The 54225-nt window shown below is 40.5% G+C and overlaps 3 protein-coding genes across 5 annotated transcripts; 1 reads left to right on the top strand and 2 right to left on the bottom strand.

Annotated features, from left to right (window-relative positions):
• The first annotated feature begins 4600 nt into the window (after positions 1–4600).
• Positions 4601–18130, top strand: ABCG2 (ATP binding cassette subfamily G member 2 (Junior blood group)). Its single transcript, XM_009101374.4, has 15 exons — positions 4601–4806; positions 6706–6765; positions 7263–7377; positions 8079–8231; positions 8637–8794; positions 9168–9319; positions 9769–9873; positions 10857–11104; positions 12765–12847; positions 13698–13787; positions 14417–14541; positions 15439–15593; positions 16490–16579; positions 17287–17384; positions 17875–18130. The coding sequence occupies exons 1-15, from the start codon at positions 4601–4603 to the stop codon at positions 18023–18025; spliced, it is 1989 nt and encodes a 662-aa protein (XP_009099622.1). The 3' UTR covers positions 18026–18130.
• A 6977-nt stretch (positions 18131–25107) lies between these two features.
• On the bottom strand, positions 25108–48410 carry PKD2 (polycystin 2, transient receptor potential cation channel). 2 transcript variants are annotated; one of them, XM_030238994.2, is made up of 15 exons: positions 48017–48410; positions 42224–42337; positions 39506–39639; positions 38892–39142; positions 38393–38617; positions 37208–37436; positions 35554–35724; positions 34981–35162; positions 33922–34042; positions 32024–32122; positions 31578–31699; positions 30888–31005; positions 30453–30616; positions 29509–29656; positions 25108–28750 (listed from the first exon to the last, which is right to left on the bottom strand). In XM_030238994.2, the coding sequence occupies exons 1-15, from the start codon at positions 48408–48410 to the stop codon at positions 28514–28516; spliced, it is 2709 nt and encodes a 902-aa protein (XP_030094854.2). In that variant the 3' UTR covers positions 25108–28513. The 2 variants fall into 2 exon arrangements, with proteins under 2 accessions (XP_030094854.2, XP_050829600.1); XM_050973643.1 differs by having other exon boundaries at positions 30453–30613; positions 48017–48331.
• Positions 48411–48769: 359 nt separating this feature from the next.
• SPP1 (secreted phosphoprotein 1) lies at positions 48770–53600 on the bottom strand. Of its 2 annotated transcripts, none has more exons than XM_018926949.3 (7): positions 53379–53600; positions 51965–52031; positions 51815–51865; positions 50812–50916; positions 50623–50667; positions 50099–50356; positions 48770–49639 (listed from the first exon to the last, which is right to left on the bottom strand). In XM_018926949.3, the coding sequence occupies exons 2-7, from the start codon at positions 52016–52018 to the stop codon at positions 49028–49030; spliced, it is 1125 nt and encodes a 374-aa protein (XP_018782494.1). In that variant the 5' UTR covers positions 52019–52031; positions 53379–53600; the 3' UTR covers positions 48770–49027. The 2 variants fall into 2 exon arrangements, with proteins under 2 accessions (XP_018782494.1, XP_018782495.1); XM_018926950.3 differs by having other exon boundaries at positions 50099–50194.
• Positions 53601–54225: the final 625 nt, after the last annotated feature.

Below are 54225 nucleotides of genomic sequence, written 5' to 3'. Positions count from 1 at the left end.
TATATATATATATATATATATATATATAAAGTCCAAAATGCAAATGCACATACAGTACTGTTTCAGCTTGCAGGCTGCAAGACTTAATTTTGTACCTACTAAAAATAAGAGAAATAATAGTACACTTAACTGCTGTTTCTCTGGCATGTTCAAGTATCTAGAAAAAAGAAAAAGACTATTTTTTAAAAGGGTTTAGGGCAGCTTCCTTTAGAAAATGATGTTGAAAGCTGCTTCTTTCTCTAAAACTCTTCCTCCTTAAGTTACTTCAATGCTTATTCCCTACAGAGATAAAATCTATTGAATAACTTCCTGGATTTTCAAAAATGCATGTCTGAATTTTGCTATTCACAATTTTACTACCCTTCCTATAGTATTGTTCTTTATTGTGGTTTTTTTTTCTGTTTGAATTACAAATCTCCCTGGTGCCAAGAGCTTTGCAGGAAAACTGAGGGAATAAATGTTCCTTAGTTTTTTATATAGACAATGTATCTTAAAGGACACAAATACATTTACTGAAACTGTTTGAAAGACTCCACTTCTCGACTTTATTGTGGTTCAAGCATGATTGAATCAACTGAACTTTGTAACACATTTTGTTGTTGTTTAATGGTTTTGTTCAGTTCCCTTTTGTGTGTGTAGGAAAAAATGAAACTTTGAACTTTACAAGTCTCAGAAGAATACTCAGGAAAATGACTGTACTGAGATCTTAATTTTATCTGCATCGAAACAGTGGGCAAAGAGATTTCTTGGTTATTTTAAAGAAAATAGTTTCATTTTGAAACTAATAATAGGTCAAATCTCTAGATCCAGTATTTTGTCTCCTGGCAAAATTTTCTGAGACTACATATCTCTGAAGAAAATTATTTTCTATTCGGCCTGAGCTGAAATTATGCTGAAATCAGCAGCAATAAAAATATTTCAAAACTATTTGGCAAAACAAACAAAATTTCCAAAATTTCCAAGAGTTTATAAATTTTTTATTCTGCTGACGCAAACTATACTATAGTCAGGGCTGATATGATGAGAATATGAAACACTTTATTGAGATTAACAAATACTTCTGAATACAGCAGGGACTACATGTTGTTATAGAATCTCCTACTCATTTCTGATCTAAAGTAAATATTTGTAAGACAATGACAATGAAATATGAGAAACTTAATTTAAAATTTGCATAGAAATTGATTCGATTAACATTCATCTTGGTTTCTTTGTTTCTTTGTCCTGTACAAGTTTCGACTTAAAATGTTTTGTGCCTGTATGCCACATTACACTTAAAGAATTATTTTTTAACAGATAGAATCTGCAATATTTTAAAAATTCCATTTCTGAGAAGTGATCGCAAACATCTGACAATTACATTAGCTGTGAAGGAGTAGGACCCTCTGTTCCGCAGAAAAAAAGAGGCATCCAAAAAAGCAAAGCAAATCAAATGCCCAATTTTAGCATGTGTGCATCATTTCTACTGTTTGCACTTCATCTTCTCCCAGCACACTGTTAGCTGAGATCCAAATGGCCACTCTCAGAGGCTTCCATGGATCACCCAGGCAAAGCCACAGCTGACCCAATCTCGTGCTGGTGCCAGACCTGCTCTGAGGGAGAAACAGGAATTTGGGACTTCCCAAGCCCCTTCCCACCAGCATGTTCAGAGCCCTGTCATTCTGCCAGCTCAAGGAGCTGCTGTGGTGGTGATCTTGCAGTGGTTATGTCCCTTTCAGAAGAGAGCAGCCAACACAGATTTAATACAGTAGAAATAACCACACCAGCTCTAAGTAAATGAACATTCTGCATTTTTTTCTGCAATAAATTTTAGTAGCTCTGAAAGTGTAAAATGGTATTTTCAGTATTAATGTAACATTAGAAATAGATGGAGTTTTTTACTTTGATAAATGGCATGTCCCCAACAATACACTTTTTTTTTTTTTTTCTGAATGGAGGAACAGAACACAGGTAAATCCATGTACCAGGTGTTTTACCTGCTGCACCCCACCCTCTCCCTGCAAGTGGCACAAGCACCCTGCAACCAGGAAGGGCTGTGACAACTTAAACCAAAGATCCAGTGAGACCTGAACCCAACCTCTGCTAACAGCTCCCAGTAGTTAATGTTTTCTCAAGGGACAATAGCAAAGAATGTTGTTTCTCTCTGGAAATTTGGATTATCAAGCCTTCCTGAACTGGAAATTTCCTGCTGACAGCTGTATTAAATAGCCATTGAGAGACTGTTTGCTATGGATATATGTAATTCTTCCCATACCTGATTTAATTATAAAGCTTCTACACACATTTTTTGTAAGGAAGTGTACAATCTCATCCATTGATAGACTAAATTTGACTACAACAGATTGTCTGTTCTTAGGAACGACACTGTAAAAGCAGTATGATCCTTTACTTGTGAAAGCAGTTACTGATTCTCTGCTTATTGTTTACCTGTCTAGTTCAGTCTGGAAAAATTAATTTCTTTTATTCCTTAAAAAAATGTTTGATTCCTGAAGAGCATTTCAGAAATTTCAGTGCAAGTGCTGAGCTAGGTTTTTATAATGATCTTTGGAAAAAAAGAGCAAAAACCAACAAAATCAAATTAAAAAAAGAAAAATGTAACCATTCTGTTCATTATGTCTGAGGTCAAACTCTACCTCATTTTTTTTCTCATTTGGTCATAATGTTGCATCTGTAATACTGAAATATTAAGGTAACCAAAAAATGTGACCAAGCAAAATACTGATCCAAATACCTTTTATATGTAGTGATGTATCAAGGTCATAGTCACACTGTCTCCTGACTTCTGCACTCTCTGCTGCTTGGTTATCCAACAGCTCAAAGGATTTTCCAAAGCCTACATGTGGTGTTGCCCCTGTGGTTGTGTATTTGGTACCTAGCTCAGCAAATATCTGCTCAGCACTTGGTGAGACTTTAAGTGACAAGTTCCCACTGAAGTTCTGAATGCATATCTCTAATTTATCAAAACATCCTTTCAAAAGGCAGTGATTGATGTCCAGACAGATTAACTTAGAAACTGCAGGAAAAATACCCATATAAAATTACCTGTCCTCCTCCAGGCAGGTAAATCTTCTCTGGTACCAGTGAGAGTGTAGGCACCTTTTCGTAAAAGGCCTCTATATTTTAAATGTTGCACATTTGATTGATGTTCAACTTATTCAAAATGCACTTTAGCTAAAATTAAAGCTAGATCCATTGTAATTACATTTCAAGCATGGTTTCTTTGCACTGGGCCAAGATTACTGGCTACTAAAACATTAAGACCTTATATTTTTGTCAACACAGAAGACTGCAGCTTTTTAAGAAGAGGCAGACTTGGGCTAGAATTGAGATAGTATCACTGGGAGACAGATGAACCAGCCTTTATGTGGAGATAGGCCGGTTGCTGAATGTCGAGCTTCCAGAGGTTTCACTGTGCTGGTAGTCACCAAGGAGTGCTCAGCTGTCTGTCAAGCACCCTTAGCAAACTGACAAGATAAGGACTTGCATTTGTTTTTTTTATGTGACCATATGAGCCTGTTAGATTAAATGGCTTTTTTCCCCCCAATATTCTTTTTACTAATGGCTCTGAAATTCATTCAGCATGTCTGAAATTGTGTCAGAATTTGCCTCCTTTCTTTTGGAAAGCAGTGTACCTATGCTGAGGTAGGGGACTGGTCACCCCAGAGCTCCCAGGTGATCATCTACCCTCTTGATTCCCATGAACTATTGCATTGTTAACATTTCCCATAGTGATATTTAAAGTAACTAGACTCTGATGAGTCAACATGTTATATAGAGAGGCCAGACCCTAAGCCTCCCCCAGATGACCCTTAAGTAGGGGACAAAGGGACAGCCAGGGATGCTCCACTGTGCAGGTGGGTGGCTCACAGGCAGAAGCTTGGCTAATGAGAGAGGTGAGATAACTTTAATTATTCCACAACTACCTTCTAGTTTCCACATGGAAATCAAACCCAAGGAAGAGAATTACTAGGCAGCAGTGTCAGTTTCCATGTTGTTCTATCCTTTGCAAAATTATTTAGATTAATAGAACAGTTGCTGCCTGTGGCCAGGTGCTGCTGCTGAGGGGTAGTTGGAGGGGGAGGATTCTGTGGGAAAGGATTCTGGGGTTGTGCTGTGGCAGACACAGCCACTTCCAGCTGCTGAGGCAAAGTTGAGTGTGTCAGTGATGCTGATAAAGCTTCTCTGGAAACGTGTAAGAAAGGGCAAAAGATGTTATTCAGCAACTGTGAGAGAGGAGTGAGAAAATGTGGGAGAAACAGACCTTAGGGAAGGAAGTCCAGGTGCCAGAATAGATATTCACCTCAGAGGGTAGCTGGGTAGGCAGCTGTGGTCTCCCAAGGTCAGCCCACCCCCACAGACCATCAGGGTGGAGGGAAACTCTTCTATCGCCCTGCCTCTGGCAGACCCTCATCAACTTTGTGTCATCTCCAGGTCTGAGCCCTGGAGGACCAAAACCTTCCTATCCAAAAGAGATACTCCTAGATGGGCCCCTTGCAGGGCCAACATTGGCCCTGTGCCAAACACTGAGTCCAAAACACACACCTTTTCTCTTCATACCTATCAAATCTTCTCTTTCCTGTGTTTCATGTCCAGAGGAAAGATGGCAGAAGACCAGCCACACCTGTGTATTCAGATGTCAGAATCCAGTACAAATGGCATTCCCAGCAGAATGCAGTCCTTGCCAGATTTGGCTGACAGGGTAGGAAGCGTGCTTACCTTCCACAAAATCTACTACCATGTGAAGACAAAGACTGGGTTCCTGTGTTTCCAAAAAGCCACCAAAAAAGAAGTTTTGAGAGATGTCAAGTACGTATTTAAACATCTCATTAGAGTATGTGTAAGTTTTATTTCTGTCTGGAAAGTTGACTTCACTCGTGTCACTGAGCCATTCAGCACAATATGCAGACCAAGATTTAGAAAAATTATTTGTATGTGTGGTTGCTTCGTGTTTGCTGTCATCTGTGCTTAAGCCCAGGTCCTCAGTTCCTGGGCTGAGCCTGTATATCAGAGAGCACTCTTTCTTTGGCCCTGGGAATACAATCCCCCTGGCTGCTATCAGCACTGGGCACACCAGCCAGCTCTGCTTGCTCTACACTCCCTGGCAATTCTCCACTGTGCCAGAGTGTTTAGCTGAGATACCATCAGCCTGTCCTTCATGGTTGTCTCCTTCCCTTAGGTGGCCTTGGGAAAGGTTAATTTTTTGGGGGTTAAACTTAAAACATTTAGCACATTAATATTAGTGAGGGTTAGGTTAACTTTGAAGAGATGTAAAGGTTTCTGGAGTTTTGGGCATTTTTTGCTGAGTTGTATTGTGGTTTTTTCCCTGACAGTGAACACTACTGCAGTAAAGCAGTCATGTCACTATGGTCTTTGTTCAATAATCAGTGAATTAAACTTGCCCATTCACAGTTCAGTAGTTAAACTCAGTGGCAAGGCATTGACATACAATATGCCATTCCAAGTCACCCAGGACTTTCAGCTCCCTAACTCCAATTTCTATAATAAATATTCACCCTTTTGTGTAGCTCTGTCTATCCTACTCTTTGCCCAGGGAATTTCCACTATACATGAGCTCTTAAAAGCTTTATTGCTTTCCTCAAAAGCCATGTATTGTGGTACCTCAGTTGACTCCCATGGGTCATTTGTGACATTTTCCATCTGGCTTCTGAGTTTAATGGGGCTTTAATGTCAGATACTTTAATGTCAGAGAAACTATCAATTGCATTTTAAGTGCAGACAAATCCCTAGTTTATTCTGCCTACAGGAACTATTATTCTCTCTATTGAGAGATGTGAAAAATGTGTATTTTATGATTGGCTTTTCGTAAATATTAAAATGAATATTATATGTGTTGTGTTAGAAAGTAATGCTGTATTAATTCTCTTCAGTAGTGTGTTAAATACAGTTTTAGGTTATAAAAATTGTTAAAATAGAAACTATGCTATGTAGGATACCTTTTTTAAAGAAAGGACTTGCAGCAAGATAGCAGCCACAGGACACCTAAATCTTTCAGAGAAAAAGAATTTATTGCCCTCTTATCAGAAGAAACGAACTTCTTCCTGCCTCGAAGGCGCTGTTAGGATTAGGAGGAAGAAGTTGAGATGACCAGGCCGAATCCTGTGTTTGAATGGAATTTATGCATCATGCATGAAGTGTATGAATATGCAACAGGCTGTTGTTTTTAAGGGTTAATCCTTTGTTAACGGATGTCCTTTTTCGGGCTTGTGCTGCCCAGAAAAAGGTACCCAGATGTCCGTAACTCTTTGTTTTTATTGTCTCGTATTGTCTTAATTCAAATTGTCTAAATTATTATTACTCTAATTGTATTTTTATTTTTATAACTATTTTATTACTATTAAATCTTTAAAATTTTAAAAAACAAGTGATTGCGGTTAAAGCAAGCACATGCTTCTTTTGTAAAGATCCATGTGGTAAAAATACATGTACAGATTTTGTTACATTTTAGTCATGTTTCTGTTCTGTCTTATTATATGATTATTAGTTTTTCCTGAATTAGGAATAAAAAAGTTAAGGTGAAGTCTGATCTTATATATTGCTTGTGATTAGGCAGCTTCATTAATTCCAAAATAAATGGCATGCAGAAAATTGTTGTACAGATAAATTACACTGGCCTACCAGTTGAAACAGGCAGAGAAATAACCCCACCCTAACTATTTGGTAAAACTTATCCATTTTGTTTTACAGCGGCATCATGAAACCAGGACTGAATGCAATTTTGGGACCCACTGGCAGTGGTAAATCTTCGTAAGTGCCCTCTTCACCCTCCACAGAAATTACACCAAGGGGAAAATGAAATTGTACACATTTAGCAGTAGTGGACTTCTCTTTCAGAGAAGGATTGAGTTTCTATTTAGGACTTCGTAAGTCTCACTGTTTTCTGAGAAATACTTGAATTCCAGCAGACAATCAGATTATATGAGAAAGGTGAAATACAGTTTTAGTCCACACTTTACTGACAGTCACTCCTTATACCCCATTCCCCTATTCTGCTAATGTGTAACCAATTTGAGGATAAACTCAAATTATTGAAAAAATGGACATGGACCTGCATGGATCTAATTTCCTTAGGAAACCAGGACAAAAGAAACTCAGTCCTTGAAAGTTGCTGGGGATTTTCTAGATTGCAGAAATTGAATTTCATCTGCTTTTATGTAGCTGTGTGTTCAATGAGCTGGGTTTGAGGTTCAGAGATCTTTACCTCCTGCATGTTCATCTGACAAAGGTACCAACTTTTCCTTTAGGCTACTGGACATTTTGGCTGCAAGGAAGGATCCCCGTGGGCTCTCTGGTGACATTTTGATCAATGGTGCTCCTCAGCCTGCCAATTTCAAATGTACCTCTGGGTATGTAGTACAGGTAAGTAATTTTTTATCACAGTGGATTCTATTGTAAGAAGGTGCTGCTGTGTTGCAAGTACCTTGCATTCATCCAAGAATCAAGGAAAACTCCTTAAAATTACTGTCAACATGTTACAGAAAAGTGGTCTCTCAAACCACGTGTAAATCTCAACTTCCCACAACTGACAGATTCCCTTTGCAAGAGACAAGCAGATGGTATCTAAAAACCTCCCCTCCATCCTCCTTTGACAAAACAAGTTTTGGAATACCACTACCCTAACCCACATGGACCCAACCTCTTTTCTCCCTGTGGTGGGCTGAGGCTGCATGAGCAAACACACTGTGATAATGACCTGAGCTGTAGCGGCTTACTAAGTCCCTTCAGACCATGAGCCTCTCCCTCCAAAAAACTGAATAGGGTAAGAATACATAAGGGACTGTTTTTAATACTTTGCTGTGTATACATTCTGATATCATGCATGATGGACGCTGTTTCTATGTGGCATTGCTTTATTAATTAAGGCAAATATAATTATGTGCATGAAATCCAAACTCTTCTATGACACAGACATTGAAGATGCATCTTACTGCATGTTCTGGCTGCTGCTACTGTACCTCTGCATGCAAGGACAGCATAAAACATAGTTAGATACAGTTCTCAGAGGAATAAATAGAAACTGCTGAGCAACCACCAAGTATCTACCCTTTTTTTTAATGAAGGATGATGTGGTCATGGGGACCCTGACTGTAAGAGAAAATCTGAAGTTCTCAGCAGCACTCCGCTTGCCAAAGTCAGTGAAGGAACAGGAGAAAAATGAGCGAGTGAATCAGATTATCAAGGAACTGGGTTTGAGCAAAGTTGCAGATTCCAAGGTAAGGCCTGTAAACATGTTACTTAAAATGTAGCAAGTGGTTTATTAATTAACCAAATGAGTCATCATGGCAGATTAAAAAAAAAGTAAATTTCAATAGGATGTTTTGGTAATACAATAATTAGTGACATTTCTGTATGGAGACCTGTATAGACTGTTCTGATGCTGCTGTATGGTAAAAAGAAAGGGAAAGGGAAAGGTAGTGGTTGGAGAAAAAGACAAGACCTCAAGTAATACTAACATTAAGAACAAGACTGTGTGTGAGATAACATTTACATTTGCTTCTGAGTGTAGGGCCAGAATTCCTTACAACTCTCCTCAGATACTGCCATGTGGGTACAATACTGTTTTTTCAAGGATTTCTCCTTGGGCCAAACTAGACAAGTTTCTTTTTTTTTTTTATTAGGTTGGTACCCAGTTCTCTCGTGGGGTGTCTGGAGGAGAGCGGAAAAGGACTAATATTGGGATGGAGCTCATCACAGATCCTGCCATCTTGTTTTTGGATGAGCCAACCACAGGACTTGATGCCAGCACTGCTAATGCTGTTCTACTGCTACTGAAAAGGTGGTGGCCTTAGAAACAGCTTCCTGTTCTCAGCCCTCCACTCTGCTAGACTTCAGTTATATTTGACTCGAATTACAGTTCAAATGAGCAAAAAGAGAATTTAGACATGTAATTATTTACCAGTGAGCCAAGGATGTGAATGGGGTAGGGTAAAAACTGAATGAATGCTCTCTCTCCAAAGTGAGAATTCTTTTCTCATACAGACACTGTAAATATGACCTAAATATTTTTTCTTTTTTTTTCCTTTCTTCTTCCTTCTCTGGCATACGAAATTAATCAGACTTCATCAAGACTTAACTGAACTTTCAAATGGTCTTATCTAAACACTGAATCAACTTGCAAAGCTGACATCTCTGTCATTGTTCACATTCAGGATGTCAAAACAAGGAAGGACAATCATCTTCTCCATCCACCAGCCTCGGTACTCCATATTCCGACTGTTTGACAACCTGACACTGCTGGCTGCAGGGAGAGTGCTGTACCATGGGCCGGCCCAGCATGCCATCGAGTATTTTCAGTCCATTGGTGAGTGCTATTTCCAGCAGAGCCAACCTTTGGTTTGCAGCAACTCAAGTGAAATGCCCATAGCTCTGGGCCAGAATTGGACATGGCATGTCCAAGCAAGCCCAGTATTTTAACAGGCTGAGCATTTCTCTGTATGTTTCTCCTCTTGGCCCACATGTGGATTTGCATGAGCTGTTCCTGGTCCATCTTAATTAGAGAAAGCCTGGGGTAGGGCTGGGAAGGGCACGCTGCTAGCTGTCACCTCGCTTTAGCTCATGGTGTTGCCTAGCAGTGCCACTCATCCCTCAAGAAGGTGTGGACTTTCCAAAGGCTGCCATGCCTTTGGTGCAGGCTGCTCCATGGGCAGGATGTGTGGCTGTGCTCTTGATAGCCAAGCACAGTCCTTGGCCAGTCACACAACCCCACCCAGGCCTCAAAACACTGTCACCACAGTGTCACTGTCACCACAGGCTACCAGTGCGAGCCCTACAACAACCCTGCTGATTTTTTTCTGGATGTCATCAATGGAGACTCCACTGCCATGGCAATGAACAAGGCTGATGAAAGTAACACAGGTATGAAACCCAGAGCTGAGTCAAGTTATCCTAACATGTGTGGGAATGGGAATTTAAAAAACTGTTTCAGTAACTCTCAGCACTCAGAAAGAGCTTCTTTCATCTTCAAGGCAAACCAGCTGAAATCCTGCAGAAGCAGAGATGATAAAACAGGATAATTGTTCCTGTTAAGGACATAATATGACTTGACTATTTTACCTAATGTAACAACTTTTCTGCTGGGAAATTACTGTTTTCCTTCCTCTGAGCAGCGTGAGAAGGGGTAGACATAGGATACCACTGCTCATCTGATGTTTCCCTGAAGTTGTGCTAAGGCAGAAATTATCCCCAAACTAATGAATCAGCTCTTGCCTATTTTTTTTGAGCATGCTTTTGCATACTTTTCTGCTGCCACTCAGTAATAGCTTACTCTCTTTTCACAGGAGTGAAAAGGCAAATGAAGTAAGGAATATGCTGAGTGCCCAAACACAGTTTCACTATACCAAAGGAGTAGCCATCAGTTTACAAAAATGCTCTGATCAGGGTCTAGCAAATATTATAGCTTGCAGATATGACACATTATACCTGTCATTGCAAAAGCTTACACTGTACCACAGTTAAGAAAAAAAGGAGGTCCAGCTGAAATTTATATATGATCAAAGTAGACACATGCAGGATTACCTGGTTCTAAAAGTCTGGAAATTCCAGGATTATGTCATTATCTGTGAAACAGATCACATACAAAAACCTTTGGGGACAAAGGGGATGTAAAAATCACTTTTTGATTAAAAGCCATGTTTCAACTCTGTGGGCAGACAAGAGTTTGCCTGGTCAGAGAGCTGAGAGGCTGCTACTACTGCTTGTGGGACAGGTTGCACAGACAAACACAGATTTTTTGTCTTATTTATACCAACTCTTTTGAACTGTCTGTTATGGGACTGAGTGCAGTGAATCACTGTAACTACGTGTGCATCTTAATTCTTCTGGTTTTTTAATCTTTCCAGAGAGCACTGAAGAATGCTCTGAATATGATAAAACCTTGGCTGAGCAATTAGCAGAAAAATACTCCAACTCTGCCTACTACCGAGAAACAAAAGCACATTTAGAGAGCATTTCTTCAGGAAATAAAAAGAAAACCAAACAATTTTTCCAGCAAATCACATATGCCAATTCCTTCCTCCACCAACTGAAATGGGTGTCCAAGCGCACATTTAAAAACCTGATAGGAAACCCTCAGGCTTCCATAGCTCAGGTAAGGCTATTTGTATGTATAGCTTTGTGATATACATTGAATTTATTTGGCTCCCAGATTATTAGATAAGTCACTGGGATGGTTTTGCCTCTTGATATCTTGACTGCAGTAAGCAGCTGAAGAAAGAGTGCTCAAGGTCTAGGAATCTGGGGATAAAAGGTGTTCTGAAAGATCCCAAATGTGGGATTGTTCAGTAATTAATTTTGGACTACTGAAGGACTTTGGGAGGCAAGACCTGTCCCAGAAAGGTATTCTGCTGCTCCCAGCCAGGAGCACATTATGTCCCAAGAAGTTTCACACGTTTGCTCGAGAACATTCTTCAGATTTGACTCTAATTGTCCAGGCTTGGCAATGTGGGGTTTGGCCTCAAATCCTCCCGTCAGGAAAAGTTAACAGACTGCATTTGCATACTTCATTAAACTTCAGCACAAAATGAAGTGCTGGCAGCTGGCTCAAGTGCAAAAATATTTTTGCAGTCTTGTAATGTGTGTGCTGTTTGGTTATTTGACTGTTCACATTGATGATGATGTCTTCTGGATAAGGTGTCATGAAGTCCCCAATGAGGTTCTGCACCCACCATGAAAGATAATCACTGGCTCTGCCAGTGCTGCTTTTTCTGAAGGATCAGAACTAAAAGTTCTCCAAAGAACTCCTTCAGAACTGCACACTGATTTCAAAAATGAAGAATGTCCACTCTGCTGAGGATTAGGCAGAGTGCCTAATCCTCGGGAATCCCCTAACTCATGGGCCAAACTCTGCAGCCACAGCACCACTAAAACTCCCACTGCAATTCTAAACATTTCGGAAGAGGCCAATAGAAAAGCTGGCCTGTAGCCAGGGATATAAATTATCTTCATCATGTTTTATATAATGAATGAATAAATGGCTGGTGAGGTAAAACAAGTCCAGAATCCCTGAGGTTAGAAGACTCTGAGCATGTGTGTGTGCCTGTAGGTTGATACTATGGAATCCTTAATTGCTTTGTAAAAGCTTGACCCTGTGACAAGAATTAGACTCTCAAGAACTTCCTTCATAGCCCAAGGTTAATGCTCCTGACTTGTTTCTCACAATCTTTTTTATCTCTCCACCCTCATCAGGTGTGCATTTGTCCAGCATTCTTTTAGGGGTCCACGGCTTTTTTTCATTAATCTGTTCCAAATTGGTCTTGAAATGATCCCTGCTACTGGCTCAGGAGCTGTATTATCCCTGACATTTGCTCCTTTCAGCAGGATCTTAGCAAGAGAAGGTAACAGGATTAAGTAGCTTACAGTGTTAAGACTCATACATTGCCCAGGCTTAAAAGTGGCAGAACTACCTGATAGCATTGTTTTCCTGAGATTTTTTGTCATTTGCATTTAGCATTTAAAAAGTGTGATGTACACATTTCAGTCTTTTAAGTGACATCCTTGCAGCAGCTCTTATCTCTGCTATTTAAATAGTTACATCCTGCAAATATCTATAGCTCTGCTGTAGCATCTCACTGAAAACAATCCCATGAATAAGATGTATAATAGCCCACTAATGTATAGATGTATAGAGTCCAGTAATTACACACTGTGGAGCATGAGAATAAACTGTCATCCTCATCCTGGCAGTCAGGAAAACCTTTGAAGCAATGAGAATGATACTTTCCCTCCTCTTTTCTCTTTTTCCCATTTAGCTTTGTATTACAGCTTTTCTGGGACTGATTGTAGGCGCCATCTACTTTGGACTTGAGGAGAACTCTGCTGGACTACAGAACAGGTCAGTCACTCTAGGTAATGGATATTCAAAAATTTGATAAAGCTCCCTTTAAAGGAGCTTAATACCTCTTTAAAGCAAATGCTTCCTTCACATCAGTAAGGCCAAGCCTGTGTAACTTGGAAGCGAGGATGTGATTTTGTTCCTCTAGCAAGGTCCCTGCAGAACTGAGACTGTTAAAATATACAGACTTGCAGCTACATAAATCTAGGTAACTAAAGTTGTAATCTTGCAACTGCTTCTACTCACACACTTGAATTTACCAACAGTAAGAGATTTTCGAATTATGCTGCTCTATGTATCATTTTGACAGCTGTATGACCTGACCTGACCTGACACATGAGTTTGCCACTATGAAACCTCTGGGTTCTTAGTCCCGTAAGACTTCATAGCATTTGTTTAAAAACAGCCCAGTTTTAAACTGAGTAGGAAGTGCCTTAAAATTTTGTGGAAAAGGTGAAAACTACTTCTTACACTGTTTATTTGGTTCTTCTCTGTTTGCAGCATACAAATGCCTCACCATCTGAGAATCTTTAACGTGTCAGGAAATTACACCAAGGGAAAAAAACAAACCACAGCCTCGCAAAATACCTCAGTTGATTTTCTATATTTTGACTGCATCAGAGAATGTGCTATCATTGCATGTCAAAACTAAATAATGACTGTATCACATCTATGTCAGGCTTGTTACAGATTCGGACTCATAGCCAAGACTTTTTTCCATGGATTTTGGGATGGAAGGTCAAACACTGCTAAACTTCAGAAACTGCAAGTGGATTTATGTACTCTGTTGTGGAAACACTACATTTACATTCCATTTTAAATAACAGCTCACTGTTTTGCTATTTTGCAGAGTGGGTGCAATGTTCTTTCTGACCACCAACCAGTGTTTCAGCAGTGTCTCAGCTCTTGAACTCTTTGTTGTAGAAAAGAAGATATTTATGTAAGTAAATCAAACATAAAAGATACCAGACTCTGCTGTTAGACTATGAGTTTGTCTGACACACTGTAAATGTCATTTAAGTACAGTTAGTGCAGAATTTTCAAATTATTTATATGATAATTCTCATTGCAAATGTACTGTCTTAGTCTATTAGTGAGTTGTCTGCCAACCCCTCAAAAGGCACCTATGACTACAACTAGCTCAGAGTGTAATATTATTGACACAGTTGGTAAAAACCCCTTGAATACTCAATTTTGGCATTGATTAATAATGTGTGACTTGCTAGTGAGGGCAATAAATGTCTAACTTTAAAGAATCTAACTGGATTCTTTAAAGCTATGCATATTATGCTGTATAAAATATGAAAATTATTCAAACTTTACACTCTCTGTCTCGATGACATGACACATAAATTTACTAAAAATTATGTGCACAAATACCCACGTTCACTTGCATATGAAAATGTCACCAGTTCTGTACTGTATAAGCTCACTGGACGGCTGCATTATAGCTCAAGTATGAAAGATTTTCTTCCAGTTTGAGCTAGAATTCATTTGTTAAGGGGTGAAAAACAAACTGGTTTTTGGCGGTTAAATTTGTAGTGAGCTGTACCTATCTCTGTGTTCCAGGCATGAATATATCAGTGGGTACTACAGAATATCTGTATACTTCATAGCAAAGCTAATGGCTGATTTAATACCCATAAGGACTATGCCCAGCATCATCTTCACCTGCATAGTTTACTTCATGCTAGGCAAGTATGGTCTCCTACAGTCTCATTCCAACCCCCCAATAAATCATGGCACATGCATCTTGTAGATGTGTATGCATACATGGATATTTATATAAGCTAAATCCCTGCACTGGCATGGCATTGGCTACTGAGCTTACTTTTAGCACACCATGTTGTTTTCTACAGAAAACACACAAAGATTAAAGCAGTCATCAGAGAATCTGTGACATGTCTCATCTTCACTGTCCTTAGAAGGAAGCCATAACCTTTACAACATTGTATTGATTTATTCCTTTTCATCTCTGGCCTTCTTGGCTTCTGATGACTCTTACAAGATACTTTTCTGACCCTTGCAAGAACACCTTAAAGAAAAGGTTTTGCTTTAAGATCTTAATACTGTGTGAATTAATACCAGTTTGTTGGCTTTGGTCTGAGTTTTTACCCCGAGGAATAGGAAACAAGGCCACATCAGCAAGAGGTTCTCAAACTGTGAAATTGTAGAGAAACAGACCTTGCTACTGAATCCACAACTACCTCAAGGCTGCTAGGTTCTTTAGGAGAGCTCTCTGCTGGAAAGTAGTGAAATGACGTACAACTGCTGCTCATGGAAGTGCGCTAGAAGTTTCTCCTTTGATGGACAGCTTGCAGCCACTTTGGATGTGTGAAGTACAGTACTTCTACACATTCTACTATCTTCAGTCTTACTGCAGTTTTGGGTATACTACTTATTCATCCTCTCTTCCACTGTCAAGACAGACACATAAGGTCTGTCACAAGCACCACAGCAGTCTTGAGTCTCAGTGGCAGACAAGATGTAATTTGTAAGCAGGACACACTAGGAAAGTCATGATAGTGTTCTGGTTATGGCAGAGCTTTCAGCAGGATCATTCTGAAAACCTTCTTGTTCTGATCTTTAAGGTTTGAAACCAACAGTAGAAGCCTTCTTTATAATGATGTTCACTCTTATGATGGTGTCCTACACAGCCACTTCCATGGCACTTGCCATTGCAGCAGGACAGAGCGTGGTCGCTATAGCAAACCTACTCATGACTGTTGCATTTGTTTTTATGATTGTGAGTAGTACTTTTCAGTTCTCTAGTCTGGATCATGAAATCCCAGAAATGCTGAAATCCAGAAATCCTACTAGCATGGAGTTCAGCTGAATTCTGCAAAAAGTCTGTTGGGGTTAACATATCCTGATTTGTTCTGATTTGAGTATCCTGATGCTGTGGGGTGGAATATTCTGATTTGTCCTTTGAAAGAACAAGAAGTGAGGGGCTGGAGGGTTGGGTGTGAGGAGGAGGGTGGTTCCTCTTACTTCTCTGTGGCTCTAGCAGACAGAAAACTGCCTGGAAAGTAGGAAAGCCACTTAGGGCTACATTTCATTCTCTCCCCCTTAACTTTCTGAAAGGCAAATGTGTCTGACTGAGAGGATGACCTGCAGCCCCCTGTTTTCTGAGACCACTAGCCCAGCTGCCCTCCTCAGGTGCTGGGCCCACCTTGTGCATGTTAAACTGGGCAACACACAGCCACAGTCAGGAGACCGGCACTTTACATGAGGCAGAGCTGAACCTACAACCAAAGTCCACATTGCCTCAGACTCAGGGCACACAGGCAAAACCCAGAGTAGTTCCATGCTGAGGAGCAGCAGAGAGTTCATATGAACCCATGTGGGACCCCTAGACAGGAAGCATGTGGGTTTACTGCACTGCAGAAAGCATTCCTTGTTACTTGTTTTGGGGGAAGGACCTGAGGTTATGGCCCAAAGCTTGATAACATATAAACCCTTCCCTTTTGTTCATCTGCTGGAAGAGTTTCTTCCTCTAGGAATGCTTTCCCACTCCTTTTTCTCTGAAGAAGCAAAGTCAAGAGCTAGAGAAGGACACATGATAAAAGCATGTAACTTGTTATCTGTTTTTTGGGTGTTTTTTTTTGTTATGGCTCTTTTTTTTGTAAACATTGCCTCTAGATTTTCTCTGGGTTGCTGGTTAATCTCACAAGCGTCATGTCCTGGCTCTCTTGGCTCAAATATTTTAGCATCCCTCGATATGGAATGACAGTAAGTGCTCTGATTTCCTGTGTACAAATCTGAAAATGGTTTGCTAGAAAGGAATGTCTTGAATCATGATAATGAAATCTTCACACTTGATGGCCTAACGGGCAAAAGGAAAGCTAATTAAGTACAGCAACCTTGAAGTATTGTGCAGTATCTTGAAACAAGAAGGGCTTCTCATCAGCTAGGACCGACTGCTGTTTAGAAGAGCTCATTTCAGTAATTTGGAAATACCTACAACTACTACATTCACTGGACTTCAGCCAGACAGAAATGTTTCAAAGTAAAGAACAATGTTATCCCCACCCAAAAAAGTAAAAATCTCCTATTTGTCTTTTCCATCAATCAAACAAATCTTGTCAGGCTAAAGCTTTTCTCCTAATTTGCAAAAACTTAAGTCAGAGTGATGTTTTGCAGAGAAATTTGGGCTTTACTGTGCCTGTGTGGAAATAGTCTGGCCTGGGGAAAGTGAAAAAGCCTGTTGAGGTGCATGCTTTACCAGGTGTGTACAGGCTATATACATTCCTCTCCTAAAAGAAAAGAAGAACTCTGTTACTTTGCTAAAAAATGGGGATTTGACAAATATAATAGTGACTCCAGCACATTTTTAGAAGGAATTTTAATTGCTTCTTTACTTCTTTTTTCTCATCTTGTTAATATATCACTCCTTTACCAACTAATTTCTGTTGTCATTGTTTCTTTTATTTTCAAAGGCTTTACAGATCAATGAGTTGACTGATCTGAACTTCTGTGGCAGCAGTAACAACACAGTTTTAAGCAGTGACAGTAGCTATCGACAGACAGGCCAGATGTAAGTATTTTGGTACACTGAGATGAATCTGACCATTAGCAGCTTTAGAAGTCCTAGAACCTCAGTCTGAGTATCAGAGATACTCACTGATGATCAGAGAATCTGTGAGTTTTTACATGGAAAAGGAACTTTGACTGGGTTTTTGCATTCTGACTGCATGGAACATTGTGCTTGTTGGCATATTTAGTATTTATAACACTAGAAATATCTGGCATTATACTTCTTACTTTTCTTCAAACTGTATTTTGTGAGAGCTATGCACACACATACAATTGTACAGACTCACAAAATCCATTTCAGCTTCCTACATGAAACTGGATCTACAAGAAAAGCAAATTTACAATGGAAAATTAACCACTGACATATAGCTGATGTTTACCTGGCCTACTACACACATTAACCACATTACAACTTCTACAGATATTCCTAGATCCTGCTGAGTCGTTTATTAAGTGACTAAGCTTATCAATGTGTGTGTATTTATCTGTAGGCCATGTACTGGAGAGGAGTATCTGAAGAGTCAAGGCATCGATATGAGCACCTGGGGCCTGTGGCAGAACCACCTGGCTCTGGCCTGCATGACACTAATCTTCCTTACCATCGCCTACCTCAAACTGCACTTCGTGAAGAAGTTCTCCTAAAACCAGAGGGAAAGATGCAATTCCCACTGTTTAGTAGTTTGCTGAACTGATTGTGCAACTGACTTGATTATTTTTAAGGAGAAATTTCTTTGTACTTTTATTATTACCCAAGTCATGAATGCCATCCTTGTATATTAAATACTTGCTGTTAATTTACTCTGCCAAAATGTCTGGCATGGCACACTCCTCTTTACCACAGAGGGAAAAAAAAGTGTACAGCTGTTCATTTCTTCAAGAGACTATTCAGTCTTTCTGAATGTTCCAGCTATGATCTTGTCAAACACTGTATCTAATATTTAGTGGCTTAACCTGAAATAAGTAGTGGTTCCATACTTTAATTAGCACCTACCTTTCTACCTTCACCAGGAGGAAATTCAGTCTAAAATGATGTTTATCAGGACACCAACACAATCTCATCTGCTTATGTGGTCACAGGATATGTGGGACGGGCACAAAATTCTTTAATCCCAGTGCTGTTTTTTATTTGGGAATCATTACTGCTCTAGAATGTACTTATTGATGCCATCAAGCCTTTCTTGCTTCAGTCAAGTGGTAGAAGCACTGTGTTTTTAAATAAGGGTGTTGTTCTTACAGGGCCAGTTCCCACAATCCTTTCCTGAAATTTGTATTTCCTCTGCATAACTGCAAGTCATCTTTACTGTCCCATTACTGCTGCTATCAAGAGTAGTTCTTAGTAATTTTTATGGGGACCAGTTTCAAGTGCATGACTAAACAGAGTGGTAGCACCTTTGTAAAAGTCCATAGATTGGACCAATCCCTTCCTGGCAGGCCAGCTTTTCCCTGGCCATGTGCAGCAATCTAGCTCATCTCTTTTCTATCTGCAAAGTTATGCATAGTAAATGCATAAAAATGCATAGAAGACAACTTTACAGCTCTTTCTTGGGTTGTTACTGTTCATCTTGTTGCTCCTGCAGTGTTTGCCCCAGCTTGCGTAGGCCACAAGAAAAGTCTTACATTATGTATGATTTCTGTAAGAAATTTAGAAACATGGAATACTCTGAATGGGAAGGGACCACAAGGATCATTGAGCTCAACTCCTGGTCCTGCACAGTACGTCCCCAAAAGTCACACCCTGTGCTTGAGAGCATTGTCCAATGCTTAGTGCTTAGTGACCACTTCCCACAGGCTTAGTGCTGTGACCACTTTCCTGGGGAGCCTGTTCCAGTGCCCAAACACCTTGTGGATGAAGAACCTTTTCCTACTATTCCATCTAAAACTTCCCTGACACAGCTTCAGGCCATTCCCTCCAGGTTCTGTCATTGTCTCCACAGAGAAGAGATCGGTGCCTGCCCCTCCTCTTCCTCTCATGCAGAAGTTGTGGACTGAGTTGGGGCCTCCCCTCAGCCTCTTCTTTTCCAATCTGAACAGACCAAGTCACCTCAGCTACTCCTCACATTTTTCCCCTCCAGATTCTCCCCATTCTCAAGGCCTCTCTACCTTACACCACTCCTCGAGAAGGGGCAGCTTACATACGTTGTAAATTTAACATCTTCATACATAAGAAAATAGGATTCACTAATTATTTTATTGCTTTGTTAGTAAGATGTCATGCTACTGGGGAAAATAAAAGGTTCAGAGCACAAAAAATTGGCAGAGTGTTCTGTACCTTTAGCTTAGCCCTTTTTAAGCAGAAGGAAACAGTGAGGCAATAACAGTTATGTTGTCATTCCAAAAAAATTGACAGCAACTCCTGTCCTGGAGTACCAGGTCCTGCTACTACAAAGAAATGAAAGCATAATTTTTGCCTTTGGAAAAAAGAAAATCATCCCATATTTTAAAATGTAGAAATCTACAGTCAATTGAACTGCAGCTGATCCTTGTAATTTCAACAAGTTATAAAAATGTTCACACAGACAGTGTTCATCATAAAAGAAAATAATTTCAGTATATAGCAGTGGTTTCTTAGAAAGGAAATAATCAAACTAAGTTGAATTACTCACATTTTGAAGAGGCTTTAACACTTTATTGCACAGATAATTTTTAGCACAAAACTCCCAAACTTTTCTTGCTTTCTGTTACTTATTTCAGCAGCTGGTCATCTATAAGAACGTATTTACGTAAAAACATAAAGTTTTTCCAGAACTTTCCAACACTTTATTCTGTGAACTTGTAAAATTCTATACCTCAGTTGCATGGGCAGAAATTACAGTAGTAGTAATGTCAAACTTCTCTGTCACACTATAGGCTTTAAATTAAGATTTTATTTTTCTCTTTTTGTCCAGCACTGCACATTACATGTTCTAGTGAAAGGTGCCCCTGCCCATGGCACAGGGTTAGCAATAGGCAATCTTTAAAGTCCCTTCTAATCCCAAAATTCTATTATTCTATAATATATCTGGTTCTCCCCTTTAGTTTGGGGCAGATTAGTACAAGTGCAATTACAGATTAGTACAACTACAATAACAATTTCTTGCACAAGCCAGGAGGCACATCATTCCTACAATTACTCGAACATGTATTTTACAAGCAGTGCAAGCAGGGGGGAAAGACAATTAAGAGAACAGAAATGAGTCCAGAATCCCTGAGGCTGAAAGACTGAGTACATGTGTGTGCCTGTAGGTTGATACTATGGAATCCTTAATTGCTTTGTAAAAGCTTGACCCTCTGACAAGAATTAGACTCCAAGAACTTCCTTCATAGCCCAAGGTTAATGGTCCTGACAATCTTTTTTATCTCCCCACCCTCATCAGGTGTGCATTTGTCCAGCATTCTTTTAGGGGTCCACGGCTTTTTTCATTAATCTGTTCCAAATTGGTCTTGAAATGATCCCTGCTACTGGCTCAGGAGCTGTATTATCCCTGACATTTGCTCCTTTCAGCAGGATCTTAGCAAGAGAAGGTAACAGGATTAAGTAGCTTACGGTGTTAAGACTCATACATTGCCCAGGCTTAAAAGTGACAGAACAACCTGATAGCATTATTTTCCTGAGATTTTTTGTCATTTGCATTTAGCATTTAAAAAGTGTGATGTAAAGCACTCAATGATTCTGATTATATCACTACCTTGACTGAAAATGTGTTTTCATGTATGAAAATTCCTCTTCCGTTTCCTTACACTTTGACAGCAAGTGATTTAATCTGGACTCTTGGAAACTATAAAAGACTTACTTTTATTTGGATTTTAGATTACTCAATCTAATTGAAGATTTTTCTTTATATCGTCTGTCTGAACGACTTCAATTAAAATAAATCATAAGCTGAAGGTTGATACTTTCTAAAGAGTTATTAAACTCATTTAATTCAATTAGTTTGAATGAAACTTTTTGATAATAGTCCGTCCAGCGCTGCGCTAACTGCTGCAGGCCACAAGGTGCAAACTCTCGGTGTTTCCCAGGTCCCAGTCTGGAGCAGGTTTGAGTAGGTCCAAAAAGGAAAGGAGAAACAGTCCAGGAAGAAATTTGAACTGCTTAGCTAAACTAATGAGCAGAGGCAAAAAGCAAGAGCAAAGCAGGGGCAAAGCAGAAGCAAGAGCAAATCAAAAGCAAAGCAAAAAGCAAAACCAGCACTATGCACTGTACTGTCTGTATGTCCTGCCGGCTGTGGGGGAGCGGCTGATAAGAAGACAAAACAAAACATTCACTCTTCAGAGCCAGTCTTGAAGGCACAGAACATAATATCCAGCATAAACAGCACACACAAATGGGGATACAAGCATCATAACATCACCCTACGACACACCCACAAGAGAGACTTTCTGAATTTGTCACCTTTTTCAGAGTGGTGTCATCCGGTATTGTTCATTTTGTGTGTTGGGGGGTGCTGTGCCTGTTTAATAAACAGGTTCTTTCCACTTGTCTCCGAGGAATCTTTCCCTAACTGGTTGGGGGGAGGGGCCATGTGGGTTTGCTTTTTGGAGGGGCCCCCTTTGGAGGTTTTCTCCCAAATTTGGCCTAAACCAGGACACAGAGGCATGGAGAAATGTACTTGTAGAGTAGCACCCACTAAAACAGAGAATAAATCAATAAAAAGGTTTCCAGATCTCTGTTTTTCCAGTACAGAGCAAGAATTTTTAAAAAGTACCATAAAAGACAGAAAGAATTTATGTCAGGTGGACACTGGAAGCTGTCAAACAATAATGATAATGGATATATCCACTGAGAAGGAAGAAAGAAAACAATTAGTATAGCAACATCAGAAAAAAATTTAAATTATGTATGTCTATCTCTTGTCTTCAGAGATGAAATAGTTATAGATTAAGAGCTCAAAACATCAGTTTTATTACATGTGGAAATTCAAGGGCAGCCCAGCCTACTAAAATAAGTAAACTCTGCTTCTCCACTTTCATGTATTTCCTTCATATTTCAAGAGAAATAATCTTTGCCTCCATAAGGTTTTGGGTCATGTCTGGTTCATTCTCAAGAAAGCTGCCTTGCCAAAATCTTAGTCACCCTGCTTCTTCAAGAACACAACACTGCAATTACTCCCTCACTCCCCAGTATTATGAAATAGCCATCTGCCTTCTGATTACTTTTCCACTGTCCCAGTGGGCACAGAGTCAAGTTATGAGGATGCAATACCCTGCTCTGTAGGGCTGCAGACAGGCACTGCAGGTAACATGATGGACATTGCTTCTGGACACATGCCAGCATCGGTCCAAGATAAGTCAAACGTACTCAAATGATCCCTGTTACGGATTTGTAGTTACTTATTTTCAGTTTGCAAATTTTCTCTGGGATGCTGATAAACTCTACAAGCATTCAAACTTTTATTTCCTGAATAAAAATTTTCAGTATTCCTTGCTACAGTGTCAGGTTTTCTGCACACTTTATACAAATGTTCTTCCAAAACAGAACATCATAATTTAACAAAGTTTTTAAAAGGTGAATAGCTTTCTCATATTAACGGTAAATGCATTTTTATAAACATCAACTTGCTGTCTCTTGAACATTCAGGGAAGTGTCACTTTGTGTTCAGCTGTGTCTTTTTACACAAAAGGTACATAGCAGGAGGAGAGAGTATAATCTGATAATGTAAATAGCAGCAATGCCAACAAAGACTCCTGGAGTTGCTCCCCTGGATCTTCCATGTGACACACTTCTATTTTCTAAATAATCTGTGATTATGGGTCTTACAGACATGAACAACTTATTTCAACCTAAATATTTCCCTTGGTGGTTTTTTTTTTTTTTAATTAGTTCTCCTGTCAGATAGATCTTCATCTTCCTGTGCCATAAAAAAAGGGAGAATTATCCTGAATGTAAATGCTTTTCCTCTCTCAGTCGACATCTCCCTCTTCTTGCTGGTCGTGAAATTACAACCAGTTAAGACAGTTAAAGCCCTTGTCAAACCTGTTTCAAATAACTAAGCCAGGAAACACAGCTGGCCTTTATTACACAGCTGTGGCATCAGAGGAACACTGAGAGAGATGGAAATTTCTCTCCAGTGCTTGCCATCTCTGCCTTTCTGCAGCATGAGGTTTGTCGTGGCTGAATCTTCTGCACACAGTCATCTGAAACTGAGGAGTCAGAGAACTCAGTCTGACAGCATCCACCTCGGCTCCAGGAAAAGCTGGCAGCAGTACAGAAGTGCAGTTACCTCAGACTTTGGAATGAACTGGTAATTTCAGGTTTAGCCTGAAAGGAGCATTCTTTTCCTTTGAGTGTTTCTCAGAGTCTACATCACACCACTCTCTATGCAACAGTGAAAAGCAGCAGTCTGAGCAGCACACACAGGCATTTTTGACAGTGTTTTTGTTTCAAAAACACCTCTACTGTGACTTCCCACAAAGCAAAGCATAAATCTTCTCACTGGAAATTATTTTTTTCAAAACTAGAAGTCTTAAAACCTGGACAGGAGTTGAAACAAATTCTAAATCTGAAAGAGATGAATATCGTTGATTTGTTTTTTATGAATAATTCCTTAATGAGCGTTTTGTCCCCTGTGAGTCTCTGCTAATCTTTAACTCTTTCCATGATTTTGCAAATGAATGAAATTACTGGTCTCAACTTTTGTCAAAATGTCACCAGCAAAACTGTGGGTGATACAAACTGTCATGATCAGTCCTTTGGCAATCTTACTGCATTTATTACTAATGACATTTTGAAAACCACACAAACCCAGTACACTCCCCACATCTCAAAACCCTTCTTGCTCCCTTCCTGGCACCTCACTGCTGGTAGGTCTGGTCCAAAACACCTGAACATCTGGCTGTAGGATCTGCTCTCACATTTCATCCAAATTCAGGCCTGTTACAGAAGGCACAAGTTTGCAACTGTTTGTATCCTGGGATGCAGTTTCAGTCTCCCTGACTATTCCTTGGAGTAGAAACAAAGCAGAAGAGCTGCTAGAATCCCCAATCCAAGGAAAACCTTGTGTTTTAGCATTACTAGTGAATAGGCAGCATGTTTGTAGCAGCCCTTTGATCCAAGCTGGAAGCAGCTGAGTGTGTGTTAAGGCATCAGTGTGAGGTGACACAAATAAAACACAACTCTTTTGAATGTCAGTCAGTCACCTGAATCATTAAGCTGTCACTCCATCTTTCTGTACCTATTTTGCATGATCAGTGCTTAAAACCTGGAAGTCCTTGTTATACAAGTGACAATTTAACCTTTTTACCCCTTCTCCTCAGTTTTTTGACCAAGCTTTTTGTCTTGTTTGGATTTACTTGAGAAGAATCTTGGACTACGCAAGACATCCAAGTATGCCTGTGGACATGGAAGAATGACTCTGAAAAGCTCTTATTCCAAATATGCATCTCTGTTGGGGAAGATGAAACAGGAAAGCCTTACAAATATGATTGCCTGGCAAAAGATTTTGAGAATATAGAAACTATAAGCGAGATTGAAATGAAAGCAAGCTTTGACATCCCTTAGTTACTGAACAACGGGAAAACAATGGTGTGGCCGGATGAAGGTAATCCCCTCTTGATGAAACAATACCCTCTGCAAGCAGGCAGGTCCAAGGGTCGGAGCAGACCCTGCCAGCTTGGCAGAAGGGGTCCGAAGAGTAGATTTAGGGTTTAAAATGTACCACAATATGGTAATGTAGTGATTCTTATAGGCTTTAGGTAAATGCTATAGGATTTGTATGCTCTACTAGATTGGTTAGCAAGAATCAGAATATTCAACACAGAAGATGATTTATTGTATTGTAACGAGAACTTCGCTCTCTTGCTCTCTTGCTTTTGCTCTTGCTCTTACTTTTCTATGCTCTTAGCTCTTGCCTTTTACATTCTTACCCTCTCATCCTCTCTCTTCTCTCGGGCCTGCTCCGAGCTGCAGCTGGCAGCTCCCAGCAGGGCCCTGTACCCACGCCCTTTGCAATAAACCGCTAGTTCCACGACTTGGCTTCAGAGATCTCTCGTCTCTGTCCGTCCCGGCCGTGCAACCCCCAGTCTCGCCTACAATCTCAAACTGCATTTCCTGAAGAAATCTTCCAAAATCAGCAATATTACAGCATACACACAATATTAAATAAATAAATAGATAAATGAAAAAAGTTCCCACTCCCCACACACTGTGACTTTTATAGTGCACTGACTAAAGGCTTAATATACTTAATAAATTCAGTATGCATGTATTTCATTAAAGATTGATATGTATTTACATTAATAATTCCATTTTCATTAATACAGCTGTCCAGAGAGAACCATGGGTTTTACATGACAGCCTGGGCTTTCCAAGTTCTATTCAAACTCTCCAGATGCTGTAGTATTCCCTCCTGAATGAAGGGGGAGGAAAAAGGGGGAATAGAGAAAAGAAAAACAAACTTAAATTGCCCAGCAAGTAGTGAAGAGACAGTTACTAGCAGTGGGAGCTGCTACATGAAGTAGCAGAAAGCAAACCTGTGCATTTGCAGAAGCAAAATCTGAAATAAAGTGTTAAAAAAGGACTGCTTGGGCAATGAATCAGTAGGATCAGCCCATTCACTGTGTTCATTTACACCCTCTACTCCCTTTATTAGGTAATCTGAGAATAAGATATGAGCTAAAAGTAACACAAATAATATGATTCTTCATGTTCCATTATAAACAAACCAAGTGTAGGCACAATATTTGCTTTCTAGATTATATAAAATGTTTATTAGGAAATAAAGTGCTCATTCTTGATCATTGCAGAAGACTTGCACAATTAACAGCTTCCTAATAAGACCAAACACTGTACATTACTATGCAAAAAACTGTAAGTTTGTAATAAGTGACAATGGGTGCTATATCTAAAACTGAAAAATGCATCAATAAAATGTTTGTAACATTTATCAAGTGGCAATGGACTTACTGCAAGGCCCACTGTCAATGCACATGGGTACCCCATGAAAATGTACTGCACTTCAAGATGAAGTTTGTTATCAAGTAACGACATGTTACAGAAATACACCCCACCAAATACAGCTATTAATGCAAACATTTTCATAATAAACATATAGTACAAATGAAAGGTGAACTGAGTGACTGCATTTACATTTTGAAAGACACATCTTGGATATGAACATAAAGACAAGGCTCTGTATATTTAAATTGCTTTGGTATAGTATTTTCTATTTTACTTGCACACTAGATGGCCATGAATACAGCTGGTGTTTCTCTTTGGTCTGTTTGTTTACAGTCAGAAATGCAGTTCAACACTGAAAAGCTTTCCTCAGAAAGGTTTCTGAGGTGTAAAACCCTTCAATCAAGGCAAGTGAGAGCTTAATCTGAATGCCCTCATCCCACACAAATGCCCTACCCACTGTGCTATGCACTGTTTTCACAAGTTCATGAGGACTCTTGTGAAAGGGTATGAATTTCTTCCCAATAAGGACCAAATAACCCACACAAGAACCACAACCTGTTCTCCTAGATAATTCTGTTCCCGAGACACAGCGACTAAGAAATTCCAGTACTGAATTTCGTCCTCTTCCAGCTTACATTAATTAGGTTTCTGTGCGTATGGTTTCTCATAAAATCAAAAATGCAAAGGTGTGAATTCTCTTTAGTTTTCACAAGTTCACTGGTTAGAGGAAAGACATTCCACATATCCAGGCAATGCCATTGCAAGAATGTATGGAACATGGAAGCTTTGCCTAAGCAGCACTCCCACAAGAATGAAGAGATACCAAACTGCTTGTTAAAACATAAGGCACCAACACAACACATACCACTTACACTTTGTTAAACTGGCCTTTTTTCCTCTATATACACTACTAATAGCTGAGATAGGGTTGATTATGTAGCTTTCCATTATCTTTTTCACCAGTTCTCAGTCTTTAAACAGCAGAACACTGCCATCTTCAGGAAAAAACCACAACCGACAGCCTTCCTCTTAAACCAGCATTCCACATGTGGACACATATTCCTAGGCAAAACTGAAAACATTGCCTCAGTGCTCTCTATAGGACATCAACAGAATTTCAACGTTGCATGTCCTTTCAAAAATAAAACTTCTATGACACAAAGCAGAGGGAATTAAATACAAAAAATCTGTGATTATAATATAAACACTTCCCAAAGGAATCCTGTGTTGCACCTCAGCAGAAAAGTCTATGTAGAAAAGTAGCTAATCATTTCACAAGCAGTTTAGTTAAATGTAAATACAGACCACATAGTTGAGATGTGATTAGAACTTCACATGGCACAAGATCAGATTTTCCCAACTGTCAGAAACTTCTCTGCCCTTTCTCTGTCACACCCAAGGCAAACTCAGGGGTTTTCAATTTTGTGTGCTTTTAAATAATGTATTTTCTGCAAAGTAGCTGTACTTATCTAATAACCTCCGGAATGTTTATCCCAGAAACACTTAAATCATTAAAAGATAGCATTAAAAAATGGGCACTTTGCAACTTAGCTGAAAATTATTATATTATTTGGGTATGAAGAGGCAGTTCTCAAATATTTCTTGCTAAATGCTACTTATAATGCATTTAGTTTCTATCACAGAATGATGCAGTTTACAGTTGTACAAACTAAATGCACTTTCTTCTGCTTAAAGAAATGTACCTCTCAAAATAGGAAAAAAATATTTTAAATTAAGTAAAATGCTAAGTATACCAAGAATAACTCAGAAAGACAAGTAGAAACTCATATTTTTAAAAAAAGTGTTATAATGAATAAGCTGTTATAATGAATAAGAAAAACTGATGCCATATTATTTTAAAATTTGCTTTTAAAAGCCTTTAAAAATTGTACTTTCCAAGAGGAAGCAGAAAATTAATAGCCTCTTAGTATGTCAGCCACTGCACATTATTTTGTCTGAAGCTTGCTGTCCTCATGCAAGTATTCCCAATAATATTTTTATGGAATCAGATTTCTGTCCTGGTAGATTTTGTCCCACATGCTATCCATTCAGTTCCCAGCATTTTTGTTTCCAAGGGTGACACTCACTACTGGCATTACACATGGCTTACACAGGCCTGTAAATGATTTATGGAGTGAATATTTACTTTTTCCCACCAGTGAAAGATGTCCTCAGGGGTCTGATCAGAATGATCCCCTCATGCTGGGGAATTTGCTGGCTGAATACTGACCTGAAACATGTGGAATCACCTACAAAGATCAAGCTACACATGGATTGTTACCCCCATTTCCTGCTCCTGCATCAACACCATCTGACTGGGAAGAAGATGGCCGAGAGTTCCTGGAGCGAGGTTGGCCATTCAGTCCCAGGGGTGTTCCCAGCCTATGGCTCATTTGGGAGGCCGTGTCATCTGACTCCCAGCGCTCCAGCTCCTCTCGCACCAGCCGCTCCATTTGTTCCCTGTGGATTTCACTGTTCCGGCCCAGCCTTTCATCCTAAACACATTAAAAGACACAAGCTGGAAGTGCAGTTTCCAAACTGAAGTCTAGGCAAAACTCTATACAATCACAAGAAATTCTTATACCACTTGAGTACTTCCATAGGCTAATGGAGATACAGCTCCCACAGCAAACTGTTTTATTTCCAGGGATGAAATTAAATGCCCAGGTTGCCATCTAGGAAAGCACAACTGGTATTCCACCTGACAGATTTTAGCATCTACAGAAATAACACATTTCTCCCACTGGCCACTTCCAAAGGGCCCTCAAGGAAAGAGAGAGTGAAAGGGGAAGCAGCAGAAGTCAGGTAACCCTTGTGACAGAAGTGACCTCTCCCACCTGCCACACACAGTCCCAGAAGCAACGAAGGAGAATAAGAGCAGACTGGGCTGGATCCCATAGACTCTAACAGACTAGTCCACAATAAATATTGTATTAATTCCAACAGACACCAAAGGATGGAGGAGCTGCTTCAGCAACTACTGAACACCACTGTTGTCCAGATCACAGGTTTAAACGGTGACACAGGGCTGCTGTAAGACATGCTGTCATATCTGAATCTTTAATAATGTTCCCAAAATTTTATGTTTTAAATTTCATGTTTTCCTAACACCTAACTGAAATCACTCACCTACTGCCAAAGCAACCACCTCCTCTTTATCACTGCTCCTTCAATCCTGCCAAGCAGTAGGAAGAACGGCCAACAGAAAGGGAGACATTCAGGTTGTGACCAGATCAGAGAGTGAGTTTCTTACCTCTGTCACTCCATCCAACAGTCTTCCCAACACATCTCTCCTTTTCAGCTTGGCCCTCTCCATGGCTTCCAGCTTCACGATAACAGCATCAATCTTGGAGACGATACTGCCAATGGAATGCTCCATGCGATCCACCCGCCTCATGAGTCTGGGAGCAACAAGTAGGAGCTTCAGTGACTCGGACATTGCCCAGTCAGCACCGTTCTAGCATGTCCACACACAGAGCAGACAAGGATGAGACATCACTGTTATCCAAGCACGCCTCTGACTTTCCACAAACCAGTCCAACCATCCAAGAGGGACAAGGTATAGCAGAGCAAGAAAGTAAAACAGGGGCAAAGCACATGGGGGAAAAAAGTACATCTTTCACTCTGCTTTCACTACTCTTAGGGCATCATAATGAAAATTTGTTGGTTCCAGTTATACAATTCTTTATTTAGCTAGTGTTGCTGTAATTAATTAATATGGAGATCTATCACTTCAGACAAAATACACATTCATGAGTAACTTAATCTTATTAGAAACAACCATTAAAGCACTCACTGAACTTAAAATAAACTCAAGGGTTTACTACTTAAAAAACCAAAAAAGTATTTTCTGGCATTATTGTAACATGACCCTTTTCTCTGACTTTGCAGTGACAAGGTTTTAAGGACAGGGGTTTTGTTGCTGGGTTTGTTTTTTTTTTAATTCAGATTTTCTATATTCTAACCAACTCCTATGAGGCTCTCTAAGGCACTTCCAGTTCTGATATTACTTGAAAACTACTAAAAGGAGTGACTTATGCACAACAAAATCCTAACACTTGCTTTTATAAATAATTTGATTAATATCAAGGAGAGAATACAATATAACCCAAAGAAGAAAACCCACAATAAAAAAAAAAAAACGAAACCAACAAAATCCAACATGCAGATTTGTCCCACTCAGAAGGATAAACTTACACTTGGAACTCTTCATAGGAAACCCCACTAGAGCTGCTGCCCCTCCTCCTGGAGCTGTGTCCGCTGTCTTCATCCTCATCCTCCTCAGAGTCGTCCAAGCTCCGGGGGAAGCTGCGGCTGCTCAGAGGACGTGGTAGAGAGCTCCTATCCAGGTCCAGATCCTCCTTCGTGAAAACACAAGCCAGAGAGAGACAGAGAGAGAGAGAGAGAAGATGTAAAAAACTTTCACCTGTACATGGAAAATGGTGGTGTCAAGGTCAAAGAGCTCCTGTCCTCTATCAGTTCCCCTGCGCCCTTTTACAGTTCTGCTCAGACAGCCAGGAATGACAGCAAAAGTGAAGGGAGACAAGAGGATTTTTCTGAGGCAGGAAACCAGCACAGGGAGCAGACTGGCAGACAGTGCTGGCGGCATCCTACTCCTAATGCTGAGCTTACCATCTCTTTCTCCAGGTCATCTCTCATCTGCTGATGTTCATGCTCTGTCAATTCCTGGTCCCCATCCTGATCATATTTGGTAAATATTGCTTCAATCTCTGCATCCGTGTGCCCCTTCCTGAAAAGGCAGTAAAAGCAGTTCCTTCACTTTCCATTTTTGCAGATGCTGAAAGAACTCTGTGTGTTAGAAAACATTTCACTTCAAATAGACTATCATCCTCAAGACAAAGACATCCCAGTACTGCCTATAGATTCACAACACTGATAAAAACACCTCAGTCCTTATCCTTCATTAATTAAAGCACCAATCTTCCCTACAATGAACATTTCTCCTTCACAACTCCCTTCCATATCTCTACATTTGTACCCTTGCCATGGACTCCCGACTGTCCACAAACTCCTGCAGTGGTCTGACAGAAACATTACCATTTCCTCAAAGGTCTCTGCTTCCTCAGAGATTTCTGTGTTTTTCTCTCGAAAACACAGAAATTCAAGGAGGTTGGGCCCCAGAGCTTCAAAAACCTTTCTCTGGTATGCGATGCCAACATCAGCCATATTGCAGAGAAAAACACTCTGTTGTGTGTCTTTATCCACATTAGTGTGCTTCTGATAGAGGAAAATCACATCAAAAAGTTAACATCACAAGTCCCTGGGTATACTATTCAAGACAAGAAGTAATAACTCCCTTACCCTTTGAGATCCTGCCGGAGTTCATCAAAATTGAGTTTTCCTCCACCTTGTCTCAGACTTTCTGAAATGTCATCAACAGTAGTCTTCTTCAATTTAAGTTTGATCATGGCTTTGTTGTAGCCCTAAAAGAGAAAGTAAAAGTCTGTTGTTTCTCATGAAATGAGATTTCTAATAAGTTTATTGATTAGAGAAATCAGCTACTGTACAAGCTCATTCAGTGTGTTCAGTGTGATTATTCAAGGCAAAGTCTCAGGTGACTGAAATACATTGTGATGGGAAGTTTTCACTCATTTAATTTACACTCAGCTCAGATTAATTTATTTTAACTGAGATGTGTACTCTCACCAGCTGCTGCCAGCTTTACTTTGTACAGTTTATATAGTATTTTATGAAATAAGTTCAGATGTGACAAATAAGATGTCAAACAAACAAAGCTTTGCATTTACCTTCCTGATAAGGTCAGACAATTCCATTTCTGCCTTCTGTTGTGCCATATCTGATTTGACTTCAGAGTAGGTATCATTGATAATGGCCAAAACCATGTTCTGTTCATGAGAAAAAAAAAATGTTGAAATTTCAACTTTCAACAGGACTGAGCCCTACTACTCCTATGACCTTGCTGTGCAGACCTTCACATGGATTTTGTTTCAAAAGGCCAGAAGAAAATAGTGACCTGTTTAAAATGAAACTAACATCCAAAGCTTGATATTGAAATATGATGTGCTACAGTATAACAAATCTTAATTAGCATGACTGGTTATTAACATAACTGGAGAATTACTTTCCAGAGACAGTTCACAGCTACACACAGCAGTGGCAGTAAACCCTGCAAAGCAAAACTTACACAGGTAACAGCTGTGAATTAATACAGGCAAAACAGCTGGCAACAAAAATGCCTGAGGAATCAAGTTAACTACTCATCCTGTAATAATCAGCACAAAACAAAGGTTCTTACCTAGTTACAGCTCTGCTTGTATTTCAAACTAAAGATAAAATAAAAAAGCTTAAAATCAGGCACTTCGCATTTATGGCACCAACTCTGGAAAGAGCTCTTGTACAGAGAAAGGAGAAAATATGGGTCTCATTAACTCTGTGCCAAGCATGTAACATAATCAAACCATGCTGTGATTGCTGAAAAGCTCCTGCTAGACATGGAGTAAACTGAATTACAAATTGCATATTCAAGAAGAGTTACTCAATTTACTGGCATGTTCAATGTAGAAAGGCAATGTTATCCTCTGTTTCCTCATGTTAAAAAACATGCTTTGGAATAATCTTTCAGTGCTGTATCTTTATGCATTCATGCTCAACACCAGAGAACTAAGAGGTAACTTGACAATTCACTCTTGTGCTATTTTCTGCTACTATTTTGCCCAGCTTTAAGAGTTGGTGCTTTCTGCCCATCTTCCCTAACTTGATTTCCAAGTCTCAGACTGGTCTCAAGGGACTTGCATCAACATTTCATTCAGGCAAAATGACATTAAAAAACCACACAAATTACAGTGAGTATTTTGGATAACCTGCTCTGACTTCACCTTCCAGTGCTTTTCTGTTGCCCCTTAGAAAAAAGAGATTTCTTTCCCTTGCTGGGCACTAGACTGTTCCTCTGGAATACTTTAGGTGCTACAAAGCAAATAAGAAACCTGCTTTATGTGAACCTTTGGCACATAGTGACACATTTGTTATTTTCCCATTGAATCCTGGTCCATCTCACCGACCACTTAAATTCCTCACGAAACACTTAAAATTCTCTGCGTCCTTACTAGTGAACTTCCAAGATGAAATATTTTCCCACAAATAAAATCCGAATGCCATTCCTCGTCACCTCAAATAGTAACAAAAAGCTGAACTAAGTATGAGGGTCACTAAATAACGCTAAAAATTATTATGATACAGGACTGCTGAAAAACCATGCTCTTGCAGCAGGCAAAGCTGTGTGTGGCATGCAAGAAAAAGTCTGTTGTAAACCCAGCCAGCTACACATTAGAGCACTTTATGAATCAAGAGACTGCATGGAACAGTACAGCTACTTTTCAGCAAAAGAGACAGCCTTGCTGTATCTGCCAACCAGGCACTATTCAGATCTTAGAACTAAAATTAATATTAATAATAAATTAAAAATGTGGATCACTACATGAGAATGACAAAAAATATACTATGCAAATCAATTTTAAATGAGGAAAAACAGGAAGAGTGTAGTGATCAGCCCTGTAGCAGTCAGGCCCCTTCATGGGCCATATACTCATCATTATCAGAAAAAGCCCCAAAAGTAGCAGGAGGAATCAAAGGACAAGTGATGCAAAACCAGCCACTGACCCACCCCACATAAACAAAGTGTACATACCAAAAGAATGAAGAACATAAAGAACACAAATGTAGTGAAATAAACAGGTCCCAAAATTCGATTAGCTTCTTCAACCTCTGTGAAGTTGAAGTCTCCCAAAATGATGCGGAATTGAGTAAATCTTATAAAACAAAAGACATCCAGGAGTTGAAGCAAATATTGCTGGAGCTGTGCGAGGATTCTCAAACTATTTTATTCTAGCAGTGTGACTGATAGGCTGCAGAGAGATCTGCACTGTTGTAACACTTTATAAGGGTCTGCAAAAACAATTCATCAAGCACATCTTATAGGCATAACCCAACTCACAGTCAGGTGTCACACACAGAATAAAACCATGGGGGTTATTTCTCCTTTTTGGTCACAACAGGAAGCAGAGCAAACTAACAATTACTACTGTGAAGCTCTCAGACCCACTCCCATCTTCCTTACACACATACAACCCCAACCCGCTCCCTCTAAGCTGGAAGAAGCTTGGCAATTTATGGCACCGTCAGCATATTTCCAGTTCCTTCACTTCTCTGCAAGAAACTCCTTGCAACACTGCCCCAGCGTAAGGGAGCAGGGGAAATCAGTGACTGAACAACCTATTAATTTCCTCAGTTACAATCAGGTTGTGTTGCACCAAATCAACCAAGGAAAAATTGATTAGCAATCTTATATTAAGTCCGCCCTCTCTCCCAGATTCCTGATACTTATAAATTTTTTGGTTGTCTAAGATGCACTCTGAGTCAAGCAACTATGAACACTATCAGGAACACAACCTTATTATGTCCAATATTTCAATAAGCATTTAACCATTGAAGACGGAGTCATTGCTTTGTCTAGGAATGTAACCAGCCCCTGTAAAAATCATATCACACCAACCCAGCCCTGCCATTTTTAGCTTACTGCTCTGATAGCAATAACAGAGATAAAAAAGTTATAAAAATGTGCTTGCTACCAGGTTATATCAATAGCAGCTTATCTGCTTAGATGGATGTCACAGGATTTGCCTCTGATAAAATAACTGATTCAGCAACACAACAAAATCTTCTTTCCATTTTTTATACCTGTACTTACATGCAATCTTGGAAAGTGCTGAAGTCATCAATTTGAGTGCCGAAGACAAGATAGGCCAACTGAGCATATGCTAAGAAAATAATAAAAAACATAATGGCAAAGCCAATTACATCCTTGACACAGCGAGACATTGTTGTGGATAACTGACTCATCGTTCTGTTGAAGTTAACAAATTTGAAAAGCTGTTAAAAGAAAAAAAACAAAGAAAAAAGCTGAAAAGAGAAAGAAGACAATTTCTTAACATAATTGCTCTCCACTCTTTTACATGAGATGTCTTACTGAACATGGCTAGAAACAAAGCAGTATCCAGTAAGAATTACTGACTTATCAACTGAGGAATAATAAAAACATTTCTTAACATGTCTGCTGACAAAACACAAGGACTGACTACATTTTCTAGACCTAAACAAGAGCCGACTACACCTGTGACAAATTGCAGCTTAGCTTTTCATCTGCAAGAAGTTATCACATGACTGACTTTGAGAAAAACACAAGTAAACCTCAAATAATGTATCTCATGAAACTCAGAATACTGCTTACATTCAAATGGTAAAGACGTGTGTCTTGAATTACCTTAATCCAGACAAAAAACACAGTGACTGCAGCAATATTGTTAAACTGCATTTGCCAATATGCTAAGGGTTCGAAATTGGGGAATGAGTTCTGATCTTCCAGCAGCTTTTTCAGGAGCATATCGACAGCTGATGTCCTATAGATGCTAATTCCTATAGCTACCACAGACAGCTGAAGACAAAAGAAACACACAAATTTACAAAAAGTAATTAGGGTTTTAAAACAACTTGTTTGAGACATTTATGTCAGATAAAGTTAAGATATGTGGAATTTCATGCATTTCACAGTAAAACCATTATAGTCCTGGACTACAGACAAATAGTCTGGGAGTAAGAAGATTTAAAAGTAATTTTCTTGCCACTGTTAGTGAAGAACAAGATGACAGTGGCACCTATCAGGATTACAGAAGCGATGTTGTTGCAGAGAAGAAAATGTAAGGAAGAGAATATAACAACTCAAACAGGAAAAGTTGAAAAAGAACACAGAGCAGAAAGACAGCAGTAGACAAGAAGGTACTACAGTTTCTCCAGACCACAGACTGAGCAGTATTGCCTACAACAAGCAACAGCAGAGAAGCTGCAGTTTTACCACAGAGGTTTCTTGCTTTCACTTCAACAAATGTGCTGTTCATTACAGTAAGTGAACACTTCACCACATATAGAGAGTCATAAGTACATAATTTTACATTTAAACAGTGCCGCTCAGACATGGCATAAACATAGAATTCTGACCTCTTGTGTGACCGGAATTTTACACTCACACTTGAATACTCTTCACTGACTGTAACAGCAACGCCTTTTTTCCCTGCCCAACCATTAAGTGTAAAAAACAGCACAGAGTTCAAGTAAACATCCTCCTAAGCAGCCCTTCGTTTACAAAGCACAGTGATGCAAGTAATATTTGCCTGGATTACAAATGCTGGCTTCAAGATTTGAAACCTTTGATTAATCCAAGCCTGAAGATACAAAAGGAGTATGGAACTGGAACTGTTTCAGCATTTCTGGCTTTGTATACTTTTGGTAAGCACAGCTTGATCTGAGTCCAGAGGGAATTATATTATGCAGCTTTATATCCAAAGCTCGTATTTTCTGGTGCACTAAGATTACTGATGTGCAACACTGTCCACTTAACCTAGACAGCTGCTAGCACTCTACAATTCTGAGGCACTTCTTCAAATTTGGTATTAGCTGGTGAGTATTTAATACCAAGATAAATCTCCTTGTGGTTCTTTGCAAACATATTTAAATCCAAGTCCCATTCCTTGAAATGTAAATCACTTCTTTAAAGCAGATGATTTTCTTATTTGAAAGCCAGTGCAATAGTCTGTACCAGATATGTAGAAGGGAGGGCAAGTTTGTCACCTTCAGTAAAAGTCTGTATAAACAAAAACTGAAAACGCATGATGGACAAATACTCTTAACTTTGCACCAGGCTGAAAGCACTGAAGAGAGAACAACCAACTTTGCAAAACATTCCAACATTGCAACACAGACTAAAATTGTCATATTCAGACTGAATAGCCAAATAGTCTGGAAGTATCCTTCCTAAAGATGGTCCTGTACCTTAAAACCACAACAGGAACACTGAGTAATTCATGTTTCCCACAAAGTGCACTTCAGAAAGCAATTTCAGCCTGATTACAAAGGTTACTTACTACAATGATAAGGATATCAAGGCAATTCCAAACACTTCTGAAGTAACGCAGTCTATGAATGCGAATTTCTAAGACCTCTTCCACCATATAATACAGAACAAAAAGACAGAAGGACATTTCACAGGCTGCCAGGAAAAAATCAAAAGTGGAGATGTAATGAATCAGCCTCACAGGCTGAAAGTGCCAAGATGTAACCAGGCCTCCAGTGGCTGGAAACTCTACTAGCAACCTGCATTTAAAAAAAGGCAAAGAAAAAAAGAATTTAATTTAACAAGAACTGATAAAAAGCACTACTAAAAGCCACTTGGGTTTATCTGTACAATTATCTAAATAATAGAAACAAATGCACTTATGATTCCAATTTTTCACACCACACAAAAGTTGTATATGTGACCACACTCAATGTTGACTAAAACTCAAAGCCTTTCAGGAATGGTGAGAAAACAGAGACAGAAACATTTGTTTCAATCTCTGCCTGTTTCATTCTGTCTAAACCAAAGGCTGATGCTCTATATCCATGTACTTACTTGAATATGCCAACTCTCTAGAAAGGTCTCCTGCAAACTGCCCAAGGCATTGTGGCACATGCCCAAGGCATTGTGGCACCAGGAAAGCCAGGACAGACTCCATGAGGAGTCTGACTTCTTCGACAGGGAGGCATGGCCTTCAGCTGTCTGTCCCTTTTACACAAAACATACACTCACCTATGTGGGATTCACATTCTCTGAAGCTGAGAGAAGCAGTGAGAGAAGAGAAAAGAACGATCAAAACAATTCTTATCTCATTTGCTGCTTCTGTGTTGTGCCAAAGTAGAATGCAATATGGAGATTGTTTACCCAAAGTGATAGGTGTTTTGTTTCCTTGGCCTATCAGGGCCAAGTGCATGAGCAGACTCTCGGTCAGCAGACAGTCACAAGATTCTGTGTAGTTGAGTGCAGTTGGGTACTTGTGCAGATTCAGTTTAGACGTAATGTAATATAGTGTAATATAATATAGAATAATATAGCATAATAAAGTAATTAATTAGCCTTCTGATATCCATGGAGGAGTCCTCGTCATTTCTCCCAGACATTGGGCAGAAATATTACTGATACACCTATGTCCCCAAAACAAAGCCATCAAAAGAAAACCCCAGGTCTACAACCCACACTGTGCAATTGAACACTGTCATGGTTCTGTTCATACCTGATCACACAGAACAGGTTGATGTTTGCATTGTACACAGAGAAATCAATGAAGGCTGCTCGGGTCCCTCTGTCCAGCCACAGGTTCTCCTTCAGGCTTGCAATCTGCAGAGCTGTCACTTCTCTGGTCCTCGAGAGGTCTTGGTAATAACCAGCCCCGCTGTATGTGGCAATCAAGCCCCAGTGGCTGCTGCCATTCAAATCCTTCTCATTGGTGTATGTCCAGCTAGCTCAGAAGTGAAAAAGAACACATTGGTCTTTCCACTTTCAACTTACAATTAATAAAACAGACACCAACAAAACCTGACCAAAAAACTAGCTATTAAATAGCACTAGCTATTAAATACATTTTAATTCAGAGGGTTCTTGCTACAAAGTTTTAATGTAACCTCTGAGAAAGAAGTTACAAAATTCCTTTGACTAACACCTTAAAATTAAGACAGAAAAATGAGTCACAAGTATATAAAAAATTAGTATGTATCTACAGGAATGCTACGTACGCAGTTCCATTCCGGAGTCCAAAAGGAGCAGTATCTTCATTAGCTGCAGAATAGACATCATAGCAGTCTTTGATTTCCTCCTTTAAATCTTCAGGTATGGCGCAGGAACCATTTCTGACTTTCAATTGCCGAATGCGAGGCACTCCTAGGAGCAGGTTCTCATAATAAATGAAGCTTTTGTTTTCTGCCATGGTTTTGTTGTTGTACCACATTTCCCAGTAAAGACCATCCAGCAAAGGGCCTTCTGTGAACTGGGGAGGATGACAGAACTTCAGTTTGCATGCTGCTAGCACTGTTTTTGTAGATCTTCATTCCACAGAAGTGTTAGAATTGCAGTTAATAATTTCTCTGACATAAGACTTTGCTGTTACCTGCCCTCCAAAGACATCCCACAAACTTGCCCTACCCAGCCCCATCAACATTATTTGAGCTCTAAATTTTCACATATTAAAGACCAGACCTACTTTGTTCCATAGCTTTCACATTGTGCACATAGATTTTCATGCACAAGTCTGACCATGTTAGGCAATAAGATTCTGAAGGTTAAATTTACGGTTCATGACAGTACCAGTGAACCAGAGCAACAGAGATATAAAAACTTGGGTTTAGATTACCTTCCAGAAGTCATCCATTGTGGACAAAGTTTTGAAATCAGTTTTTTCTGTTTTTGACACAGGTGTTTCCAGGAAGAGCTGTGACATAACCCTTGTATAATAGTACATACTGGAACTCACTGTCCCATAAGTCACTGCAGAAGATTTGGTAAGGAGTGAGAGATAAAGGAATGAAATAAAGAGGGGGAAAAAAACCCCAAAAAAACCCCAAAACAAACAAACAAACAAAAAAAAAAAAACAAAAAAAAAAAAAAACAAAAAACCAAAAAAACCCCAACAAAACCAAACCTTTATTTGTTTTGAATACATCATGTTGTATTTGTACAGATTTTGTAGTGGAACTATTAAGCTCCAAAACAAAATCCACACCAAGTAGCATTTATCTGTCAACTGTGATTAAAATACAAAAAGCAGTGAAGGTAGACTGATCAATCTCTCTCTCTCTTCTCCTTTCCACACCTCATTCTATTATTAATGCTTCTACCAAAGTAAACCTCAAGGAAAACTAAGACACAATTCAGCAGCCTGAAGAGAGGCAGGCAGGGCCTTTTTAGGTGGCTTGTGCTATCCAAGGTATGCATAGAGAACTGGCACAGATGACACAAAGACCTCAGGACAACTATGCCCTGCTTGAGCAGATAATGACAGTCAGCCAGGATACTGCAGGGCACTGGGAGTGACATGGATTAAGAAATGAACTTCCAGTACAGATGTGCAGTGCCTTTAAGAGAAACTCCCCACAGAAAACAAATTACTGTATTACTCCTTTTCCACACACAGGGCCAAAGGTATGGCTGAGGGCCACAGAGCATAAATTACAAAATGATGTACAAAACTAAGATGGGTTGAGGAAATAGTTTCTGGCATGGGTATTTATGGGGAATAAAACAGATAGTACAATGGAACTGATAAAGGAGCCTGATATCCTAGGCCTGATCAAGCAGAAACCTTGGGAGAGACAAACACAGATAAATTCTCCCTGGGCAAGAAGTGAGCAAGAGACATGTTGTGAAACTTTTGTGATAAGATAATGTTACCAGGTGATGTGATGTCATGAAGAATGTGTAACCAATGGGAAATTGTTACCAAAAATAGAACCTTATTTAAGTGCCATACCAGTAAAACTATATATAAATGCCTTATATTCTCAATAAAATTGGCTTCTGATCCAAGCTCAGATGCCCCTGTCCCTCCATTGCCAATAGGTATTGTTACCACCTGTAAATACTTGAACCACTCTATGGCTAAAACGCAGAGGAGTCTGAAAGATTTGGCCTACACTGAACAATCGCTGTCCGTTTTGGTAATTGTATAAAATTTATAAATTTTTTGTTTGCCTTAACAGCCAGAGAGCAAGAACTATTTTTAATAGAGTTGTGCTGTGCACATGGAATGTATCACGTGACTGTGCAACACCTGGATTCTCTCTAAACCTTACTCTCCAAACAACAAGAGAAGAAAAAATGCTCACAGCATTTAGCCTGCACTGGGAAGCCCTTTCCTAGGGCATGCCAAGCCACAGACCAGACTGACCTCCAGTTATTGCTTATGTGAAAAATAAAAAGGATACTTAAAAAATACTAATAAGCTAGCAATATCTCCAGATGTTTAACACACTACATTTTTCCTTTATTCTGTTAGCAAAAATCTTTTTTGTTGCAAAACAAACAGTTAACAGCCTGTTAAGGGTCAAACTTCTCCTCCTGAAACAAATTTCCCTTTAAAACAGATCCCTCACTGCGACGCTTGTCCTGGTGCTACAGTGCGCCAGCCACAAGCACCCTTGCACTGCTTTGTTCATAAACCTGCTCTAAGCATTCTTAAATTACTCAGAAAGGAAAAAAACCCATGATTTTTAAAATATAAACATGCCTGCAGTACAACATCAAAACAGTTCTGTCAACAGTATAAAATTTGGGCTTTTTAGTAATTCCGTTACACTCAAGCAGAACAGACTTGCTCTCAGTCTTTGCTTTTCCACTCAGAGATTCCCTCTCACAAAAATTGAAACATCATTTTGTTGTATTACAACTGATCATAAATGGCAAGAGTCACCAAGAGTTACCAGCATTTCAGCCATTTACGGCACAACTGCTCACACTAAAAACTGGAGACTTGAAACATACTGGCTTTCTAAAGATACACTAACATAATTTTGTTGGTTTTCTCCCTAGCAAACAAATAAAACAGATATTTTGTAACCCCACAAGAAGTTCTTTCTTGCATTGTAAATTTAATGTTACTATGTTCTGTGTTCTTTAGAGTTATGATACTTCATATGGTATCATGGCACAAACCACAGAAGTCTCCAGCTGTGATCTGTATATAACCTTGCTGATGAACTTCAAATGTGGTGATTCAATTATTTGTCCTGGATGTCTAACTCCTCCTCTTCATTTACCATTTCTTCTCAGTGATTTCAAAAAGTGTAGCAGAAATATTACACTGCAATGTGGTACTACAATAAAAAATACTCTCTCTAAAAACAAAGAACAAGTCTATTATCAATCTGCCTGAAGATTCTAAGTTTGTTAAGACACAGAAAGTTGTAGTATTTTCAGTCTCAAGCAACAGCCTTTGCACAGAAAAAAATAGAAATATTTGATTCCAAGTATTTGCCTACCTGTCTATTAATTGTCCCACATCAAACAACCTTCTTTCTGAAATCACAACAAGCAGGTAGCACAGAACTGCATGCACTGGTACAATAGTACTTACAGATACACAGGACCACGAGGAAAACCATGTACGTGATCAGCTCCCGTAAAATGCTTTTCAAGTACTGCTCTCTGCTGGTGTTGCTCTCTTCCATGAATCTTGTCCCCCACAGACCTTAAAAGGAAATATATATATAAATATATATATATATATATATATAATGATGTGCACAGATACACAAGTGACATAATTAGTGGTGTTGAAAGCTTAACCTCTGTCATTGCTGCAGGTTCTCCTATGGATTTTAAGTTTAAGCAAGAGCAGCTTTGTTTGCAGACAGAATGGGGCCTGAGGCAGTATCAACTATCAATGAGATACCGTAATAATTTAGGAATGGCTCAGCAGAACTCTAACAGAATCTGTGGAAGATTTGCAGACATACTGTTGCTTAGAACTATATGGTATAAAAACAGATACAAGGATACAGAGACATTCCAGACTGCAAGGCAAGATGTATTCTATTACCATCTGTATGGTAGTTGTCTTGTGTCAAGTGGGCAATTCTCCTTATCTCTCTCCCTGAGTGATCATAATCACTCCCCCCTCAGCAGGGGACATCTGCTGATAACAAGTCATGCTGAATGTCACTGCATGACTGATAAGAACTAGAACATCCCATTGTGAGATGCTCCGCCCAGAGGGAGGAGCCAAGCATTGCTACCCAGATATACTCTGGAGATTCTGAAATGCCAGCACAGCTTCCCACTGGATTCCCCAGAGGAACAGCAGCTGCTTCTACGTCCACGGATCTGCGCAGGAAGAATACACCCTTTTCTACAAGATCCCCCTGCTCCAACAGAACCACATCTGACACTTCAGGAGGACTGCAGCCACTTTTCCAACTGGACTGCTACCAACATCCCGACCAACAGGGCGTCAGGTTGAGTTCTGACTCTGTCAGTGTTGTTCTAGTGTATTGCATTGTTTTATTTTATCCTTTCCCCCCCCCCCCATTAAAGAACTGCTATTTCCTGCTCTCACCTGAGAGCCCCTTAATTTAAAATTCATATCAATTCGGAGGGGTGGGGAGGGTTTGCATTCTCCATTTCAGGGGAGGCTCCTGCCTTTAGCAGGCACCTGTCTTTCCAAACCAAGACAACAGTCATCCTTCAAGAAATGGAAATGCAGTGCTTTGGTATGTTTTCTTTTAAACATGCAAATCATTGTTCAATGAATGAAAATGCACATTCATTATTGAGCCTTTAGAAGCAGTCTTAATTTTCTACATGAAAGGAGAATACTTGAGTCAAACTTATTTTTAAAACACCGTATCATAACCTTCCCCTCTCAAATAGGCAAGAGACACAGCAGGGATGTTGGTGAGCATTTCTGCATGGTTTCTTTCCCTGCACAACAAAGAGTTATCAATTAAACATCAGTAGCAGCCTAAATGAGCAACTGCTGTACAGACTAGATGTCAGGTTGAGCAACTGCATCAACTGAACTGTTTCTGCCTGGTCCTCATTTCATATAATGCTTGACATTCCCAAAAAGACAGGGAGAGAAGCTATTGAATAATAGCTTCGGTAATCTCTTCCAAGTGGGTTACAAAAAAGCAAAAGGATCTTTTAAATAGAGTCTTTTAAAAGGAACAACTACCTTGAAATAAAATGCAGTTAGCAATCACCATCCTTATTTCCTATGCCTAGTACAGAATAGAAAAAAAGCGGGGAGCAGCTGCTGTTGCTCAGACTTTTCCCTTCATGGAGCTTCTCTTCATTTAAACCTAAAGCAAGGCAATATGACCTCAGTTTCTGATCAGTGAAAAAGCATTTAAGACTAAAAGTTCACTCCTACAGAACTGCAGTAAATTTCCATTCTTTTCAGGTGTTTTAAACAGCTAACCTTTCAAAACATCCATTACCTTCTAAGTAGATGGATATGTAGCAACCTCAAACTCCCTAGGAAAAATCCTGGATCCATCAAACATACCACAGTAATTTGAAGTGTAACAGTAACAAGGGATAGCCAAAACGCATTGTAAACCTGACAATGAAGCGCGAGTTCAGTAAATATGCAACCACTGCTGTAAGGCTAAGACAATGGGCTAAGATGCCTGCTGCAGACCTTTGTTTGCAAACAGAGATGGGAATAAGGAAGCTCTTACCTCTATCTGCATAAATGAGAAAAAAAAATGGCTTAGATGTTTCTGGAAGCCTTTCAGCTACCACATTTTTAAGTTGTGACGTAAACTGGAAACTTCTCTTGCATGGGCACAGCAAGCACTAACAGTTTCAGCATTAATCTCTGTTCACATGATTTAATTGGTAACTTAGGGCCCTCCCTAGTGTCAGGCCCCAAATAGGAGAGCTTTTTCAAAGCTGTTCTTTAAGGCCAAGTTTGAAAATGTGCAGATAAAGACTGCACTGAACACCAAATCCTCCCCATTAGGTCATTCTTGAAGACAAAAACACAACTGAGTCACTAATAATAATAACAACTCAATAAATTCAGCCTCTAACACAGCACTACATTGCAGCAGGAAGACATTATGGAAGAGAGGAAGAAAAGGCTGGAAGAGCCAGTGAGCTAAGCTGGCGAGAAAGCCAAGTCCCGGCTGTCAGCAATTACTCACCAATAAGATATGTGGTGAGCAGAAGCAGAAAGTTTCCAAACTCAAACTCTGTTATATTAGACTATCATTAGGAGTCAAGTCAGCAAAAAACAGAAAGTTATGGCAAAGAAAAAATCCAACTAAACAGCACCAGGGATCACACAATGATTTTTATGCTAAATGAACAATGAATTTTCCCATCAGCTAGCTTGGAGCTTTCATTAGCTGTTACATTTTTTCAATATAAATATATTATTCCCCTTTTCCCCTTGTTAGAATACTGATTTAGATGCATCAAACATAGTAGAGGTAAGCAGTGCTGGATTTGACATCTGCTGCAAGCAACAAAACTGTTTTGTTTTCTTATATACATTTGCTATTCATCAACTTTTTGACAGAATCTGTGTATTTTCATCAAATAAATCTGCAGCTAACAGTTGCTCATACTCATTCTGTTTGTAGCAGACTTCACAAAAGTATCAATTAATCAGTGACTGGGAAGGGTATTTTGTACCTTTATATAACAATAACTAAGAAAACCTTTCAAGAAATGTCCAACACACATCAGTGATGACAGACATGAGGACATGGCTTGAGCACTGGGTGACCAAGTACAGCTCTACAAGGCAGGATTACCTTTCCAGGCTGGCTCTGGAAACACACTTTGTTTTTACCATCAAAACTTCTGGTAACTTCCTCCTTAACGGAGTAGAATAATCAGTCCCTCTTCTCTCAGCATCTGGGATATTTGCTGAAGAGATCTGTAAAACTAGAGGAACTAAAGGCACTTCACAAATATTCATGTTAGAATCTGAACAGAATCTACATAAAAAAGAACCTCAACTACTGATAGTTGGTCCTATTCACTTAGTAACTCCTGCTACAGCAATTACCAAAATCCCAATACTTTAAATCCTCTCTGCATTTTTCTTTCATAACTCATAGCAAGTAAAGTGCAATCTGTCATTGAACATCCTTCAATATTAAGTGGCATCTTTTTTGCCATGGTGACACTATCACTTGTGGTATCCACAGGATTGTTCCCTCTTGTTGAATTCTGTCTAGTGAGATGGAATTCTATTAAATAAATCTATGCCAACTTTCCTGTAGTCCTTGAAATAAAACTGAATGCACCATTTCTAGTCCTCAAAGATACTCGTGGATATTCATGGAATATCTAAAAAAATGTGGAGTATTCTTTCCAATAGTAAACCCACAGTTATCCTTCAAGTGCCCAATAATAATGTCAGGCTTGCAATCAGCCCCTTTAAACTGTGCAGCACAGGGATCACATTCTTCAGGTAAGGTGTTACCTATTCCACAGAAGTACAGTGCCCCGTAGCACCTCCACAGCACCAAAGTCTCATCCAGACATTTACTGTGCCCAGGAATTTATGGCAACATTCTCATCAGAGAGCCAGAAAAGGATCTGTCAACTACAGTAACTTTAGCTACACTTGCCTATAGAAGGAGGTCAGGAATCAACAGAAACTGTTTTCAGTACTACTGCACAAAGCACAACAGAGATGGAATAGGAGCAACACCTGCCAGGTCACCACCAGGTCACTCACATTTGCCTCATGTAAAAATATTGCTGGTTTTCACCACAGTTAAAAACATGCACAGGAGGCTTCTTCTTGGCAACAACTAAGATGAAGAGAGCATCTGAAGTATAAAACTTTTGTAAAACTTTTTATAAAAGGACTTAACTTTCTCCATGTGAAGCAGCTCTTTTCTTAGGCAATTACATAACTCAGCAATGGACCAAAACAAACACACTGCTGGAGACTCCCAGCACAGTGCCAATTCATGCACAGCACAATTATTTTTCCTGGTTATTCTAGTTTCTTGTTATGAAGTAACTTGGGTTATTGAACATGGTCCCAATAAAATCTCCTAAAAAGAAAACATGCTCTATTCCATAATCTCTGCAAGTCTGACTTGCATACCACTAAGGTATTGCAATGTTCAAGAGGGATTTCTTTTGGTGCAATATAGCCAAAGCTAGAGAAACCATTACAGCAAACAGTCTTTGAATGCACATGAAAATCAGAGAAGGTACAAATCCTTGCTTAAAGTCAAGCTTGTTTTCATAGTTCCATTGATGCCATGGTAGCCAGTAACAACAGTACTATTTACTATCTTCAGAAAATCCACGTTTCAGAAGAAGAATCTTTATTTTCTAATTATGGTTTACTTTTTCTGCAGCTTTATTACTACTGAGATTTTACCCAACACTTACATCAATGCTCTGTTTAAAATGCTTGTAGTTTGAAGCTGGCATTTTAAGCTTCTCTGAAAAGAAAGGAGGGTTTTCAATGTGTTCTCACAACCTTAAATCCAAAGGACTCCCCATCCTGCATTCTCTCTGCTGCTGTCAAATCAACCCTGTACAAGGCCAGATCAGCAGGAAATTATTGCAGTAAGCTGTGAACGACACCTCAAATGCTCACTTGATACGCACTCAGTTTTGCTTCCAACTCTGTCCCTAGTCACCAGCTGTGTGACCACAGGCAGCACTTGACTGTAAAGGGCAGCACCAAGGCACTGCACAATACTGCAGAAAAAGAAGTGATTCAAACACCATCCCAGCAGCCCACTCTAAGTATCCCATCCCATCCCATCCTAACCACTTCCATAGAATGGGGTATTGCAGAAAAAGAAGCACAAGCATTCTGCCCCAAACTTCCAAAGACCTGGTACTGGGGCAGAAAGCCAAGGTTGGAAAAGACCTCTGGGGATCATCATGTCCAACCAATGACCCAACATCACCATGACAATTTGACCATGGCATGGAGTACCACATCTAGTCTTTCCTTAAACACCTCCAGAGACAATGACTCCACCACCTCCCTGGGCAGTCCATTCCAATGCCACCTCTTCTGCGAAGAAATTCATCCTAATGTTCAACCTAAACTTCCCCTGTGCCGGAGTGTCTTACACGGAAAGTAGCCAGGAGTAAGACCTGAGAGGCAGAGAGGTGGGGAAAGGAAGGAGCGAGATGGGGTTGCATCTGCGTGTGCTGGGGACCATAACCGGGACGGGGATCAGAAGACAGATGTGCACGAAGAGATGGGGACATAGAGACACAGGATGGAAAAGGACAGGGACAGAGGGAAAGGAGAACTACAGGCACCTACAGAGGAGAGACTACAAACAACTCCACAGCGCGCAAGAAGCGGCATCCGCGCCTGAGGAGCCGGGTCAGGGTGCGGGGTGCGTGGCCGGGCCCCTCTCACCTCGCAGTCTCCGCGCCAGGCGCTTAGCCCAGGCCGCTCTGCGGGGCGCGGCTCCATCGGGCGGCCCCGGGAGGCGGCCGGGCCCCTCGGCTCCGCCGCGCCCCGCGGGGCCCCTCCGCGCCCGCCGCCCGCCGCCCACAGGGCCCCCCGTGCCGCTGCCCAGCGACGACGCGGCTCGGCTGCCCCACTCCACGTCCATCTCCAGCACCGGCCCCGCCGCCGCCGCCGCCGCGTCCTCCTCAGGCTCGAAGCCCGGGTTGTCCCGGCTCCAGGCCTGCCGCGAGCAGACGGAGAGCGGCGGTGATGGCGGGCAGGAGCCGGCCCGCGCCGCCTGCCCCAGCCGCTCCAGCTCCAGCTGCTCCCGACCGCGCCGGCAGCCGCCACCGCCCGCCATTGGCCCCACCGCTGCCGCCCCTTCCGCGCCCTCTAGCGGAAATCCCGGGGTACAGAGGGAGCTGTAGTCCCCCTGGCTCCCTGTGGGAATAACGGCCGGGACCTCCTTCCTGCCGTCCTTCTCCTCCCACGCCTCCCTCCACTCTCAGGGGCAACCCCGGACCGCCCCTACAGTAGTGGTGCAGGGGCCGGTGGTGAGTGTTTGAAGTCCCGCTCATCTTCGGCGAAAGTACGAGGAGGCCTCGCCAAGAGGTTGTACTGGTTAAATTTGTGAGTAACAGCCATTTCGCGTCATTTTGAGAAGAAGTATTAAAGCTCCCCCGGCTCGGTCCAAGCCCCAGTGAATAGTAATGCAGGTGCAAGGGTTTGAGGTTTTATTTTAAGTCCCGTTACAGCAATACACGCCCGGCAGCGCAGAGAGCAGCGTGCCCGAGGGGCGACGTTCGCCCGCCGTGTCCCACAGCCTCCGCCGGCACAGCTCCAGGGGCCATGGACCGTCTCGAACTCCAAAAGTCACCACGCAAACTACATTAACAAACAGTTCCCCGAAATGAAGCTACTCCCTGCTTCCCTTAGGTAGGGATTGGAAAAGAAGGGAAACCTTATTTTTATTTCTTTTTAAAGGGTGACTTCGTTACTTTCGATGCTGTGACGATCTTGAGAATCCTCGGCATTTTCCAGGGTTTGGGTGATGATATCGTCAGAGAGCTCGGCTGACACGCGATCCCGGCTCTCCCTACTTTCCACGCTCGGGTGGCTGTCCCCTCTCTCCCTGCTTTCCACACTTGAGAGGCTGTCCCCTTTCTCCCTGCTTTCCACACTTGAGAGGCTGTCCCCTTTCTCCCTGCTTTCCACACTTGAGAGGCTGTCCCCTTTCTCCCTGCTTTCCACACTTGAGAGGCTGTCCCCTCTCTCCCTGCTTTCCACACTTGAGAGGCTGTCCCCTTTCTCCCTGCTTTCCACACTTGAGTGGCTGTCCCCTCTAATACCAGACTCGCTACTGTCGCCTTCTGCCTCGTGGCTGTCGGGCCTGCTGTCGTTTTCCAAGCTCCGGTAATGCGGGTCACTGTCCTGCTCGCTACTGTCCCGCCCGTGGCTCTGGTCAGACCATACCATGCTGCTGGCGTGCTTCCTCAGGGACCTGCGGGAAGCAGAATCCTCCCGGGAGACAGAGCGCTGGCTGTCTGCATCCATGTCGCTCTCATCTTCCTGAGTCGCATCATAGATGAGCTGTGTAAAGAGAGCAGAATAAGAGTCATTGTCACTCCTGAGGAACTGTTTCATCAAGAACTGCACTAACGCAGGCTGCTCGGACTGCAGGGACAAAGCCTGCATGATGAACCTCTGCCTGGAGATACTCTGATGTTTTGTGGAGTTACACAAACCTTTCACATTATGAGAAACTCTCATTTCCTCCTGGCCTCAGATTTCATGTGTGCAAGTAAATCGTGACAGTGCAAACTGCAGTTTTGCACAGCTTGCAGCAGCAAGCTGCAGTCCTGCCCCAGTGCATTGGCAGTCATTGAGGCCCCTGATCTGTGGTATCCAGAGAAAGGAAATTCATTCCTTCACTTATGCCTACTTTCTCCATACCAGTTTTCAAAACCAACTCCTATAAAATGCCATGTCCATTTTCAAGTTCACTCCCCATTTCCAAGAGCATGGGCACCACTGATCAGTGCTATTCACCTTTTTGGTAGCTTTGTGGAGTTTGATAGACTTCAACAGTGCAGCTTTTGCCCTCATCCTGTAGGCCACACTGTCACCTCTGCCAGCATTATTTCCCTGGGTGAAAGGGAAAGTGGGGAATGGTTCGGTTACTGGAATGTCTGTGGGAAAAATTGTGACAATCTCTTCAGATTCATCCGTGTCATTGGAATCATTGTCGTCATCGTCATCATCATCATCCACATCTTCATGGCTCTTGCTTGACACATCAGAAAAGTGCTGGAAAACATTTATTACACATCAGGCAAATGAACATGGATGTGAGAGGTGCAGACTGGTACATGTCCTATTGGCCCAGGGCATAGGCACTGTTGAGGAGCTATGTGCAGGCACTGCACTGAGTTCACCTCCCCCTGCCTGGAACTTTGTTTTATTTCGGGAGAGATGTTACTGCAAAAACCACGCTTGAGTGAGGAAAATGAGAGCTGCTCCACGCTGGCTGCCCTACAGCACTGAACGGACATGCTGTCTTTCAAAACACTTACCAATTGTTCTGGGACATCCACACTTTCTTCTGAAGAGTAAAGGGTCTGAAAGCAACACAAAGCTCAATGTTAGTACACAAAGGCACATACAGTAGAGCTGATCAGCATTTTGACTAAGCACTTAATCATAACTTGCAGATCTTGGCATAGAAAGATGCTCTGCTTTCTCTTCTAGTTAGGTGTCTGTACCTGCTGAGATGATGCCAGGTCACTCTGAGGGTGCTGCTGACTCTCCCAAGACTGAGAATTCACATAGTCATTGTGATATCTGTGCAAGTGATGGCCCCTGGAGTCCTTAAAGAGAAAATAAAAAAGAGTGGTTAATCCTCAAAGGAGCAGACAAAACTGCTGCATCCCAGCCTGTGCTTTCAGGCAGATGTGGCATCTGCAGTATCTAGTCCTTCTGTATGGGATGTGTCCTCAGCTGTTCATTGCAGTAGGAAGAGGACTCAGAACAAGCCATCATCCCAGATGAACATTTAACCTATAAGACAGATAGATGTGCCTCTCTCACTGGCAGAGCCTGGGCAAATTCAGATCAGTTTCTCCAGCTTGTTTTTATTGAGTAGAATTTGAAGTTATATCTAACAATCATTGCTTCTGCTAATTCTTAGGCCTTTTCTGGAGGGTGATTTATCTCCCGCCTCATGAAGACTCTAAACTAAATGCAGTAGTTGGTTCTCAGAGCCAAGAATTGATTCTACATGGGTAACAGCTAGCAATGGGGAATGAATTAAAGAGCTATATAACAAGACGAAATGCAGTTCACTTACATCACTCAAAAAAATGAATAGGGTATTGTATTAAGGTGTTCCTCCAACACCAAGTATTGCCATCTGATCTGCAGTAATGAATATGGGTTATAGTAATTTTGCCATACTTCAGTCCATTTCTCTTTTTAATTAACAGCTAATACATTTTTCATTAAGAAAAAAAGATTTCCAGTGCTGGTCTGGAGATAGAACTAATGAAAGTCCACAATCAAGACACATGACACAGGAAAAAGTCTGTGGACATCAGTGGCTCTCTGCTTTGAAACTAGCTCATAACAGCCAGGTAAGGACATGTTCTGCAAGCATCTATCATCATAGAACAAGTACCAGAAAATGTGTTTTGGAGGAAAACAAATAAACAAACAAAAATCAAAAAGTACTTATCAAAGAAAACTAACAGAAAGACAAAATGACCTTACATATTTTTCTTTGGAGCTGGCAGAAATGACAGGCTGCTTGGATTGAATCACCTTGAAAGGAGAAAAGAGAAAAAACATTTATCAATGTTTCTTGCTGATGTGCAAAGGAAATAATGAGACTGCTGGGGATAGTGTTTGTGATTTACTCACTGGCCATGCAGCTGTGATGCTGATAAGGCATAAACACAGAACTGTCTCCTTCATGGTGATATTTTACCTAGAAAATATTTTGGAACAGTAAGTCAATAAAGTAAAATACCACAAAAATGCTATAGGCTTTTCCTTTATCTTTGTATACTTAACTATGCCAAGACCAGGTCCCTGCTATGGATTCAACTTGCCTTTGCTAATTTTATTTCTTCTATCCTCCATCACCACCTCCCACCCACCTTGTAATGATTTAGCAACTCAAAAAGCTACAAGAATTTTGAAACTGAATGCTAAAAAGAGCTGAGCAGCGGTGAGAAAAATCACACTGAAAAGGTGAACTGATGCCTGTTGTCTACTGACTTGCATAGGCAAAGGAAAAGTTCTGTGAAAAACTCTTATAAATACCAGCTTTGGTTTACCTTCATTCACTTCACACAATTGTTTTGAAAAAGAGGCAGGTTAAGGCCAGCAATTTGTATTGTCTTGTCAGCTCTTTTGAAACTAGCTTTTAGGGTTATTAACTTGAGTTGCTGAGAAGAGTCAGTTTACATGAACATAAACTGCTTTTATTGATAGACCTACATTTCCCCATCCAGAAGTTGGAACAAAATAACCTGTGTTTCCAAACACGAGACTGGGTGAAATAGCTGCTCCCATAGCTACTCTAGCAATTTAATAAATAACTGATTCCTGCTGAAATTAGGAGAGCGGCAGTAAACTTCAGTGCTTACTGACCAGTTCCCAGAATAAGGAACATCCCTGAGAATTTAAATTTACTGGTGAACAAGAGTCATTCAAAACTTCAGTAAATCACGGCAGGAAAGAAAGTTGCTTGGGACATTTCAAATGTATTAGTAAGGCTGACCCTGAGACCGGACACTCTAATAGAGGTATTGCAATTTCAAGTTTCACAGAGAAGTGTGTCCCATTCACTGTCCCATACACTCAGGGTTGTGCAGCACAGACAGCACAGACTAAATAAAAACATAGCAATAGTATATCATTAGTAGTTCTGACTGGAAGGATCCACTTGAGCGAGGACTATCCTAGCTTTTATTTTTCACAGACAGTGAGCCTGCCAGGAGAAACAAGGACACTGCCAGGCAGTGATTACATGAGGAAGAAAGCTTTCTGTGTTCAAGCACCAGCTCTGAGTTTCTAGTGCATGATTCGGTGGCAGGGTTTTCACTAAGCTTCTCCCAACACCTATCAGTACACAAATTTAAAATTGTGATTATGTGTATTACCTGGTATTGCTAAAGTAACCTTGCTCCTATAAAAGCACACCTTTTTCCACAGAGAGATATCAAACATCCCTGCCCAGTGAAGCAGTTTTCAAAGATCAGTGTTTCCTAGGCTAAAGCTGCAGATGGATTGGGACATGTCAGGTAAAAAAGAAAAAAAAAAAAAATACCTTTTATGGTGCTGAAGGAGTAAGCCAAACCAAGAGCACTCTTAGTGATCCCAGCAGCAGCTCCAGACAGTTGGCTCCCAGCAGCTCTGGTTTTCTCCCCTCGTCCCCTGCTGCCTGACATCTCTGAGCTCCGGGAATTTAAACTCTGTCCCAAGCACAGCCACCAATCTCCATGTGGTGGAAAAAGATGAGGTCATGAGGCTCGTGGCCACTTGTCCTGCCCATGTTCTCCTACACTTCCTCTTTGGCTTTGTGGCTTTTGAAGCAAGGAAAAAACATTCTAAGGTTAAAACATTACTTATGAGCAAGATCATTAACCAGCAGGTCTATTGAATGCACAGTGTTTGTTTGGTATCGTGTAGGAGGGCTTCAGAGCATGCCTATTCTACTTCTGTAGAAAGCCCAACTTTCCAGAAATCTTTTGTACCCTGTTCTGTAGGGGGTAGGAGTATCTAATGGGGGTAGGAATATCTAATGTGTGCTGGAAGAAATATATCTGAACATAAAATTCACCAAAGAGGTGTTAATGTTTCCACAGAATTGTAGACTTGCTCTCCAGAGCATGCATGGTGCTACAGGAATTACAAAGATGTTGCAGAAAATGGCCTTTTGCATTTTTTGGTTTACCTAGATTTAAAAAAAAAAAAATTAAAAAATTAGTAGAACTAGTTGTCTCAGTAGGCATTCTGCATCCAGCAACTTGTTTGTAAAGGTGTACAAGAGCTCTTCTTAAAGAAGATTGGTACATCCTTATGAGGAATTATGAGGAATTCTTACTCCTTTTCTGTTCATTTGTATTCCTTCTGGCTCCTTTCTCAGGTCGTATGGTCAAGTCATCTGCTACAGC

The sequence above is a fragment of the Serinus canaria genome, chromosome 4 (assembly GCF_022539315.1).
Source record: "Serinus canaria isolate serCan28SL12 chromosome 4, serCan2020, whole genome shotgun sequence".
Taxonomy (NCBI): Eukaryota; Metazoa; Chordata; class Aves; order Passeriformes; family Fringillidae; genus Serinus; species Serinus canaria.
The sequence above is the reverse complement of the archived record's forward strand: the minus strand, read 5'-3'. Positions and strand labels throughout refer to the sequence as shown.

Bases quoted from the DNA above. Each gene is read 5' to 3' on its own strand.
- SPP1 (XM_018926949.3), bottom strand. From the start codon at position 52,018: ATGAAGGAGACAGTTCTGTGTTTATGCCTTATCAGCATCACAGCTGCA. The intron at 50,668-50,811 runs GTACAGACACCT...TGTTGCTTTCAG, and splicing joins ACCTGGCATCATCTCAGCAG to ACCCTTTACTCTTCAGAAGA. The intron at 50,357-50,622 runs GTAAGTGTTTTG...AATGTTTTCCAG, and splicing joins TGGATGTCCCAGAACAATTG to CACTTTTCTGATGTGTCAAG.
- PKD2 (XM_030238994.2), bottom strand. From the start codon at position 48,410: ATGGCGGGCGGTGGCGGCTGCCGGCGCGGTCGGGAGCAGCTGGAGCTG. The intron at 39,143-39,505 runs GTAATCTAAACC...CATCCTCCCCAG, and splicing joins CAATGGATGACTTCTGGAAG to TTCACAGAAGGCCCTTTGCT. The intron at 34,043-34,980 runs GTAAGTACAGGT...TTGTTTTATAAG, and splicing joins AGCACTTTCCAAGATTGCAT to ATTTACTCAATTCCGCATCA.
- ABCG2 (XM_009101374.4), top strand. From the start codon at position 4,601: ATGGCAGAAGACCAGCCACACCTGTGTATTCAGATGTCAGAATCCAGT. The intron at 8,232-8,636 runs GTAAGGCCTGTA...TTTTTTTATTAG, and splicing joins GCAAAGTTGCAGATTCCAAG to GTTGGTACCCAGTTCTCTCG. The intron at 14,542-15,438 runs GCAAGTATGGTC...CTGATCTTTAAG, and splicing joins CATAGTTTACTTCATGCTAG to GTTTGAAACCAACAGTAGAA.